This window comes from Gastrolobium bilobum, unplaced genomic scaffold, assembly GCF_033153095.1.
Source record: "Gastrolobium bilobum isolate Gb01-03AN ecotype WA unplaced genomic scaffold, APGP_CSIRO_Gbil_v1 utg6105, whole genome shotgun sequence".
NCBI classification, from domain to species: domain Eukaryota; kingdom Viridiplantae; phylum Streptophyta; class Magnoliopsida; order Fabales; family Fabaceae; genus Gastrolobium; species Gastrolobium bilobum.
In genome coordinates, this window is record NW_026899702.1 from 727,788 (window position 1) to 799,876 (window position 72,089).

Genomic DNA, 72,089 nt, shown 5'->3' on the forward strand with positions numbered 1-72,089 from the left:
AGTTATACTTATTAATTAATTATTAATTTTTAATAAATTATAACCGTTAGATTGGCAAAAATTAACAGTTAAAATTTGGTAGTAAGAGATAGTAAGAAAAAGAGGTAGTAAGAAAAAGAGATAGTAAGTATAAACTTTCCCTTATATAAATTAACAAATATTACCTGCAAATTAAAGGATGCGAATCTTGGAATTGCCACCTTGAGAATGAGTTTATATTTCTACAACTTTCAATCCAAAGTAGCGTAAGTAATGCAAGAAAAAAAAAAAAAAAAACCTTTTGATGGGTTGAGTTCGCTTGCCAAATGAAATGAATAAAATATTTGGGTCAAAAATAAAGGAAATAACAAATTAAATCCTTTCGGCCCACTGCTTATAGAATAAAAAATAATTATTTGATCCACAAAAAAAATTAATTATTTGCTAGAATGCTCATCTTTAAATAAAAGCTGTTTAGGAACAATTTTTTCAAAATGAAAAATTTGGTTCTTCGTATTGCAATTTCTAAGCAGAAAAATTTGCTTATTGTTTTAGTAGAAATGGTTAAAAATAATAAATAATTTTTTAAGAAATATTAATACTCAAGCACCCTTATTGATAATCATTAATTACGTTGCTATCATAAAATATGTAAAAGCTAAACCACTTAGCCATAATGATAATAATAATGAAATATTAAAAGGGGTTTGTTTTTCTCATGTTACATGAGAAAATGAACCCCTTCTTACACACACCATAAAAAGATGTGCCACTTATTTTTTTGTTTTTTATTTTTTTTAAAGTGGGTCCAGAGGAGGACTCACACTGTTTTTTGTGTCTGCACATGCAGACACAAAAATTTCAGAATTTTTTTTTAAAAGGGTGGGTGATTTAGGTCAAGTAAAAAAAAGATTTAGGAAGATTGAAAAGAAAAAAGTAAACATAGGCCCAACAATGGTAGTTAAAATTGAAATCTTACCTAAAATCTGAGGGAGGATAAAAAATTGTGGGTTCGTAGTAATTCGATAAGTCTCAATGAAAGGTAACTTTCTATATTTATTTTATTTGTTATTGTAACAACTTAGTTGTCTCTTGATTATTATTATTTTTATGTTAAGTTAAAGTTTTCTTTTCTTTTCTTGTTTATATTTTTTTAATACATTTAAAATTTTCTTTAAAAAAAATCTTCGGAGGCGCTGCCCCCGAACCCCCGCTTTAAGTGTGCACACATAAAAAATATTTTCTGCGTCCGCCACTGGGTGGGTCCCATACTTGGTGTATCTATGACATAAGATTAGAATTCTCCTACAACCTAAGATTTATTTTTCCCATATTACAATTACAAATAACATTTTCATTTGCAGTGTACCCAAATCACAGTTGCTGATGCATTGTGGATGCTAAGGGTGTGCATGACAATCTTCCCGGAATTACTTCTTTTTTTTTAATTTCTGCTCCCAGGAACAGAAATGGATAAAAAAACTCGTTTGGTAAAATCGATTTATTTTTTTCTTCCTAGAATGAACCGGTTTAATTTTTGTGTAGAAGAACAGAAAAAAGAATCAAAAAATTTCTGTTTTTTTTTCGGGCACAAAATGAGAAACACTTATCTCTCTCAATTATTCTCCACCATCGCCACCACCATCCCGACACGACCACCACCACCACCTCCATACCACTACCACCACCACTACCACTACCACCATCACCATTATCACTACCACCATCACCAACCACCACCATCATCGTAGCTACTGCCACCACCACCACGACGCCACCACTATTACTGCCATCACCGACGTCGCCATGTCATCACTATCACCATCGTCGCAGCCACTGCTGTCACCACCACCACCACCAGTACCATTTCTGCCGCCGCCGCCGCCACCATGCTATCATCATCACCATTGTCGCAGTCATTGCCGTCACCACCACCACCACTACCGTCGTCGCCATTATGCCACCGTTACAACCACTACACCATCGTCACCACCACCGCCATGTCATCACCATCACCACTGCTGCCACCATTATCACCACCATCGTTGCAGCCACTGCTGTCACCACCGCCACCTCTACGTCACAGCCACCATCACCATCATCATCACCACCACCACCACTACCATTATCATCATCACCATTATCACTACCACCACCACCACCATCATCGTAGCCACAACGCCACCACTACTATCGCCATCGCTACCGCCACCACTACACCATCGCACCACCGCCTCCATGTTATCACCATCGTCGCAGCCACTGTTGTCATCACCACCACCACCACTATTATCGCCGCCACTGCCACCACCATTACTGTCGCCGCCCCTCCACCACCATGTCATCATCATCACCATTGTCGTAGCCATTGCCGTCACCACCACCACTACCACCATGTCATCATCATCGCCATTGTCGTAGTCACTGCCGTCACCACCACCATTATCGTCGTCGCCGCCACCATTATGCCACCATTACCACCACTACACCATCGCCACTGTCACCACCATGTCATCACCATCACTGCCACCATCGTTGTGGCCACTGCTATCACCACTGCCACCTCTATGTCAGCATCACCATCATCACCACCACTACCGCCACCATCACCATCATCACCACCACTACCGTCACCACCTCCGCCATCATCACTACCACTGTCGCCGCTATCATGCCATCACCATTGCCAATTTGCCACCACCACTACCATCGTTGCCACCACCATACCATCATCACCACCACCACCACCACGCCACTACTACAACCACCACCATTACCACCGCCGCCGCCACCACCACCATCACCACACCATATGAAAAGGAAAGTGATGATCCAAAAAATTTTAATGCTTAATAGGAATGATTTTTTATTCCATTATTTGTTGTGTTTCAAACACAATTCTCATTCATTGAATAAAAATAAAACATGTAATCAAACATTTTTTTTTTCTCAGAAACTGTTCCAAGGCACACAAAAAAAAAAAAAAATTGTTTCTTTTTAGAAACAGTGCCAGAGAACAGAATGGTTGTCATGCACACCCTAAGGCTAATTAATACAACTGTTAATAATTATAAACGGGGCTTAAGTCGTACAATAACATGTATTCTGATTAAATGAATATTTTATTTTATTATTTTGATTAATGTTACATAATAAAAAAAATTAAACAAAATTCAGTCAAAATTTAATTAGATTTAAGAATTTAGAAAAACTTATACCTCAACAAATTAATTCTGGCTGAGTAAAATTAATTCCTTTTTTTTCTTTTTCTTTTCTCTAACCTACCTTTGCTCCTTTTTTAATTCTATAATAATATTTGCTTGGAAATGAGATTCTAGTGTATAATTAAGTGGAAAACAAAAACAAAATTTATAACCTTGTGTAACACCTAAATGTAGAGACAACACCTCTAACGGGTAGGTGGATTTTCTCCTCTGGCATCCATACTACCATTCTAGAATCTTATTTTATGTATCAAAAAAGAAAAATGAAATAAACAACAAAATACTGAAATGGTATCAAATTAATGTGCAAATAAATGCGATTTGAGGTGGCAGCAAAAATCAAATAAATTAAATAAAGAAAAAAATTCAAAAAAAAACCCTGTTAATTAAAATGCTAGATTAAATTTTAAGTAAACTTTAATGATATATATTTAAAGTATACTCACCTTCCATTTTGTTCTAAAAATTATACATTTTCTGCTAATTTTCACCTGTGCATAAGGTTGTCAGATAATTGGATAATCAATTCTTCAAGAGCGTCAAGGTTATATGACTCTAGTTAGCAATACCTCAAGTTTGGTATACAAATATATATGTTAACAAATATGCAGATCCAGTTCCTTATCATGAAAGATCTCATAGAATCATTTGGTAAGAAGCCAATTCCTTATTATGGGATTCAAGACTTTTGAAGTATGAAGGAGCAGCAACACTAATTTAGAGAATTGCAGACCCTCCAAATTTGGTAAATAATAAATGAGTGCTACACATTCCAGAGTCTTGAAGCATCCAGCCACCTCACCACCATAGAATTCATCAGTGAAAACCATTAAAGATTGTAGATTAGGAAAGATCAACCTTAGATTTGCACAATAGACTGTGTGCTGGTATTCAAATCTGCACTAAAGATCAGCAGTGATTTTTTTTCCTAACCAGTGCTGGTGCTTTACTTACTGTTTAAGATAAGCAAATCGAATCAAAAATCTCTTACGAAGAGGCATAAAATTGACCATGCTGCCCAATCCAGCAACCAAACATACCATTTTCTTCCAATGTGATGCAGGGTAGGAAATCTCCTTTTCAAAAGGTATATATGGTAAATACATGTATTTCTGCCGTGTGTTGATAAAGGGGTAAATTCATCTCACCAACTTGAATCCTATACACTTATATAAAGAAACAATTAGGGGTCAGTGTGAGTGAGTCAAAATTCCTGCTTTCTCTAATGTAAGAAGGCAAGTCTATTTTCTAGTAGATTTTTGTGTGATTTGTGCAAAACCTTAGTCTATATTCATGCTAACCCCTCTTAACTAGTCATTCATTGTTTTGACACAGACAAGAGAACTGAGGAATGAGAGACCTTACAAAGAGAAAGATTGGTGGTCACTTGGCAGAAGAGCAATCATGTCCAAAGAAACCAACTCTAGTTAAACCACTTCCTCTAAGGGCTCCAGCTAAAGTGCTTTTAGGAACTGGCTCATCATTTCAACCATGGAATAAACCCTCCGGGAACATTATTGGCCTTGGTATTGCAGAGGCTAGCAGCAGCGGAATGGAGAACAATAAACAGAACATAGAGAACTCAAATTCTGATCATCCTGCAAAGGAGAACCCCACCAATGGTGGTGGTGCTACTACTGACGACAACACTACCAAAACTGATTGCAACACTAAACCAGAAATAATGGATAGGAAGCTCAAGCGGTAATATATATGTTATTGTTACTTACACTGCTCATAAATATAACTATGGTACGTGATTAATGTATATTACATACGTATTTGTTGGTTTTGCATCTTTTGTTCTTTTGACCGCAGAATCATTTCAAACCGACATTCTGCACAGAGATCTAGAATGAAGAAAAAAGCGTATGTGGAGGATTTGGAAAGCAAAGCAAAATCTTACAAGGTGGTTTTTCCTTATACATGCATGCGTACGTGTGTTTATTTGTGTGACTATATGCGACAAAAATATTAACATATCTAAGATACTCCGAGATTTTCCTATGCAGGAAAAGATAGCCCAACTCCATCCACAAATTGAAGCCGAACAATCTCAGCTCCACTTATTGCAAATTAATCAGCATAAATTGAAACTACATATGGCTGCTCGTGAAAAGCAAAGAATACTTCAAGAAGGTATGACATGTCTTGTCCCATTGTAAAAATTTTATGCATATCAATATTAAATAGGTGGGGTCCTATTAAAATTTTGTTAATATTTATGGAGAGATATAAATACAAAAATTTTCATGTGAGATGATACATTCACAATTCAGACGTTAACTTTTTGGATGTTAATGCCGTTTATAAGATTATAGAGTTCTGTTTTTTCAGTTGCGATTGAAAAGAACAGAGCTGAAGTGGATAGGCTGAGGGAACTCCAAAGGAAATTAATAGCTGAAGCTCAGGCCAGGATGATGAATTCGGGTGCTTCTTTGCAGCTGATATCCAATTCCAACTTAAACCCTTCAGGCTTGGGAGGGTTGGCTCACAAAAACTTCGATCAAGGTTAGAAATTTAGAACAGAAAATTATGTGGATATGACTTTTGTTAAATAAAATGGCATTTTTGGGAGCTTTATCCTGTTAGAGAGATTCAAACCAACCATGATAAGTTTCACTTCAACCCAAAACATTAAGGTATTGGATGAGGTTAAGTTAATTATTTTATATCTTTCTAACACACTCCTCACGCAAGCTTATTTTTTTATCTGCCTTGTGCTTTTTTTAATTTTCCGTGAAAGTGGAGACAGTGAGGATCAAACTCCTAAAACCTTAAGGTATTGGGTGAGGCTAAGTTAATTATTTTATATCTCTCTAACATGTCCACCATGATGCTCTGAATATTTTAAATTTCATTATTTTCGACCGTTCTTCTTAGTACTGGTTCTTAACTATAGTTTTGGTATCAAGCAGCTCTAAATGGAGTAGAAACATCAAAAAGGCAAGTTGATAATGCCCAACCACCACAAAGTCAGAGCCAAATGGGGATAGCAAAATGGGATAACAGAAGATCAATTCTCAATTTCAACTTAGTGAAGTCCGAACCGGAATCATGAATTTCTGCCATCTACATGGCATGGACAAGTAATGCGGGTTACATGCAGATGCACTGCAACAAATTGTGGTTATTTGGAATTAGGTTGTGAGGGAATCCATGTTATATTCCTCAGTAGTTTTGACTTCTAATATTCGAGTTCACTGCTAATCCTATGCGTGACGATTTATTTTTTGTTATATTTTGAATTATAGAGCTGTGAATTCGAGTTTATATTACCAATACTTTCTATGCTTTTCTTTGGCTTTATAGAGGGGCCAAGTGCCAACAAGTAGTTATTTGTGTTTTTCGTTTCAAAATATCGAAATCTAAATTATTGGCGGGGTTAGCATGTCACTGCTCTTCCTTTACGTATTAAGTATTTTCTCCTCTGATAGTAGATATCTTATGTCCTGATGCAGACATAGTACATGATAACTCAGAGAAGGATAAAACAATAATCCAGCAACACGAGAGTTGTTTTTCCCCTAGATTTAAATGGTATTTTTTATCTCTAAAATAAAGTAGTTAAAAAAAAATATTGAGTAAATATTTTTTTGGGCCTTCATCAAAAATCACGTAACTCATTTTTAAGGGATTAATATGGATTTTCTTTAAATTTTAGAGGGATCACAATTTCTAAGAATTGGAATTTTAAATTAACCATAAGTCGATTTTTTTTTCTAAGAAATTAAAATGAGTTCCGTATTTTTTGTTGAGGACAGATAAACTTGATATTTCAACTGTGTGTTTATCTCATTCATTGGTAACCTTTAAATAGGCGAACATACAATAAATGGTAACAACGTAACAGACTAAAACAAATAAATACTCTATCTAAACAGTCCTACGGTTACAAAGAATTGAATTCAAACAATATACGTTACAAAGAATTCAAACCTACGGTTACAAAGAATTCAAACAATATACGTTACATATAATCTCCAACACTCCCCCTCAAGTTGGAGTATGTAAGGATGAAATGCCCAACTTGGGAAGAAAACTAAGAAGCTCGCGTTGTCCCAAGGCTTTAGTAAACAAATCAGCAAGTTGGGAACGAGAAGACACATGAGCTGTTGTAATATGCTTGGCTAGAATATGTTCACATACAAAGTGGCAATCTAACTCAATATGCTTGGTACGCTCGTGAAACACCGGATTCGCTGCAATGTGTAAAGCAGCTTGGTTATCACAAAACAATTCCATAGGACTTGAGTGAGTGACCCTAAGAGAGGTCAGAAACGACTTGAGCCACACAATCTCTGCTGTAGCTGCAGCCATTGATCTATACTCTGCTTCTGCAGAAGAGCGAGACATCGTTACTCCAATTGTGCTGGAATGACCATCAGCAACATGGACGGTGCTCCCCCTTAAGAGGAACTTCTAAACAATGCCGGAATTATCATCGGCAAAGACAATTGTGCTGGAATGACCATCAGCAACATGGACAGTGCTCCCCCTCAAGAGGAACTTCTAAACAATGCCGGAATTATCACAGGCAAATACAATTGTGTTGGAATGACCATCAGCAACATGGACAGTGCTCCCCCTCAAGAGGAACTTCTAAACAGTGCCGGAATTATCACAAGCAAAGACAATTGTGCTGGAATGACCATCAGCAACATGGACAGTGCTCCCCCTCAAGAGGAACTTTTGAATAGTGCCGGAATTATCACAGGCAGAGACAATTGTGCTGGAATACAATTGTGCTGGAATGACCATCAGCAACATGGACAGTGCTCCCCCACAAGAGGAACTTCTAAACAGTGCCGGAATTATCATCGGCAAAGACAATTGTGCTGGAATGACCATCAGCAACATGGACAGTGCTCCCCCTCAAGAGGAACTTCTAAACAGTGCCGGAATTATCACAGGCAAAGACAATTGTGCTGGAATGACCATCAGCAACATGGACAGTGCCTGATATTGGCTATGTTGCTTGATATTGCTTGATATTGGCTAAACAGATTTCAGTTGATACTGTCTTGGAAAGTTTTGCACTGCATACCTTTCCTCTAGGTCATTCCATAAGTCCTTGACGTCATCAAAGCACTTGATGAATGGTTGAAGTTTTGCATCAATGGTGTTGTGAATCCAACCATTGAGCATCGAATTGCACATCTCCCAGGCGCGCCACTCTTCGGCATCATCCTCTCCTGGTTTCTTGACTGAACCGGTCACAAAACCCAATTTGTTTTTCGCCTTCAATGCGTTTTTCATGAGCTTGGCCCAGTTGTCATAGTTGGCCTCACCACGCAGCATGACAGTCGTTAACAAGAGACCTGGACTGTCGGATCCAGCCAAGTAAAATGGCGAACTAGGATCAGTTGTTTTGGACTTGCTGCCACCACCTGGTGCCATGTTAAATGAACCAGCTTTCGCACTGAAAGGGAATGCGGAAACGTGTATACTAGGATTGCTCTGATACCAAGATAAACTTGATATTTCAACTGTGTGTTTATCTCATTCATTGGTAGCCTTTAAATAGGCGAACATACAATAAATGGTAACAACGTAACAGACTAAAACAAATAAATACTCTATCTAAACAGTCCTACGGTTACAAAGAATTGAATTCAAACAATATACGTTACAAAGAATTCAAACCTACGGTTACAAAGAATTCAAACAATATACGTTACATATAATCTCCAACAAGGACCCACAATGATATTTACTCAAAGAAATTCTACCATTTTTTGGTTTTGTATCTTTTCGGTTTCAAAGTTTATAAAAAAAGATTAGCCAAGACCCATGTTATCCTTTCAATTTCTTTTGTTCATTCAACACATTATCCCATTATTCCTGTTCTTACCATCTCACTCTTCTTGGGTTTGCGGTTTCAGATCTCGCAACGTAACAAGTTTCTTTCTCAAACTTCTAACATTCTCTCTCAATTATGTTTGAGCTTGGTAACAAGTGATATTTCCTTCTTTCTTTATGAATAAATTATCTTTTGGATTCTCAACAAATATTATGGGACCCATTTTAATTTCTTAGAAAAAAAAATTTGATTTGTGGTCCTCTAAAATTCAAAATAGATCCAGTTAGTTAAAATTGTGATCCCTCTAAAATGCAAAGATGACTCACGTTAGTCCCTTAAAATGACTAACATGAATCTATTTTGAATTTTATAGGGAGTACAAGTTGACTTTTTTTTCTAAGGTATTAAATTGGGCCCACGATATTTGTTTAAGATCCAAAAGGTACTTTACTCTTTATTTATTTATTAAGTGTTTTAGAGATATAATATAAAACCAATGATAGGTCTTCACTTAAAACTTTAAACTTTTGAGTTGAAATAGTTCTTTACATGAAACTAAAGCCTTTATGGCTAAGTGATCACAACTCTTTTCCTCACCGCCCATATTCTATTAATAATTATAAGCCTTTTTTTCATTGTTCAATTGATTTTTTTGTGGTTTTCCAAAAATTCGTGGTGGTTGTACAACATATATGATTTCGTTGAAAGGGGTACCTCCTAGAAGAGATGAAGACTCTATGTCCAACATATAGTCAATGATTTCGCCCTTTAACCAATCCGGCATGCATGATTGACTAAGTCCAACACAGTCAAATAACATTTTATGTAAATAAAATCATGATTTTCAAATATTAATATATATGTAATAAGAAATTAAAATAAAGGATTAAATTACACATAATCCTAAAATAAAGAAATTGAAAAGAAAATCCATCATTTTTTGGTTTCGAAGCTTATAAAAGCCCGTGAAAGATTAGTCGAGGCTCACATTACCCTTCCAATTTCTTATGTTCATTCTACACATTACCCTGGTATTCCCGTTCTTCCTTTCTCTTCTAGGGCTTGTTGCCCAACTTAACAAAGTTCGTCCTCAAAATTTTAACATTCTCTCTCAATCATGTTTGTGCTTGCTAACAAGTGTTATTCCATTTTTTTCCTTTCTTTTATTTTTTCATTGGATTAGAGAGATATAATATAAAACCAATTATGAGTCTTTACTTAAGTATTCACTTTTGAGTTAAATGATTTTTTACATGGAACTAGAGCCTTTGTGACTAAGTGACACAAGTTCGATCCTCATTGTCCATATTCTATTAATAAATAATTAATATTGTAGAATTTGTTAGCATTAAATAGATATAATATAAAACAATTGATGGGTCTTCACTTAAAATCTTAAACTTTTGAATTGAAATGATTTTTTACATGGAACTGAACAAATGACATTTTTTGTAAATAAAATCATAATTTTTCAATATTAATACAAATGAAATAAAACCTGAAAATAAAGGATTAAATTACAAATAATCATAAAATAAAGAAGTTGAAAAGAAATTCTACCATTTTTAGTTTCGAAGCCTATAAAAGCCCATGAAAATTACCCAAAACCCACATTACCCTTTTAATTTCTTTTATTCATTCTACACATTACCCCAGTATCCCTGTTCTTTCATTTTTCTCTTTCTTCTTAGACTTGCTTCTTCAGATCTCGTAGCTTAACAAAGTTCTTCCTTAAAACTTTAGCAGTCTCTCTTAATCATGTTTGTGCTTGCTAACAAGTGGCATTCCCTTCTTCTTTTTCTTTCCTATTTTTATTGTGTTAGAGAGATATAATATAAAATAATTAATGTGTCTTCACTTAAAAGCTTAAACTTTTGAGTCGAAATGATTTTTTACATATTAATATTGTGGAATTTGTTAGCATTAGAGATATATAATATAAAACTATTGATGAGTCTTCACTTAAAAGCTTAAATTTTTGAATTAAAATGGTTCTTTATAGGAACTAAAGTCTTTGTAACTACGTGATCAAAAGTTTGATCCCCACCACCCATATTCTATTAATAATTAATTAATATTATGAAATTTGTTAGCATTAGAGAGATATAATATAAAATAATTTATGAGCCTTTTTTCATTGTTCGTTCGTTGTGGCTTTCCAAAAATTTGAGATTGTTGTACAACATTAGTGATTTCTTTGACTATGGGTATCTCCTTAGACAAGATGAGGATTCGATGTCCAACATGGTCAACAATTTTTGACACTGACCAATCCGACAGGTATAATTGACCGAATCCGACACAATCAAATGACATTTTTTGTAAATAAAATCATAATTTTTTAAATATTAATATACATGTAATAAAAAATTAAAATAAAGGATTAAATCACACATAATTCAAAAATAAAGAAGTTAGAAAAGAAATTCCACCATTTTTTTGGTTTTGAAGCCTATAAAAGCCTATGAAAGATTAGTCATGACCCACATTACCCTTCCAATTTCTTTTGTTCATTCTACACAATACCCATGTTTTTCCCCTCTTTCTCTTCTTTGTCTTGTTGCTTCATATCTCGTAGCTCAACAAGTTCTTATGCAAAACTTTAACATTCCTCCTCAATCATGTTTGTGTTTGCTAACAAGTGGTATTCCCTTCTTTCTTTTCTTTTCTTTTCTTTTTTCATGAAATATTAGAGAGATATAATATAAAACTATTAATAGGTCTTCATTTAAAATCTTAAACTTTTGGGTTGAAATGGTTCTTTACATGGAACTAAAGTCTTTGTGACTAAGTAATCATAAGTTCACGTCAATCCCATTCTATTAATAAATTATTAATATTGTGGAATTTGTTAACATTAGAAAGATATAATATAAAACAATTGATGAAACTCCACTTAAAAGCTTAAGCTTTTAAGTTAAAATAGTTCCTTACATTATGCAACTCTGTTTTTTTGTTTAATAGATTTCTTTGTGGTTTTCCAAAAAATTATGGCTTGTGTACAACGTATGTGATTTCTTTGACTAGGGGCATCTCCTTAGAAGTCATCTTCTCTACGTTGTACAATGTGTATCACTACTAGAAAAATGAATGCAAATCATATTTGGCCATTTATTTGTTGCAATGTTATTAAATCTGAACATGTCATCGACTCGGTTGGGATATCAGGTTAATGGGTTACCCATTAGTTAAAGTGCTTAAATAGAATTCATTAAACATATACAATAAATATATAAAATAAAGTTATATTACAACGTAATTTGGCTCAGCAGTTAGCATATGTTCTTGAACATGCGGTTGTTGTACTTACGACAAGTATACCGGTCAAACAAGTAATAAAATGATGAGTAGAATATCGTTCCTATGAGGATTAGTGTTTCAAGCACTAGTTCACTATTTTTACTTAAGTTGGACAAATCAAAGTTGGTTTGGGAAGAATAATTTCTAATTAAGGGAAAGTCAATTTAAGTATAACAATTAAAAGAATAAGTACCAAGCAACAATTAAATGCAGGAAAGGGATTCAAACAATTAAAGATGAGTTGAAATTCAAGAATGGAAAACGTAATTAGGTATACTTCACCTCCAATCCCCCTTAAGTGATTTAACTCAATTCCATAATTTATATCTCTATTATTCCAAACAATTGATCATCGAAGTGATAATTGGTTAAATCCCTAATCTCTTAGTTATTAAACCATTTAACCTAATTAGAATCCTAATGTCCTAGAAATTCCTTTTAGACTAAGTCTTACGCGCGATGAATTTCACAAGTTTGCAAATCTTACAAATCTATGTCTAGAACATTGCAAGAATTGGTGTTTATCCCTGTCTAGTTTAAGATCTCAATATGTCTATTAAGAACCCTAACTTTCTTTATTCCTATACGGTTGATCAGATCATACAAGAATTTGAACAAGTAATTCAAGATAAACACATAACAATTTGAGACAGATTTTATTTAAAGAAAGATAAACTGAAATAAGGATTCCCGTTGGATCCATATCCCTAAATACAAAGGAAATTAGCCAGACATAGCTGGCTTAAACAAAACAAGAAAAGAAAAAAATATAAGAAGTCAAAGATTGAGTGTTGGTTGATCTCCACGATAACTTTTAGATCTTCCTTCCACCCTCTTTCGCGATCTCCAAGCTCTCCGTTCTCTGATCTCTGGTTCTCCAATGCTTGCTTGAATAATCCTATTGTTTCCCAAAATTGTTCTTTTATAATGTCGAGCAAAAGATATCTTTTACAATCCCCTCAAATCTTCCAGCATATCTTCGTCAGAAAGGTTTATCATGGAACTAGTAGTGCAAGCATCTTAGTAACCTTGGCGCTAGTGGAACAGACAAGCTAGTAACTTTGGCACTTTTGGCGCCAATCTTGGTGCTAGTGGCGCTTGCATTACGCTTCTGACGCGAAGAATCTCAATGGAGTTAGCACTGTTAGTGCCAATATGGGGCTACAGGAGCGGCCAAACCAAAGGCAACCCGGGTGCTAACAAAGGAGGGGAGTAGCGTCTCCTGCTGTAACAGCCCGTTGTACATCGGTATTGTTAACATTAATTATGATATTAAGCGCAGTTAAAATCACAGCAATTCATTTATAAAAAATGCGAGTAAACTTTTTCCGTTTATTACGCGAGCATTTAAAACAATAAAAAACGTAATAAATACGTAACTGTAAACTCTTTGCGAAATAATTATTTAAACTACTTTTATATCATATATTACCTCTCTTAAGTGTCTAAGGGGTTCTCATAAACCCACTTAGCTAAAATCTCACTTTTACGTTTTCTACCTATTCGAACATAGTTCAGTCTTTTATTTTATGCGGACAAACCGCATTCTACAAGCCTATCATCTTTTAGTATATTATTCTAGACTTAATTTCCTTTCTAGGAAGCTATCACATGAGTCATAAAGTTCTCGTTTGCTACGTCCCTATCAGACTTCTTTGGAGGGAGATATGCTCTCCCAAAGTTCGCCTAAATTCTGCCAATTTCTAGAAAATTCGCCAGAGTTTCCTTTGTTTTTCCAATAAATCCCAAATTTACAAAAGTGCTCTCTAACCTCAAATTGTACCTAATAATCATTGGGTGGCACACAAGGACCAGCAATACCTTGGTGCTCTTACAACCCTTCAGAGTTTATATCCAATTTACTCAATATACATAATTCATATTTACTTTCTCAATTTAACTTATTTCAATCACAAGATCCCATTTGCATGCATTCTTTGAATCATAAAGCATCATTCACATCCTAGAATAGTCCTATTGCCCTTTCATCATATTACATACTTCATTTTTACATCAATTCTCCATACTTCAATTTACAACTTCAAATAGACATATTACAATCTTCCTTCAAGTATACAAAACAAATGCTCCAAAATAAAACATAATGATCAAAGACTAAACTTGGACAAAATACATCATGAACAAAATGATAACAATAATCCTAATCATATGCATTGTTCATGACCTAAGTCTAGCCTAGGCCCAATGGCCCCATAGTGCAAAACAATCATATGACCAAATCATCCTACGAGCTTCTTGCCCGCCGCTCCCACGCCACTGGCACCACCTGAAATAAAATCCCCAAAGCGGGACGAGATATATGAATATATCTCAGTAACCCAGAGGTTCTGGAGAATACTCTGCCTAATGGTTCACTTCAATGCATATAAATAATATGACATAACATCTGAAAACGGAATAAAGCAAGGGATTTATAGAAATAGGGGAGCATAAGGATACAAAATACAACGAAGCTGGATTGAGCAATGCCAAAACCACGCAACGCCCAGCCTATTGGCTCGGAATATAAGCCTACGAGTTTCAAACCAAGGCGTATTCCCAGAACATCAACCAAGGCGTGTTCCCAGAACATCAACCACAGCACCCTCCATCTATATCCACCCGAGACTTCCTAGTGTGCTCCTATCCGGATCACACACCACGACCCCAGGTCAACTAGAACTCCCTCACGGAGACCTATCCAGTGGAAGTCCGTAACGCCCGAAGGCAAACAGTCTACTGGCCAGAGACACGGTACTTCCTATGTACCACAACACATACAATATGCATGAGCATGTTATCCTATATCATTTACATACACTTCCTACCATTACCCTCAACGGGCATGGTTAAACACACAAGGGGATCAAACCCCAGTACCAAGAGATTACCTGAATAATCCTCCTCTACAGCTCAATGCAATATATTTCCCGAGCTAGGTACACAACATAAATGCCTACACATAGGACATTCCCAATAAATTTCCATCCATTTAACACATGCTATATATCAAACACATAAGCATGGTTCCAAATACTTACCACAATCCCTTTTGGTTCGGGACTAAGGGCAACTCACCGAGCTCACGGTTCAGGGTTCAAATCCGCGTAAGGCAACCTACAATGACCATATATGGTGAATTCACCAAATTCATAAAACATCAAAATCCTCCCCTACACCATGGTAGGTTCGGCCATTGTAGCGTAAAAATACAATTTATTTTTCTTTATTTTCTTTTCATTTTTCTTAAGCATCCTAAGGCTACCACAATGTCATTTTAGGTGCCAAATTGCATCCTACATCATCACAACCTCATTTTGTCATTAATTTCACTCTAGGTCCAATTACACCTCATACACAATCCAATTATTTTTCCTTAACTTCCAATGCATTCACTCAACATACAACCCATTCAAATACCATTTAATCACACAACACATCAACCAAATAATTTTACAACATCAAATTCCCTATTATCCTATATATGGCTGAATTCCCCCTTGCCTCCCACCAAGGGATATTCAATCCTATTTAGCAATGCAATGCATCATAACATTCTAATATTAAATCATATAAACATCCAACAACTCAATTACACAATCCTATAACAATTCAAAATCACAAAGTGTTGGATTTCTCATCAAAATTTCCTAAGTTATGAACATATTTCTTCAATAATTTTTATGGTTTCTATCACTCTAAAATATCATTCTAAGCTACTTTTATCTAATACACAATTTCATTTTGAGCTCTCTAACTCCATAAATCAAGCATACAAGCCCTAGGTTTTCATGAAATTAAATTCATCAATCAATCCATGAAAGGTGTTGAAACTTACCCATAATCAAGTCACAAGGCTCCTCCTCATAATCCCCAAGCAATGGCTTGAGCAATCAACTCCAAAATCACAAAAAACCCTTGAATTTTGTGGCTGATTTCTACTCTTTTCTAACAATTGAGAGGGTTTCAAGCCTAATGGATGGTATGGTTGAGTCTGGATCGTCGTTTACTTGAAGATTGGTGACCACCTTTTCTCAATTTGGTGGCTAAATCACCTTGCATCAAACCAAGCTATCCCCCCCCCTTTTCCATGGTGAAACCTGCGGCCCTTAGAGAGAGAAAAAGAAAGGAAAGTGGTGATGAATAGTCATACACATGTGGCTTAAGTGGTTTAAGTGAGGTGGGCCCCATCGCCACCTCACGCGATTTCAAAATAATTCAAAACTCTCTCCAATTCCACTAAACGTCCATAATTTCATAACCTATTTAGAAACTCTAATTTTTAACATTAACCATTGTCCTTTAATTACCCTTTATCAGATGAATCTAGATTTTTCCGGTCGTTCGGAGAAATTGAAGTTTTAAGCTGTAATGCGCGTCATAGGCACGCTTCCCCAAACTTACTAATTTCCGTCAAATTTTATCAGAATCATATTTCCTAGTCCTATACACTATTTATAACTTATATCCAAACCTAGAGCTCAAAATTCAATCGGCACGCTTTACGGTGCAACTGTACTACGACATTTTTACCCGGTAAAAATACTATGCACCAAATTTTCAGAAACTTGTCTAGCCACTCAATTTTTCGTTCTGAATCAATTTCCAGGGTTATTTTCATCATTTGAGACCTCTTACTCAATTTTACCTCCCTAGGGTTGCGTGTTTGGTTAATTACCGTTTTACCTTTCCTTTGTATTTTGACCTAATTTTCAAGATTTTCACTAATCTTTCCCTTTAATCCATGTTAATATATTAATATATAATTAGAAATGTGAGGTGTTATACCTGCCTTGCTTCCAGCTGGAGGGGTACATGAATGAATCGAATCAACACCTGACTGAGAGGGATCCAGAAGCTATATAGGTATGTGATTGTATAGTGGAGGATGGCTTAAAGAAATTAATATATACTACCTATACTAACAAGATGCTTCTACTTTTTGATAGCCTATAACTTAAGAACTCCATAGTTAAGCATGCATGACTTGGAGCAATTCTGGGACGGGTGACCTCGTGGGAAGTTTTCGCATGAAGTGTGTAAGTGGAGAAAAAGCACACTGGAAAGTCTCGTGTTGGTTTGTGAGGACAGTCACAGTTTCCTGCAAGTAACCTGGCGTATACAAGTGGCATCAGAGCAGGGTCTCTCTCCCAGTACGGTGTGTGATTCGAGAACGAACCAAGGCGAAAGCTAGTGGGCATGTAACGACCCGGGTGCTAACAAGGGCGGGAGTAGCGTCTCCTAGCAAGCTTCTAGCTAGAGGGGTACATGAATAAATTGAATCAACATCTGAACCAGAGGGATCCAAAAGCTGTACAGGTATGGGACTATACAGTGGAGGATGACTTAAAGGAATTAATATGTACTACCTATACTAACAAGATGCATCTACTTTTCGGTAACCCATATTCAATCCTCACATGCCACCTTTGGGAGGAGGGGCTTAAATATTTTCATCTCTGACCACCATGCACTTCGGATTAGTGTAATAGGTAGCTCAAAAAGTCAAAGCTTGAGGGGATACCGGGGGGAGCCAACTCTCTTCAAAGAGGTAATTAGGGTTGGATAACTCCAAAAAAAAATAAAAATTAAGAACTCCATAGTTAAGCGTGCTTGACGTAGAATAATTCTATGATGAGTGACATCTTGGGAAGTTTTCTCAAGAAGTGTGTGAGTGAGGATAAAGCACGCTGAATAGTCTCGTATTGGTTTGTGGGGACAGTCACAGTTTCCTGCAAGTAGCCGGGCATTACAGATGGCGCCTTGCGCTCTTAGCGCCAGCTTTCTTGACAACTTCTCTTTCCTTTCCTTGCGTCTTCCTAAGCTCTCCAATTTGACCTTCCTTCAATGGACCAAAATCCCTATTAAAACACAATAATTATCATGAAAATACTCATGACAATGAAATAACACTTTAATCACAATTCTCATATCTTTTGATTATATTTAGATCAATTACATACTCAATTTAACCTTTAGTAATAGCAAGTTGAAAGCTCATAAGCGGTGAATAAAAAATTGATACTTTTTGTAGTTAATGTTGTTAAACATTTTGGCTACTCTTGTGCAATACAAAGTTTATCCCGTACAGTGAAGAGTGAAGCATATGTTTAATTTAAGCAACATTTATGTCATGCTAGCCCTTTTCATTATTGGTGTAGACTTTAGCCTATTCTTTACTCAATTGGTTGACTCTGAACATTTCCTATTTGAACTCAACTCCTCCCCCCCAAAAAAAAATAAAATTAATTCGTAGAGTTGAACGGGTTAATTATATAAATTAAACAAATTTAGTCATAAATAAATAATTCGATATAATTAGAAATCACACCAAATTGACTTTTTAAATTTTGCATTCTTTTGACTAAAACGAAATTTATTATATTTTGGATCAGGAGTTGATCCAATCATGTCTTCATCAACTTGGCCAGATATTTTGCTTTCAAACACAAAACTAGAGTTGCATTATTGCTCTCTCTTTTTTTGTTAATTTTATAATCAATCCTTGTTGGAGACTGAAATACAAGTAGTGACTCATCAGCAGAAATTTAAAATATTTTTACTAAGTAGGGCAACCCTGGCCGAGTGCTGCATAAGTACATGATCTTAATCTTTCAATTCAAGATTATGCCCGTGATTATTTAACTTTTTTTATCATAACTAATAATAATCGGTGATTTTTATAGACTATCCATACACGATTTGTTTAGTTACATGTTAAAATCCTTCCCTTTAATCTTCTCATTCTGCACATATTAATTAAACAAAAGATATTATGTCTATTTTTTTATGCCTACTTTACATACTCTTTTTCAATATTATTAAATCAAAATATTGCATAAAATAAGATAAACATAATATCTTAGGGTTTTATAAGAGTTATGTTGTAGGAAAAGTAATTGTGTAATGTTACAGAGGTTCGTTTTGCGTGCCGTAATTTCTTTTTTTTTTTCTTTTTTTCTTCAAAAAATATGAGCCCCACAAAATGTTGTGTGTGTAGAAAAATTTGTTGTGTCATATTAAATGATAAATGCAAACTCCAATATTTTATCCCTATAAATTATGGCAAAAATTAATGTACAACCAATTGGAGGATTAACCTAGAAATACCGCAAATAAAGACTTGTGCTAGGAACCGCATGTCTTTTGTCATATCACAGCTGAGTATTATGAATATCAAGTATCCACATTTGAATAGACTTCAGGAGTTGTTCTCTAAAAGCTTGGATAACAATTCATTTGTTACATTTTTTGAAATTATTTATGGAAATGATAGGATATTTTTATACCGATATAAAAAATTAGAAGTCTTATACTCAATCTTAATCATTGATCCACTTGTATCCAATGACTCACATTATTAAAAAATTAGAGTCCTTAGATATAAGTAAAATCAACAAACAAAATTAAAAATATAATTTATACGAATGTAAAATGATGTGACTTTTTATGAAAAAATTATTTAGTAGACTGTGATGTTTCGAACCCGTCATTAGTTCCAACAGTTTCAATTGTCATGTGCCATATATGGATAGGGACCGTTACAAAAAATATGGATTCAAGACTTGTTATTTTTTACAGAAAGTCCCTATCTATGTGACACATACCAAAACAATCTATGGTAGAATATTTATATGATATCTTCTCAGATTTTGTGCGTGTGATACACATTCCCTATATTTCTCCCAGCAAAATTTATTATTCAAAAAAATATAGGTTTTATAAGAGCTATGTTGTAAAAAAAGTGATTGTGTTATGTTATAAATATTCGTTTTCCACCCAATAGGTGCAGCTCAGTTGGTAACTTGGTGCTGAGTTAGTGGGGTTGGATATGTGTTCGATTCCCGCTGAATGCATTCTTGGGGAGGGGGCTGAACCTTTAGCCATCACTGTTCTCCCGCACTCCGGATTAGTCCCATAGCCGGCTCAAAGAGTCGAAGCTCGTGGGGATACCGGAGGGAGCCAACTCGTCTCAAAGAGATAATTAGGGTTGGGTAACTCCAAAAAAAAAAAAAATATTCGTTTTCCATGCCTTAATTTTTTTTTTTTTGCTTCAAAAAATGCAGGCCCCACAAAATATTATCTATGTAGAAAATTTTTGTGTGTCATATTAGATGATAAATGCAAACCTCAAAATATATATATATATATATATATATATATGCAATTGGATTCCTTGTGTGCAAACAGATTTATATCCGTGTGACACGTAACAAATTGAACTGATGACGAATTATGAAACGAGGCATTCCGATAAAATTTCTAAGCCGTGGCATTTTGGTTCTTTGTACCTCTAAAAACTAGTTTGAGTAATTTCACATTGGGTTATAAGTAGGAAAATGATTATCACATATTATAAAAATAAAATTATAAATGGGACTCACATGTAAGAGGAGAGCGAAAAAATAAATGTGGAACTCACTTTCACTTTGTGTGTGTAGAAAACTTATTTGTCTTATGCAACATAAAATAAATATAACCATTTCACAAAAGTTGGATGAGTTTGCATGGTGGGACAGCACAATAGAAAGCTAACAAGCATCGGACACGCTCCTTTTTTTAAAATTTACGTGTCGGACACGTTTGGACACGCGTCTGACACGCGGTCAATATTTGGGGATACGTGATCAACTCTTCGAGACGTTTTTTCGACACGCAGTCAACTTTTTTCGACACGCGATCAACTCTCGGACACGTTCGGACACATTTTTTTTTTAATCTTAATTTTATTAAATATAAAAGAGATAATTTATCAATTAATTTTTTTCTGTTATGAAATTTGACATGAAAAATTAACAAAGTACGAAAAATTATTTATATTTATATTTATGTTATGAAATTTAAATATTTAATTGGTTATATGACTTATTATGAATTCTTATATGTATTAAATATAAACATTAAATATAAATTATATTATATATATTAAAAAATTTATTTAATATCAAAACGTGTATCAACGTGTCAAAATATAATATTTTTTAGAATTAACGTATCGACATGTCGTGTCTCATATTCGTGTTCGTGCGTCGTGGATAGAAAGAATATGCATCAGCGGTGTCACTACTCACATGGTGATTGTAGGCACGTGATTCTTCTTCCTTTCATTTTGCTATGTTCAAGTTTGCTTTGTTCCTTTGACCTGAACTCCAACTAGTGTTGATAGCAGATATTATTCTTTTGTATGTATATCCAATTACTGAGACATTCTTTTATATGGTTCATGTTATGAGTTCAAAGAGATTATATATAGAGGTTGCAAGATCTAATGTCTTTCTGTCACATCAATAATTAGGTTCATGACCACCAGTCATTGACTTCTTGGTTGAGATATGTTTTTAGCACTTTATTTAGACGTGGGCAAATTTACTTATTGTGGAGACGCGGTGGACTCTATTTTATCAGTTATAGAAGATATGTTATCTTATGTTATAGATATAATAATGTGATAAGTTTCACTATTTATTTAAAAAAATAAGAGTCACAAAAATTGATTAATGTGTAGAAAGTTATATTACTCTCATGTAATATGAGAGTAATATAACCCTATTTATTTTATTTTATTTAGCTTGATTGGACCATTTATTTACAATAAAATACAATGAAATATTATAAACACATTTTTTGAATTCTGTTCTGGATACTACTCACTTTAGGTTCACCAATTGGGTCCAATCTCTTAAAGCCCAGATCTAGAGCCTTCTAGAGGGCATCCATGACAAGTTATAGAGGCTCACCACTGGGATATTCTTCTTCCTTGCATAGCTGCCCCTGTACACTAACAGTGGGCAACATATTTTGTCTCAGGACAAGACATGGCTTGATGGGACAGCTCATGAGACTGACCAACGGTCTCTCCCATGCTAGAGAGGACTCTCCTATCTAAATACCCCCCTTACATATGGAGGGGGATCTATCTCTTCTACCCCTCTCCTATGTTGTTACTCTGCCTCTCGGCAGAGCCATTCAAGCCTCACACACACTCTCCCTTATGCATTATGAGAAGCTTCACTAATGTCTTGGTCTCTACCATTGCCACTGTGGACACCCTCTATATCAACATACTTCACCCTCTATGGGATACATCTATGTACCACCAACAGTACAAATTCTTTTATTAATACTTTTTGAAGAAGGCTATACTTACAACCTATTTTCGTTTGCAACATTTTACAACCATATCTTAAGTTATTATTTTTGTAAATCAAACTTATTAATTAATTATTAATTCACAATAAATGATAACCGTTAATTGACGGAAATCCATGGTTAAGATATGATTATAAAAGGTTGTAAACGAAAATAGTTTATACGTATAACATTTCTCATACTTTGTTAGTAAAGAAAAAATTATACTAATACAAAAAGTGAGTTTATCAAAGGAAATGGCATTCCCCAAAAATAAAAAAGGGCCATTTATGATTTATTTAAAAGAATCTGGAGATATCTTTATTCGACTTTTCATCATTTTATCATCGTAGTATAGCTTTGAAGACTATCTCCTTGTTGAAATAGCATATATATTGAGTTATATCACCAGAATAAAGATGAGATTAACCCTCTATCAAAAGAAATTGTTTTTTCTCTAACTTCTAAATATTTTCAAAAATTTATATTATCCAAAAATCAAACCCCGAGCGATACAAACCTCTAGATGCTCCAACTAGCCCGTTGAGCCTACCCCTAGGAGTTGTGCCATTTATGATTTTGACATTCACAAACTCACTTTCTAACAGTAGTGATCGCCAATGAAAGAAAATTGTGAATAGCTTTTGTAAGAGAAAACAATAAAAAGAAGTGGGATTTTCAAAGCCCCTTTATTTGGAGAGTGGAGGAGAGGATAGATATTTTATTATTTTTAAGATTATGACTTGTTTGGTGTTGATAAGACGGCTTAACCAAATAATAATTGGATTGGTTACACAACTTTCTCCCCCTTGTGCACCGTTGCTTGACAAGCAATTCCATCTCAATCCAAAATTTGCGGTTCAACGACTCCAAGATTCAAGGCAAACATGGGCTGATTGATCAAAATCATTTCTTTTTAAAAAAAAATCATCAATTTACAGTATTTTCTAAATTATATATTAATTTATTTCTATTGATCAAATTCATCGAATGATATTAATTTTAAAAGTGTTAATAAGTGAAATAAATTTAAAGGCGAATTTTTTTGAAATTTTTATATCCAATTTATTATTAATAATAACAATTTTACTTTTTTTTCAATTCTATTTTTATTTTTGCAAATAAGGATAAAAAGAAATTAATAACCCTATTATTATTATTATTATTTGATATTTTTAAATTTGTAGGGCTTTTGAAATATAATTTTTATTTATTTAATGATATTTTAACTTTTTTATAAATTTTAAGATTACATTTAATATTAATAATAATAATTTGATTCTAGATTTTTTTTATTCATTCAAAAAATGTAATCCAATCAACTTTTTTTCTAATAAGAAAAAATTAAAAATAAATAATCATATTTATTATTGTTAGAGATATATAAAATCATTAATATAATCTCACACGATGAGGTTGAATTGATTCTTTACATAATATTATAGTCTCGGTATCATGGGTTCAATCATCATTGTTCCTCATTTATGTGACTCTTGTATGAGACGTGTTAAAAATATATAAAATCATTAACATAACATTACCGCCAAAGTCTTTGAGTTGAATTAATTTTTACAATTATTATTATCAATAAATTTAACATATTTCAATTTATAAAAATTTCAAAATATGATTATCAAATTATCTATTGTAATTCTGAATTAGTTGACCAAACTAGCTTGATTGGAGTGGTTACTTGGAAGGGTGTCTCTGTATGCTGGTCCCCCCCTTTCTCTTTTTCCGTGAAGGAAGAGAAATGGAGTCGTTAATGGTACTGTCTGAGCTGAGCACATCATCGTAATAAGCTAAACAATAAGCTCCTTGGTTTGCCACCCCAACCTTTTGTTGTGTGTTGTGTCACAGTCTTCAATCCCACCAACACACGCCATATAAAAAGCCTGAATTCAACACCTTCTTAGCAAAATAAAAATGAAGATACCAAGTTCAGTTTAGGCCATTGGCCTGCATCACCCCCCATCTTTCTCTTCCTTGCAAATAACTACGTAAAACACAAGTACCAAAAGAAAAAGTCATTCTTTTTCAGCTAGAAGCTTCACTTGTACTCTCTCTCTCTGGGGGTATTGGAAGCTGGTTAAAGGAACATCTTTTCCTCAAAGGCTAACACCCTTAGTTTATGGACATGTTAAAGTTCAGCTCTTTATCACAAGGGCTTGAAAACAACGTGTATATCCACTGAAAAGAATCGAAGAAATGCGTGACCTGAAGCTCACGGAACGTTTCAAGAGCACCCAAGTTCACGCCCTCAATTCTTCAGAAAGCACTGGCAGAAAAAAGAAAGGCTCTGGGGGTGCCACCATTATCAGATCATTGGTTTCAAAGCCCAAATCCAACAACAGCAACAAATCAACCTCAGCAGTTGCAAACCTTGTTGTTCCTCGTCTGCTTCCTTCTGCAGACACCCTTGAGCCTTACATAGAACCTTACCTTAAACCCATCAACCTCGTAGAGAACCTGGCAGAACTGTATCACAGGCTAGAGTGCTGCCCGCAATCCCAGAAAGCATCACTGTACGTGGAGAAGTACTCATTAATTCGTAGCCTCGGAGACCAGAAGCTTCTCCGAAGATGTCTCAGGACAGCGCGCCAGAACGCCGAGGATGTGCTCTCCAAGGTAGTGCTTTCAGCATGGTTGAGGTTCGAGAGGAGGGAGGATGAGCTTTTGGGTGTATCTTCAATGGACTGTGGTGGTGGGTGTGTTCTAGAATGTCCAAAGGTGAATTTGGTACATGGGTTTAGTTCCTGTTCGATCAATGATTGGTGCCATTGTCTCCAAGAGACAAAACAGGAAACCAGAAGTGAAAGTGTGTGTTTGCCAGATGAGGAAAAGGATGTTTCTTTTTGCTTTGGAAATGAGGAAGTTAATTGCGTTAGGTGGAGAATTGGAGCACTATCTGACCCACTTAAGGCTATGCTATATGGTGGCTTTGCAGAGTCCAAAATGAGGAAGATTGATTTCACCCAAAATAGGATATGCCCAAGGGGTATGAGGGCAGTGGAAGTGTACAGCAGGGCTAAAAGATTGGACCTTTTCTGTCCCATGACTGTTTTGGAGCTTCTTTCCTTTGCCAATAGGTTCTGTTGTGAGGAGATGAAATCTGCTTGTGACGCCCATTTGGCTTTAACTGTTGGAAATGTTGATGATGCGTTGGTACTTGTTGACTACGGATTGGAAGAGAGAGCACCCCTTCTTGTAGCTTCCTGCTTACAAGTGTTGCTTAGGGAGCTGCCAAATTCTTTGTATAATTCAAAGGTGATAAAAATCTTGTGTAGTTCTGAGGCAAAGGAAAGATTGGCCGTGGTGGGGTACGATTCTTTCTTACTGTATTATTTCCTGAGCCAAGTGGCTACGGAGGAAAGCATGGTATCTAAAACTACAATGATGTTACTGGAAATATTAGAGGAGTGTGCTGCTGAAAGATGGCAGAAGGCCCTTGCATTCCATCAATTGGGATGTGTGCTGCTTGAAAGGAAAGAATATAAATATGCCGAGCATTGTTTTGCGGCAGCAGCTGAAGCAGGTCATGTGTATTCTATGGCTGGTGTAGCCAGAACCAAGCACAAGCAGGGTCAACCATATTCAGCCTATAAATTAATTAGTTCTCTCATATTTGAGCACAAACCTGCTGGGTGGATGTATCAGGAGCGTGCTTTGTACAATATGGGAAGGGAAAAAAGCTTTGATTTGGATGTTGCGACTGAATTGGATCCCTCCCTTTCATTTCCATATAAATATAGAGCCTTGACAAAGGCAGAGGAAAATCAGATAAAGGCTGGAATTATAGAACTTCATAAAATTATTGGATTTAAGCTTTCCCCGGATTGCCTAGAATTGCGGGCTAGGTTGTTTCTTGCACTTCAGGATTATGACAATGCCATGAGAGATATTAGGGCATTGTTAACTTTAGAACCAAATTATATAACATCACATGGGAATATCACAGGGAAATACTTGGTTCACCTCCTTAGCCGAGAGGTACAGCAAAAGAGTCAGGCTGAATGCTGGATGCAATTATATGAACAATGGTCTTCTGTAGATGATGTTGGTTCTTTGGCTATTATACATCAGATGCTGGAGAATGAGCCTGGTAAGAGCCTTCTGGAGTTTCGTCAGTCTCTACTCCTTTTGAGGTAAGCATCTGCAAATCCAATCTATTGGTAGTATCTCTCTTCTTCAACTTTCCAGTGTTATGGTGCATATTGCATATTGTACTGGATCCATAGGCCTTGAGTCAGTGCTTGATAAGCTTATCACATTGTTTATTGTCCATAATGCTCTTGCTGGTATCTAGATATTGGATTTCTCTTGAGTGTGTCAATGCTTCCTTATCAGTCTGCACAATTCAATTCAGTTAATATAATACAAATATCAAGAGAATTCCTCACATTTGTGAATTTCATAGGTTAAACTGTCAAAAGGCTGCAATGCGCAGTTTGAGGATGGCCAGAAACCATTCTAGCTCAATGCAAGAAAGGTTAATTTATGAAGGATGGATTCTCTATGATTCTGGCTATCGGGATGAAGCTCTGGCTAGGGCTGATAGGTCCATTACAATTCAGAGATCATTTGAAGCCTTTTTCCTAAAAGCATATGTGTTGGCAGATACAAGTCTGGATTCTGAATCCTCTTCTTACGTTATCCAGCTTCTGGAAGCAGCACTTAAATGTCCTTCAGATGGTCTTCGCAAAGGACAAGTTAGTGATCTCTGATACTATATCTATTACTGATCAAGTCTTTATTCTAATAGTCATTTGATTGTCTGCTTCAATATTTTGTAGGCACTAAATAACTTAGGGAGTATTTATGTGGATTGTGGTAAGCTTGATCTTGCAAAAGCATGCTACAAGAATGCTCTTGCAATTAGGCACACAAGAGCTCATCAAGGTCTAGCACGAGTTTATCATCAGAAAAATCAACGAAAAGCTGCATATGATGAGATGACCAAGCTAATTGAGAAGGCAGAGAGCAATGCCTCAGCATACGAGAAACGGTCAGAATACTGTGACCGTGACATGGCAAAGGTTGATCTTGATGTAGCAACCCAACTGGATCCTTTAAGGACATATCCATATAGATACAGGGCAGCAGGTACTTCACTTATCTTTCATTCTTTACCATCTGCCATGTGGTTTTGATTGGAGACAGAGATTTAGATAATAATATGTTGGTCTTGACATGATAGAGATTGAGAGCCTTGGCAAGTTTTTATAAGGGATAGACTATCATTTTCAACAGAAAAATATAAATGCCCATGCATTTTTTTTATGATGCTTCATGGTTGAACATAGGTTTAATATTTGACAATTTAATGGTGTGAATTTGTCTTCATTTATGTATTTCTTTGTAAGATTTTATGTACACGGTAACGAGTGTGTTGTAGCAACACATGCAAGTTGTTGATCTATGCACAACATTCCTCTCTTTGATGCTTGCATCTTGATGGATGATACTAATTACTCATCATTATGAAATCCATTGATAATTTTAAATTAACTCAAATAGCTTCACCTAACTCTAGGAAGTAGAAACTGGAAAACTTATTGCTTGGTGGTTAGTTTTTGTGTCCAAAAGTATTACCTTTTTCTTCTATAATTCTTCCACTTGTAGCATCAAGATTTTTTGTCAGTGTATATAGTGAGTAGTTCATTATGTCGTATGCAGAATACATGCAAAAGCAGAAATATGTTAGTAAATATATTAGGGATAGATTTTATTCCCTCCTATGTTTTCAACTTCTGATCAGTTTTGAAGGACATATTTTTCCAACAGACAAAAGTGGATTGGAAGAGGATAATTGATGCAAGGCTTTAAACTTATCAACAATTAACCCGCACTTCTTCAGAAAACTTTAATGACAAGATTAGTGGCATACATCACTTGTTAAATCACGATTTTACTTACATAAAATGTCTAATATATCCAGTGATGATGGATGAACATAAGGAAACTGAAGCTGTAGAAGAACTCACCAAGGCCATAAATTTCAAACCTGACCTGCAACTGCTGCATCTGCGAGCAGCATTTTATGAGTCAATAGGGGACCTATCCTCTGCTTTTCAAGATTGTCAGGCTGCTCTATGCTTAGACCCTAACCATACAGACACACTTGATCTGTATCAAAGGACTCAAAAACTGAGCTTTTAATCTTAAAACAATAAATCAGAAGGGTAAAATGTGGAGATATCTTGGTTAGAAAAATTTTGGGGCATCCCAATTGGCTGGCAGTTTCTCTCAAGTCTCAACCATCTTTAGAGATATCCTTTGTTATGATACAAGGGAAGGGCATAGAGTGTGGCAGCAGTTAATACCAAAAACCAAGAGGCAATACTTGGATGATTAGAGAAAATGGTGGACACAGAAGATCGAGTCATGTGTTTCGCATGATCGAATAGGAGGATAATTAAGGGGTACATCAGAAGATGTTCAGAGTTGTAACTCCATTCATATGATACATATTCTTGTGAGCCATATGCACATAATATGTCTCACTATTTACACATCTCTTGTACATTGACGGGGTTATAATTTATAGAGAGAGATTCATACTTTGGTTTCCTACAATGTATAATTTATTGTTCTTGACAAAAAGGTTTTATTTTATATTTTATTTTATGTGTCTATCCCAAAGAGATAATAAATGATAATGTGTTGTGTTTCCAGCTCTCATAAAAATAAATAAATAATGATGATGAATTGATGATAATGTGTTCATAGATTTCCTTTGGAAAAAGTAGACCTTGCAAATAAACTTTCACGTACGTGTCTATCAAGCACAAAGCTCGTTATTTCTCATAATATGTGGGAACCATTATGTAGTCCATGACACTTCTCATTGCTGGCAAACACAAGGAGGCCCAATTTGCTAGAAGATGGTCCGTGGGGAATTCCTACCTCTTACCAACTCAAACAATATTATCCCAAAGGTATAAACATTGTTCTTTGTGTATGCTGAAGGTGTTCCCAAGAGTTGTGTGGTTGCAGACCCCTTCCATGTAGCAACTATGTCATTCCAGAAACAAAGTTCCGATATTTTGGCAGCATAATTTTCAGACAGGTATATGGAGGAAGATTGCATGTTTAATGGGGTGGGTTCAGCTCATGCATATGCTCTTGGCAGTAGGCTATTCCCATAGCTATATCCTCAGTCCCATTCCACCAATCTAGTTCTTCTGCTTCTCTAACAGCTGCTTATGCAAGAATAAGATCAACACAACTCATAATTGCTAGTGCATAACGCAATCAAATTTCAAGATGTCAAGGAACTAATCATTCAGTTTTAGCCTCAAAATAAGAACCTTCCTCGCCGCTTGGTTGAAGAAGTTAGGTTGATATAAGCCTATAACAACCAAGTGAAGGAAATATGCGTGAGTCAAACTAAGACCAAACTCAATTAATCAATTTTGTGGCCCGAAAGAGATCTATTGACCCGATATAGCTTTACAATATGGCGCTATAACATTCTCAAAACCTGCATTCATCGGTTTAAGTGATATGGAATTTATTCTTTTGGATTTAAATCCTAGAAAGGAGGAAATAGTTTTGGAAAGTCACTTTTATATGGATTCGACAAAAATCAAATCGAATTAATCGAGTTCCCCATGAACTGAAGCAGAAATAAAAAAGAATCTGACATTATCACGGTGAGTCGTTGAAAAAGAAATATAGTGCCTATAATTAACGTTGTGAAACTCGAGTTTTTACATGAAAACAAAAATGAGTGGTAGAAATATTAAATGTTGAAACGACACGAAATGTAAAGTTTCTACCTTATATTGTTTAAGGTCAAGATACAAAATTATATACATGTATGTGAAAAAATATAACATGATGAACATGTGTGTTGGGCCATTTATCTATTTAAAAAGGAAAATTATTTTTGATAACATAGTATCAAAATTATAAACCGTGATAGCTAACAAGTAATGTTCTTTAACTGCTTCATACACTGGAACATCACTAATCAGAATATAATTTCACTTCTTTCAATGCACACAATCAAAAACACAAAACGATTTTCATAGCATAACTTATAATAGAATTACAATTTTATAAGACATAATTATAAAAAACATATATCCAAACAAAAAGATATTAAGATACTGCGAATATGATTTTGGGGAAAATGCAAATTAGGTTTTTAATTTTAATTTTTTTTTGTAAATTTTTTTTATTAAATTTTTAGTTTTAAGTAAAAACGGTAAAAATGTAAGTTTATATCGTTTTTACAAAGGACCGTTTTTACTTGCCTTTTAACACGCACCACTCTAGTAAGTTTTTACGCTAATTTTTGACAACAATGCCTATAATAGCATCAAACAGTAATTTCTCCATGTTATTTTGTTCAACATATAAGAATATCGTGAATAGTTTATATTTATTTATTTATTTCTGGTAGAGTTATATTTAAATTTATGAGAAATTATACTCTTATGTAACATGAGAGACTCACATAAAAAGATGTGCTTTTTTTTCTTTTTTCTTTTTTTAAAAATTGGTGGGCTCCACTTTATTTATCTCATAATATAAGATAACTTCTCTGGTACTACATGAGAGAAGTAAAGTCCTAAATTTATATACTAGCAATTGAGATAGCTCAATTTAACCCAGTAACCACAAGGGTTAAATTTAGAGTTTTGTTTCCCAGCCCATGAAAAAATTAGTAGGCCTGACTCAAATTTGTTTAATTAAATGGATGACAGGCTAACGGTAGCCGAAAATATCATCTTTGAATTTGAGAGCCAATCCATGTTATATTCTATTAACCCCTCTACTCCTATTGCTTTTTGATTTATTTCTTTCCTCACAAAACACGTTACGTGCTATGCCTTGTATACAAGATACTTTTTCTTGATTTGAAATTTTTTTATAGGCGATGTTAAGTGAATAAGGATAACGTATTAGCTTTACTCCTCGTCCAAATACTAAAGGATAAAATTTCAATATTTGAAATAGAAAGGAGGGAACATGTTTTCTTGGGCCCTCTCGTTCCATTATTACACCTTCGTTTCAATGCTAACGGATGGTTACAAAGTCGTACATCCATGCGGAAAAGCCTATCCCATCAAATTATGCGTTCATAACGAAGACAATCAATTAAGCAACAAACCATGTTTGTCATCACATCTTGACTCAACAGCAAATTCATGGGTTACCAATTAAAAACTAAGTCTTATCAATCCTCTACAACATGGGTTAAAATGTAAATATCAACACTAACCACCATTTTTAAATATTTGGGCCAACTGAATAATGGATACGGGACAAATTAAAATTTATGCTTTACATCACATATTCAACTCCAGGTGATAAATTTGAGTCATTTCAATCGCATGAGTAGTTTCTAGAAAAAAATTTGTAACGTGACGGAATAGATTTTATCTTATTGGCTCTATTAGATAGATTGTACAACCACTTAGCATAGCATATCAACCGACGAAGAGGACTTCATAATCCATCTTCAAGAAAGTTATACTTACTACGATATTATTGCAAGTTTGGTGGGGAAGTCTTATCGCCAAGCTGGCTACCGTTTCATTGGAATCACTCCATCATATTAAAGTTTTGAAGTACAACCATTGATGGTGGATTAATAAGAATAAATAGCTGTTACTAATTGCATTTCTTGAATATCCCAAAGTGAAGTGACTACTGCATTGAAAAAATGAGAAGAAAATTTGGCCCTGATAAAAATATCAGTTGGAGTGCAATATCATTGATAATTGTGTGAACTAGCAGATGATGAAACAGATAATGGACCATCTGCAATTATTAACATAACATATACTTTTTATGGTCTAGATTTCATGTAGTTCTAATAAAATTGCAATGGATCCATTTTCCACATGACACAGAATTCTGTACAAAGGAAAGTGGGATCAAATATGGTGTTGACCGGTCCTTCTGGGGCGTTTCCACCCTCAAATATCATATAAGCAATGATAAATCAACTCTAAAACTGAAAGGGTTATGCTTTAAGCAACGACAGCCATAATTTTAAAATGGGTTCCTTCACCAGAAGAGGAAAAGATTAAAGGGTTAAGAGATTCAAAATTCACCGTAAAAAATGGTGGAAGGCGGGAATTAAGGAAGTTTGCTAGATAAATATAGTGTATGCCAAATTCCAGAGAAGGGCTTGCAATGAACATTATAGTGGAAGGTTTCAATCTAACAACTCCACACCCAAGCCTAAAGTGAAACACAGCATACACAAACTGCTTCTAGCAAATGTTCTGACTGCATCCCAACCATCAAAAAATGACAATGACTAGTATGGATGCTGGATCAAGTTAGAGAAATAGACAATCTACTGACTCCAAGAAAGGAAAAAGACATGCATATTGAGAATGAAGGTAGTTCTGTCTAATGTTTTGTTATATAGAGGATTCTGTTGAGTTGTTTTTTGAATTTTTTTGTATAGAGACAGGCATAGTCAAGGCACGATTGCCTTATTGTTTATAAGCACAGGCACAGCTATTTGGAATTTAGAATTTGTACTTTTGTTCTGTTTCTCAGACATTTGATTAGAGTTATGCCATTCTAACACCACTTTATACACACTGTTCGTGTAATTAAAGAGTTATAACAAAGGAAAACTAATGTTTTCTCCACCGTTTTACACCAAAATAACCCTACCCAATTACTTCACAAGACACCAATCATGTGCGGATCCCATGTACAAAAACATAATATAAAAATATAGCCAAAACCACATTGATCCTACCTAAACTTTCACTTCAACATTTTTTACACACCAGAGATCATTTCTCGTCGATTAATAATATCTGTTTTTGAATGATCAAAAATTAACCAAAAATTATGAAAATAACATACCAAAAAACAAAAACAAAAAAGGATAGGGTGCATAGAGAGATAAATTGAAAAGGGACTTAAAAATTAAAATGTACACAACTTTTTTCGAGAGGGAGAAAAGAGATATTCACACACATTGTATCAATCTACGATCCCCCACAAGGTGGGCCTATACAAATTCTTACACGCCCAGAAAAACTACAAAACTGATTATCCAAAAGAAAAAAAAAACTAAACAAAAAAAAAAAAATAGTTAAATTTTTTATTTCCTTGAAAAATATTATTGATCATGATAAAATTGGTGCAATAAAACAAGAGGGGCACCTTATGAGACCTAGCTCATTGCAAGCATTACACGCTTTGAACCCACTCTTTTCGGTGTAGACCTTCCTGCTACCATTGCACTCGTCGCATAGAATGAACCTGTAATCTCCGCACACGTGGCACTCTCCGGGATCCGCTGCGGGCAAACCTTCGAGGAGTTTCTTGAGCTCGCCAACCTCATTAAGCTGTCTCACTTCCTCGGCCCCACCAACGTACCTTCCGCCGATGAAGACGCGGGGCAGGGTCAAACCGGTCCGACCCATGACCCGGTTCAGTTCGCTCAGGAAACCCGAGTCCATGGACACGTCTCGCTCGTCGATTTGAACCCGAAACCCGCTAAGGATGGAGCGCACGCTCCTGCAGTCCTCGAACGTGGGCCTCACCACGCGCAGGCTTGTGAAGTAAACCACCACGCGCTGTTCGGTCCCCGGAAAATGTATCGGTGGCGACGGAGCAGGAGTAGGAGAAGGAGAAGGAGAAGGGTCTGGTTTTGCGTCATCGGATACTGGTTCGGCTTCGGGGTATGAGAGGGTCCTGGGTAATTTGTGGGTTTGTTGGTTAAGTTGAGTTGACCAGGTTCGGAGGAGCGAGTTGGCGAGTCGGACTCGGTGGAAAACGGAGGGTTTTCTGCTGGGTGAAGGTGAGGGTGAGGGTTGTTGTGGGGGTTCGTCGAGGCAAAGGGTTTGAATGTCTTTGAAGGAAGAGCAAGAGAATGTGGAAGAAGAAGGTGATGAAGACGCGCTGTGAATCCGAACCGTTGATTTGTTCCAAGTTCGCCACATTGAAGGTGGGAAACTCTAGCTTCTTTTTCTTCTCTCTCTTTTTTTTTTTTTACTTGTATCAAATTCTCTTCACTAGGATTGGGGAAATGGGAAATGGGCTAGAAGAAAGGAGGGATTTTTGGGAGGTGGGGGCGAGAAAATTGGATTTTTTTTGTGTGTTTGGGTGTTGAAAATGGGGAGAATTGGGGTATGATGAGGAAAGGATGGATTTTTTTGGAGGAAGCAAAATGGGGGAATTTGGGTTTGTTCTATTTTTGTTGTTGGGGTTGGGGTTGGGGTTGGGGATGGATTTGATGGATAGATGGAAAAAGGGGAGCGTTGGATTTTGATTGCTTAAAGTTGAGGCTTTGGTGGTGGTGGTAGTGAATGGTGATTGAGGGAAGAGCTGCAAAAGCGGGTGGTGGTGAATTTGTAAGTGTGCAAAGTTTGGGGATGTCCTCAGCTTTTTGATTCTGTTTTACGCTTTTATCAGAGAAAAATAGAGACAAGGGAAATGAGGAAGCAAAGGAGTGAGAGAGAATCAAAACAAAAACAAAAACAAAAACAAAAACAAATTGGAAATTGGGGAGAGGGAGTGTGTGTTAAGGTTAAAAGTGAAGTGACGGGTGGTTCGGTAGTTGATGGGTTGTTTCGTTTCGTTTTGTTTTGTTTTTCTTTTGATATGGGGTTTAATAGGTGGCGAGGAAGGATGAGAGGCCCTTATTACATGTTTGTCAATAATGGTCTATTTATGGATGAGAATGAAAGACTACCCTGTTTTTCTCTTCTGAATAACCATTTTTTTATTAATAAAAATGGTAATTATTCACATAATCATATAATTAGGTAAATTTGAACCTCAAGACTCTTATATAATATTATCTTACTTCTAAGATGAGCTTTTTTTTTTAAATTTAGTTTCAATTGGATGATTCGTCTTCAATCAAGCAGAATATATATATGTTATTCGAAATACATACAAGTTAACCCATATATCATTTGAATGTAATAATTGTAAACAATAATAGAATAAGGTATTATTATTGAAATCGATTGATTTACTTTATAAGATGAGATTCTTAACATATATAGAACAGTTATAAATGTTAAAAACAAAAACAAGGAAAATAATTATTACACTGATCAATTCTGATTAATAAAATATTAAAATTAATTATATTTAATCTCTAACCTTAAATACTTTTATATCATTCCTAAAATATAAATATTTAATTCTAATTAAACTCTTCAAAATCAAAAAAATGTATACGAACCCTGCACAAAAGAGGTAATAAATGAGTTTTGTCTGATACAGAAACATAATAAACCATGTTTCATCTCATACTATCACTCAAATGGGTCAAAAGATGTCCAACTTAACAAGTGAATGCTTGAAATCAGTTATAAATGTTAAAAAAATGGAAAATAACTATTACAGCGATCAATTCTAATTAATAAAATATTAAAATTAATTATATTTAATTTCTAACCTTAAATATTTGATATCATTCCTAAAATATAAAGAATTAATTCTAATTAAACTCTTGAAAATCAAAAATTATACATGAACCATGCACAAAAGAGATAATAAACAAGTTTTGTCTTATTAAGAAACATACTAAACCTCCTTAATATTATATTTGGAAGGAGTTTAAAGTCTTAATTCTGAACCTTTTTTAAATCAGACTAATTGAAAAGCGATGAACCGATTGAAATATTTAAAATAATAATAATAATAAACCATGTTTAATCTCATATAATACTATCACTCAAATGGGTGAAAAGATGTCGAACTTAACAAGTGAATGCTTGAAATCTCTAATTGCATGACACAATCTTTACAAACACACTGTGATCCATTTAGTTTATCATCAATCATGTAAAATTACAGATTTTATTTATTTATTTATTTATTTGTACTTAGAGTTTGATCTTCACCCACTGTGACCTAATAACATAGTTTTCATGCGAATTGGCTAAAGTACAATCAAATAGCTTTCCACAATCACTAGTTATGCATTATACAATTTGTTTTGAATTTTATATCATAATTTTTAATTTTCGGACAAATACATGAGGAAAGTTATACTTACAACCATTTTTTTTACAACCTCTTACAACCATATCTTATCACTGTTGATTTTCGCCAATCAACGGTTATCATTTATTGTGAATTAATAATTAATTAATGAGTTTAATTTAAGAAAATCATAACTGTTGATTGGCGGAAATCAACGGTGTTAAGATATGGTTGTAAGAGGTTGTAAAAAAAAAAAGGGTGTAAGTATAACCTTTCTCCAAATACATATTATGAGTGTAAAACTTTGAATTCATTTTTTTTTTTTTTTGGTAAATCGAATTCACTTGTTTTATACTTTTCTTTCAGTAACATTTGGGTTAATAGTGAATCCTCCTTGAAGTATCACTTTTAGAATAATTAATTAAATTCACGGCTATAGGGTAACTTGTTTTAACTTTTAAAAAAATATATAATTAAGATATTTTTAATTGAACTTTTGACTGAAAACCATTTTGAACCTGTTAAGTGATTTTTATGATGTAAAAACATTTTTTATTACGAAAATTTATTTTTCCCTTTCTTGTTCTTTTTATGATTTTTTTAATAATGAGTTCAAATTATTACCGGGATTATTCTGGCAAACATTATTTATTCATAAATCCGATAATTAAAAGTGCAATGATTGCTTCACAAAGCAATATTGCACTCGAAAGTTAATAATTTGTTTTTTAGTTCTATTAATAATAAGTTCCCATTATTATTAGAAAAACTCCAATGGACTGTTTTTCCTTTAACCCAAAAAAAAAAAATTATTTATGGATTCATTTTTTCTAAAATACTTTAGACAATTTTATCTAATGTTCACCGAAATGACGTCGTTTGAGATGAAAATCATTATATATTTATAATTTTAATTTATTTCATGATTATAATAGTCTTTATCATTCTAATTTTTTAATCTCTCAAGACGATGTCATTTTGATGAACATTAGATAAAATTGTATAAAATAACATTAATTTAAATACTTTTTCCCATTATTTATTTATAGATTTAATGACTACTAGTATTGTTATTGCTTCTCAAATTAATATTGCATTTAATAGTTATTAGTAACATTAATTTCTTCTTAAGGAAATTTTATTATCACTGAGCAATACTGCACTCGATAGTTAATAATTCCTTTTTCTTAGTTTTATTAATAATGAGTTCACATTATTATATTAGAAAAACTCCAATAGTGGGTATCCCTTTAACCAAATATAATTACTTATTCATTTAATAATTAATAGTATAATTATTACTTCTCAAAGTAATATTATATTTAATAAGGTTTAATATTGCTCACGTTACATAAAATAAAATTATCTCCTAGACATATATGAAAGTGTGTGAGGTTCATGTTTTTTTTTTTCTCTTCTCCTCACATATGAGCCCCACAAATTCTTATATGTGTATAGGAGATAATTTTATCTCCTACGACATAAGAAACACTAAATTCATTTAATAATTATTGGTAACATTCATTTCCTCCCAAGGCAATTTTATTATATAAAAAATAAATATAGAATATAGATAGATTGTTTCTCTTCTTTTTTTTCTTCATTAAATATTGTTCATGTAACATTATGATATGTTTTCGTTAACACGGAATTTAGATTTACAACTTATCAGCTCTTTAATGATGAATACTTTTACAACTTAACATTAATGTTGTTCATGTCCTTTATTAAGTTTTTTAGGTTTTTATTTTTTGTCACTTGTGTAAATTTGTAGGGGGGAAGAAAAAAAAAAGAATAAAATGGTACAAAGGTGAGGCAATTGTTCATGTGACCAGGTCACTAGGGCCATATGCTACGATAACACCGGATCAGGAACAAGGCGTGTTTAGCAGTATGCATCAATGGCTTCCAAAAAGGAAAAAAAGGAAAAAGTTGAAGAGTTTTAATTCTCCACCACCACCACAACCAAGTGAGTGGATTCTGAAAAGTTTCACATGGTGGCAGACTAAGAAAAAAGTGGAAGCAACAAGCAAGAAAGGATCAATCTAATCTAAGGATGGTAAACCCACATGCACATGCAATGTTGTGATTGATTTAACATAGTGCCCCTTTCCTTTTTTTCACTCATGTGAACCAACCAGCATTGTGTTTTTCTTGATTTGGGTGCAACATTTCATAACTTTTGCTAGTTTGCTACCCTTGACCAATTTGCTCTCTCTCCTTAGTCCTTATTACCCATCCATCCTAATGTTTTGCATTTAAATAAATAAATGACTTCACATTACCAGAGTCAGAACTCTAAACATTAAAATATGTTTGGCACCACACCATGGTTTATTATCACAGGCTGGCATGGCATGAGATCATATCCTTAATTGGCTGGTGGGATAATAGGTAAGCAAGTGAATTTTATTAATAACCAAAGATGTTCTTGCCGCAAATTTAGGAATTTTAGATCATTAAAGATATATAGGTTCATTAAATAACTACATAACCAAGTAGCTTATATCTGAGAATGGAATGTAATTTACTTTGTGTTAAAACTTTATATATGTTGAAGATTATAATAATAATTATTATAAAATAATGTGATACTTTGTGTAGAAATTCATTTTTATTTCTAACTTTGAGCATGACGTAACATGGATTGTGTTTAAGAAGATATTTCTTTTCTTTTCTTTTTTTTGTAAATGAAAGTTTAAGTGGGGTTAGACACCGGTATTCCACTAGGGTCAGGAAAGACCCCCCAACCTCTTTGAGGATTTCTGGGAGGGATTACATATCACCCATCAACAAAGTCCTCACATCGGCCAGCGGAGTTTGAACCCACGCTCTTGAGGGGTATGGACCAAATCCTTAGCCAACTGTGCCTACCTTTGTTGTCAAAGAAGATATTTCTTTATACTTGTTTGAACTATCATGCCTGTCTTATTCTCTGATTCCGACTTAAATCGATAAATTCTTTATTTGTACTGACTGATAAAAATCTATCCAACAGAATGCCATAGTCGAAAATTCTGCCACATAGCAATATGACAAGTTTTTATTGTACGAATTTAATTTTAATATACTGATAGTATTAAATTTTTATAATATTACTCACATTTATTGCCACAATATTAGAAAAGTTTGACTTTCTCAACAACAATAATTAAAGTTGCATTTTTTTAAAATATTTTAAAGTGATTTTGTCTATAAAATAAGCAAATAAGAGTACATATATCTTTAAATAGATTAAGATTACAATACATCTTCAATCACAAACTTTAAAAACAAATTCAGTTCAAAGGAACCTTATCTCTTTTAATAAGTGACAAAAACCAAACAATTGATGGTAAATAAAAATAAATTATTTGCAAATAATAATTACATTTTTATGACTATATAGACAGTAGTTAAGATATCATTTTAGTATTTTTTAAAAAAAAAAAAAAATATCATTTTACAATTTTGCTAACGACTATGAAATTCTTTTAAGCAATGTTATTAAAATCGACCCGGTCATTAACCCGGTCGAGGTACTGGGTCACTGGTTCAACCAGTGGGTTACTGATTCAACCGCATGACCCGATAATTATATGCAATTTTATAATTTATATTAAAAAATTATAAACACACTCAAATATCTAAGCAAAAATGACAAAAAAATTCAAATATTTTAATATAAAAAGAATAAATCACATATTATTATACAATAAAGGATCAAACAAAAATATAATGATCGTGATATGAGGCTTTAGGTTCAGAAAATGACATATCTAACTATAAATCAAATCGAAATTTTCTGCATAGTGCATAATTAAGATAATATTAGTGTTGTAGGTAGCTTATGTAAGTTAATAAAAAATAAATATATTTAAATATGTCCATTATGACTTTTTTTTTGAAAAAAAATTTGGAATTTTTTTTGGGACCGGGCCGGTCACCGGTTAACCGACCGGGTCACCGGTTTTCATGAAAACTGGCCGGGTCGCATCGATTCTGATGCATGGCCGGTTCGTTGCTTGAACCAGACCGGTTTATCGATTCACGGGTCGACCCGGCCGGGTCGGTTCGATTTTAATAACATTGTTTTTAAGTATTTCCTCCCATTAATATTGTGTCATTTACAAGCCAATGAATTTAAAAACACAAAACTAATTCTTAATTACGAAAATTTTATACTAAATCACCTACTCATTTTCTAGTAATTTTTTTTTGGTAATACATTTTCTAATAATTAATTAGTACTCACTTAATTACTGCTTATTAAGCATTTTATAACAATTAATGTTTATTAGTTAATTTACTATACCAGAACATCACTTAATATGGACCACCAAAATTTCACCAAATTAAAAATATTAAATAATTTGATTTTTTGATTAAAAAATATTTATTTTAATTTACTCTTAAATTATTCACTTATAGCTTTTTTTTACTTAGCGGGTGTGTTTATTATACATGGCCATTAGGGGTTAAACTGGGCCCAGCCGGCCTACAGAGGCCTACGTCAGGCCAGACCTGACCTAATATATTTCATAAAATAGGCCCAGCTTAGGCCTTGAAAAAAGCTTATTTAATAAAAAAGATGTAGGCCCACTTTCACAAGGCCTGGCCTATAGGCCGGCCTATATTGTACTATTTATTTTAAATAAAATAAAATATAATAAGTATGCCTTAATCAATTGCGATTATTTATAACTTAATTATATTCGATTATATTTTAATAGAAATCTGACTTTATTTCTTATATAGAAGGAACCAACATTTCAGCATGTTAGATTGTGTATATGAATATATTAAAAGGTTTTTGGGAGAGGTTATACTTACTACAAACATCATGATGTGTTTGTTGGATTCATATAGTTATTTTAATTTACATAGTATGGATTTGTTTGTTGGATCCAATGAAATATATGTTGCTTAGTTTGAGCATTATGCTTTTGAAAATGACTTAAATGCAAATTGTATGAGTTTTGTCATGATTTATAATTCTGTTTGGACGTTGAAATTATGATTTTTGGTTTAGCAACAGAATTTGAGTATTTTATGAAATTAATTCATGGTTTTGCTTGAAAGTTAAAAATTAACGGGCTAATGGGTTAGGCCAGGTCATTTGTTTTTTTATAAACAGACCAAGCCAGACTAACGGTTAAACTCGTACTAAGCTTGAGTCAGGCCAAATTGAAATTTTTTGACAAAAACTTGAACTTTTCGAAACAAAGCTTGACTCAGCTCAGTCCACTTTCATCGCTAATGTCCATTGATTGACAAATCCCACCATTCTATGACGAAAATATTACTTGCACAGTTGTTTTTTAGTATAGGAACTTCAGGAAAGGAAAATTAAGCATTGTGTCTGAGGAAGTTCAAACACACACGGAGAGGGAGATGGAGAGAGAGAGATATGAGATGAGATGTGACATACCATGAGAAACTTTATTTGTATGAATAATATAAATAATTCTATAAACATTCAATAAATGTTAAGTAAAAAAAAGTGATTAAATGCATCAAAATAATGGAATAGTACTAAGATGGGATAAGGGCTCCGGCTAACAATAAATAATGTTATTCCTACGTGTTTATATATATATATATATATATATATATATATATATATATATATATATATATATGAGGTATGATCCTTTAATACCAGTGTCAAATTTAAAATTTGACATTTCATCTAAAAGTCATTAGATCAAAAAAGATCAATGACTCTGATTTGTAAGCATGTGACATCATTGATCTTTTTTTATCTAACGGCTCTCAGATGATGTGTCAAACTTCAAATTTGACACTGGTGTAAAAGGATCTTACTCTCATTTTACATGAGATAATTATCTCATATTATCCCACTTCAAAAATTTCACCTACTCTTTTTCTTTTTTCTCCTTTAATGGTGGGCCCCACATGATTTCTCTCTGTAACATAAGAGAACTATTCTCATGTAAAATAAGAGTAGCATTTATTACAAAAAATAAATAAGAGTAGCATTCTCTATATATATAAATATATAATAATAATAATAATAATAAAATAAATAAAATACCTTTCATTAATTCCCTCAACTTTGAAAATAAAATAAATTTTAGGTTGTAAAAATATTATTTTCTGTAACAGAATATATATATATATATATATGGGGATTCCGGCTGTCGATTGAAAGATATTATTAAGTAGAATCAAAAAAATAAACACTTTACTATTTGTCTTACATCTCACATATCTGCTAAGGTCATAATTAAAGTATATATGCAAGAAAAATAAGGCGAGACCAATTATAATAAAATAATATATAAATGTGTTGTAAAATATGGATGACTTAAATCATGTTATCGTTGACACTAATGATGCAATTATGGATAACATTATCATTGACACTAATGATACAATTATGGATGGCGTTACCGTTGGCATTAGCGATGCAATTATCTCTCATTCATCATTTAATAACCACCACACTAGAGGAGCATTACTCCCTCATTAAATGTTGTAATCTTATATATAGACATTTTTGTATTGGATAGGTGAGCTGAATGAGAATCAGAATTTTACCTATTTGTCTACTCTATTCTTTGTCTCCATGTCTCTCTTCCTTTATTTTATAACACGTTATCAGCCTGATGGGAGAAGATTATGAGATTGCTATTATAAAAAATTGTAACTGTTATTCCACTGCCTTAGCTCCAATAATCGTAGTTATATGGCTTAATTGAGGGAGAATTGTACAAATTGTAATCTTTTTTCCTTTACCAAATTCAAATTTTTATCCAATTGGGTTTTTCTTAAAAAGGTTTGTAATGACACAGTCTAAGTTAACGTAATCTTAGCTCTAATAATAGTAGCTATATGGCTTAACCACTGCCTTAGCTCCAGTAATAGTAGCTATATGGCTTAACCACTGCCTTAGCTCATATATGGCTTAATTGAGGGAGAGTTATACACACTGTAATCTTTTTTCCTTTACCAAATTTAAATTTTTATCCAATTGGGTTTTTCTTAGAAAGGTTTGTAATGAGATAGTCTAAGTTAACATATAACAATAGATTGTATATTGTACTCTTTTTCCTTCGCTAAGTTTTATTCCACTGAATTTTTCTTAGCAAGGTTTTAATGAGACATATCCATAAGTGTGTAGTCATCCAGGTTTAAATGAGACATACATGTGTAGTCATCGAGGAGTGTTGTAAAATATGGATGATTTACAAGTGTGGTGGCTCAGTTGGTAGCATGGGGACTGAGTGGTGGGAGAGGATCTCGGTTCGAATTCCACCAACACCATCTGGGGAGGGGCATAAGTATCGTAATCCTTGGACTCGCACCCGAACTCTGGATTAGTCCTATAGGCGGCTCAAAGAGTCGAACCCGTGGGGATACCGGGGTTCTGATTCGCCTCAAAGAGATAATTAGGATCAGTCTCCAAAAAAAAAATTATAGATGACCTAAATCATGTTACCGTTGGCACTAATGATACATGTTATCGCTGGCATTAATGATGCAATTATGGATGGCGTTAGCGTTGGCATTAACAGTACAATTATCTCTCATTCATGATTTCGTAACCACCACACTAAAAGAGCATTACTCCATCATTAAATGTTGTAATCTTATATGAGAAATGTTATATTTACAAATTTTTTGTTTACAAACTACGCTATGTCTGACCGGTAATACAATATAGTATTACCGATCAGACATAGTGTAATTTGTAAGTTTGTAAACGGATCCTTCCTCATCTTATATATAGACATTGCTCGTATTGGATAGGTGAGCTGAATGAGAATCGGAATTATACCCTATTTATCTACCCTACTCCTTTTTTTTTGGTGAAAATCTACCCTACTCTTTGTCTCCATGTCTCTCTTCCTTTATTTTATAACAAAATACAAAATATTATTATGAAATATGTGTATACATATGAGGAGTGATACGTATAGCATATTTATTTTATCTATTAATAGTTTAAAGTATTTTTTTTGTAGTAGTTTAAAGTATTTATTTATAAACTTATTAATAGCAAAATATTAATTAAATCATGAAATGTGATAGTTGATAACCTTAATTTCATAGTTCATATTTTACTAATAACACCTTATAGTTAGAGTCATTGTAATACTAGTCCTGCGTTCAAAAGATTTAAGAAAACATTGGGGAGTGTAAAAGAAATTTGTATTACATAACCACAGTATTGGCTATTTGGACATTTGAGAGTGTTACCATCTCTATTTTACTATTTTAGGGTGTTACCATGTTTATTTTACCTATTTAATAAGTTTAGTCCTGCGAATTAATTCTCGTGGAATTGCTTTTATATTTTTTTAATTTTTTTAATGAGTTCTTCAACGCTTGGGAAACTCAATTTTTTTTTTTGTCATTCAAAGCCCTTAATGCTCTTTTTTTTTTTTCAATTCAAATAAGTAATTTGTTACTAGAGGAAACAACACTCGGCAAGGAGTAACTATAAGCAATCATTACTGTAATGTATTGCTTGATGCAATGCAAAATAATCAAGAGGCTACATCTATCCATGTCGTTCGTAATTATGATCATCATTCACTTAAGTTTGGAGAGGCTTTCAATTATTTGATACAAACATGTGATCATATTGTTTTAGTCGATATAGGCAAACCTAAATGTTTCCATCCACTATCGATGCTCTTATGTCATTATCGGATGTAGGTTTTGACAATTCGATTTATAGATCCATCGGAGATGAAAATTATAAAAATGGCAAAAAATTTAGATTGCTAAGATCGCACCATGTGACATGATCGGTAAATTTTCCAACGAAGCTTGAAGTAGAAATTGTTATGGAATATTTCCATATCCTAACCACCTACTCAAGAATCCCTTAAAAGATAATTACTCAATTATTCTAACAATATGAAACAGTAAAGCTGCTAAGGATAGAGTCCAACAGAAAGAAAGTTGAATCCTACTACAACTGGGAGATCTACACAAGTCCAAGAGGTAACCCTTAAAAATAAGAGGTTAAAGACCCCAGGTATACAGCTTGAACTCATTTTACTGTTACTGCCAACACTGTGCACACATCCACGTCTTGGCTATAAGCCTATTGCTTGTGCGCAGTGATCAGGACATCGGCTATAAGCCAAGTATACATCTTATTATACAATATCTCTGAGCGCATACTATACGATATAGCAATACGATCTTTTCAGAACCGAACAGAAATAAAATAATAATAAGTTCCCTACGAGAGTTTGCAAAACTCTTTACAAAAATAAAAATAAAATATAAAAACAATTCTGCGGGACTAATCCGTATAACTAAATACCCCTATTAAAAAATAACTTTTGAATTATATCAAATGGGTAAAAATAATATTTCAGGTACTCCTGAATTGTCAAATAACCCCACAATATTATTGGAGAACGAGAAAAACGAGGCCAGTGCTGGCAAAAAGCCAGCAGCTTGCGCAGAAAAACACATCAAACATGTAAGTTGATCTCTACCATTACTTTGATGCTTTTATTATTAGTCTTATTGAATTATTTTATTTTAAATATTTTTTCTTTATTAACAGTTTTAAAAAATTATAAAAACTAATTAAATACGAACGTCAATAAAACATGAAAATGATATACACATTCCTCATATATGCTAGATAAAAGGGGGCCAACCTTTTTTGAAATTGTTGCGAATGAGATCATACAACAGGAATGATTTAGACATTTTTCATGTCGGTTTCTAGCATCTCTTTCAAATAGGCTAACAACTCGAATAACTTTTTTGCTCAGAGAAATTAATTGATGTGTTTGTTGTCACCCTTGTAAAATTTAATAATAAAGCTATGTTTAGGGCCTTTAGGCTAGTAATCTCTGTTTACACACTAATATTTTTACACTTTTTTGGAAGACAAAAACAGTTTTGCGTTTGTATATGTTCCATGTGATACTTGGTGCCTTTTAATGGCGTACAAATTTCGACTTGTTTAAGACAGTTGGTGAGCTTAAATTTTTATATGAACGGCTAAACTTAATACATGTATATTTATTTTATAATAATAATAGTAATACTAATATTTTAATTTAACATAAATTAACATTTTATTTTATTTTTGATCTGATTATAAATTTGAGTCTAATTCATCAAATATTAAAAGTTTTATTAGTATATAATGCTGGATATTGACATATGAGTTCAAATAAGAAGTCATGAGTTTTAAGGGGAATCAGATTTGTATTAAATTTAACTTAATTTAATTCAATTTATTACTGGTCTTACCAAAAGAATGTTTGGATGCCTACATTTGCAGTAAAAAAAAAAGGCTTATTAAAGTGAGGTCGGGTTATTATTCCACTTACAAAATAATTTCACATCATCAAATTAAGTTTTCAATAAAAGGTCATACAAAACAAAGTAATTTAGTGATATATTTCAATTCTAATTTTACAAGAATTGAAATTTACAATTTAAATGAATTCAAAATCTTGATTTTTACATTTGAAACAAATAAATAAGACAAAATTATAGTTCTAATCTGAATTAAAACTCTTTGAATAATATATCCAGAGTTTATAAAATGTTAAACTTAAATTAGTAAATAATAATACATTAAAAGAGAAAAATATTTATCAGTTTAAATAATACAACTTGATATCATTTTAAGTAAAATGAATATTTAGTGATTTTTTATGCTTTTTTCTCTCTCCAAAATACTCTCGTTTTCTCACCTCAAGAAAGAGAATGTAAAAATCACCAAATATCGACCTCACCAAACATCTATCAAAATATGATTGTTTCACTTAAAAACAATACAAATTTATGTCTTTTAAAATAACATATAATTTTTTCCATTAATAAAATATTATATTTATATGATGTATAATCGTATATTACAAAGTGAATAGTAATTTTTTTAGTAAAAAATTATAATTGATAATAATATATATTAATATTTTGTAATTATGTTGAAATTATAAAATTTGGGTATAAAATAGAAAAAGAAATATATATATAAAGACTATAAATAATAAAATATTATACTTATATGATGTGTAATCGCATATTACAAAATACTATCATAAACTCATAACTGTCCTATTTATACTAAAATTTAATCAAGTAGTAGCGTAAGCCTACAGCCCACCAATATTAAAATAAGACTTCTAACCCCAATTAAATAAGTAAATTAAGATACATAACGAAATAGAAAATAATTCCTGAACCTTCTTCCTCAATTAGATCACTAACTGATTCTAAACTATATTCTAAACATTTTTTAAGATATTCTAAATTATACTAATAAAATACTGAATATAATTTGAGATATTTTATAGGGAATCTCACAAATCCCATTGAATTAAACACGAAATTAAAGGATTAAATTTAATTATGATGCAGTGATAAAACTCGTTAAGCAAATTTCACTATCACCCGAAATCAAACTCAAAACTGACCGTCAATTGCAAAAGCCCTCGTTAACTCTGCCCCACTTGTTTTCTTTTTGCTCACTTCACTATACAAAAAATAAAAAATTACTCCACCAAACATAAATGATTTTTTTTTATAAAAACGAGAAATCAGTTTGTCATGATATAGAAATAGGGAGTAGATTCTATCATGTAAAAAAATGATCATGTGGTCGTATCATTTGATCACAACCACATATTTAAAAATTATACACTTTTCTCTCTCTTATCTCATCATCAATGAATAATTGTGATCAAATAACATAATCACATGACTACTTTTTCATATGAGAAGATCCACTCCCATAGAAATAACACTTACAAGATCCGATTTCATATCCTGACTTTTTTTACCAAGAACCAACTCCGGATCCTGACTTTTTTTTTTTTTTTTTTTTTTTTAAAGTGTGGACTCTCACTTGATATGTGTGCGCAGATAAAAAAACTCTTGTCATGTCGAACCCTAAAAATAATTGTACAAAACAACTACATGCCAAGGGCAGAATAATAAAACTCGCTTCCTACCATGAAGCGGTGCTGCGGTAGCCGAGAAATATAACAAATAGGGAAGAGATGCAGAAGATAAGACATTCCATCAATTTACCATCCCAAGAAAGAAGGGAAGGGTTAAAAAAAAAAAAAAGCAAATGATATAACATACAAGGAACGAAAGTTTCTATTCAATTCAGTTGTAAATCGGTGATATGGTCAGAGGTGTTACCTTGTGTGTACCCATTATGAATATGGAACAGTAAAGTCAAACATTCTGTCATTCTAAACTACTTCAGACACACCTGATATGATGAAAACAGCCTAACGGAAATAAATGGATATTTGAGGGATGTCAATATCATTATCCTCATCATCCTCACAGGCCACAACAACGTCCAAGTGACGACGGTACGGAGGGATGTCCACCTTGGCCACTTCCCTTGCCAAATCCGCCATTTTTTTGTCCATTCGCTCTTTGTGCCTAGGGAACATGCTATTATAGAGCAGACAACTTCCACATGAAATACTATAAGCATTCAAGCCTTTTGCCTTCAGCCACTCAAGAAGTTCCCTGAGTGTAGGATTGTCTCTTAGAATCCATCTGTCCCAAACTGTCCAACTCATATCTTGATGCTTGATGATCTTTGGTGGAACTGGCTCAGCCATGGAAAAGAGAGGCAGTGCTAAGTTGGCAAATGTGTTTCTGTAGTCCTCAACTTTGTGCCCTCCGTCCAAAACTTTGAACAGCTCCAGGCAGACAAGCCCAGTGGCCATAGCAGTTGAGGTTGCAATTGCTGGAATGATCCGTCCAGCAATAAACTTCGCCTTGAGCTTGTCAACTTCAGGAATGCTGTAATTTCGTGCCCTCATGTTGGCAAGCCCAGCTATCACGTCCATATGGTAGTTTGTATCATCATCCTGCAGTTTTACAGCAGAAAGGCAATTTCTAACTTAGTTGATCAATATTATTTAGAAAAAATAAAATGCAGGTGGAAAAGTTCATTACTCAACCCCACCACCAATACAAAATCCCCAATTGTAACTACCAAATTCAATTAAGACAGAAAAGGCATTATCGAGCATCATGGTAAAATTTCAGTCAGAAGAAAAACTCAACGAGAGAAAAATAGACCTTCTCAAACTGAACAGGCTTCATCCTGAACCCTGGCGGCAGCTTTGTCCGGCACCTCTCTAACCTGATGATTAGATCATTAATAACAGCTGCATCATCTATGGAAGCAGTTGCGAGACTGGTGGCCTTCTCATCAGTCACTATTTTTGCATCTTTCTTGGGCTGAAAGTCGGGTACTATCACTCTATCAACAGCTTCAGCCAACTTCTTAGGGTTCTTGACCCAGTCAGGGATTGGGATACCAAATGTTTCTGCTCTTAGTATAGAAGCTGCCATCACAAATTGGAGATGACCAAGATCAGAGGATGAGAACTGCAGTGGACGAGGGAATCGTTTTGGTGCAGACCAGAAAGGAGCTCCAGTACTAGTTGCAGCATCTTCAGGAAAAGTATAAGCTAACTGCTTCACTCGGTCAGCAAAATAATCTTCAAACCTGTGAATAAAAAATCATGTTTCAATGTAGGACACAAAAAAATTAGTATGCTCCCACAACATTCCTATAAGAGAACATAAGCATGTATTATCAATTAAACATACTTTAGCCTAGCCCAAGTAATGCAATCTTCAAAAGTCTCACACTTCTCTTTATCCAAGCACTCAAGAACACGCTCCAAGTTATCCCTTGCTTGAGCATCACCAGCATTCCTCATTGCAGTAGAATATTCACTTGGATTGGACAAATATGAATTTACTTCAGCTGGAGTCTTCTCAAGCAAACCCTCAAACTCTGATCGAGCCCATGTCAAGCAATGGTCAATGTTGTGTGGAAATGAGTGTACAGTACACATTGGTGCCTGTTTCTCGGGTGGATCTCTTGATGCACCATAGTTTTCTGTTAGGTGGGGAATGACCATCTGGGTATTGCATTTGGCTCCAAGTGTTCCAGATTCAAGAAGTGGCTTCTGGAAATACAAGCACCTCTGATCAACATACAGTCTCGCATTCACATTGTCCAGTGCATTAATCACAACACTCAAGTTTTCCCAGAAGGTATCATGAAACACATTTTCCGTGTCAGGGCCAACACGATTTTGCAAAGCTTCAATATTGAGATGAGGATTTATAGATGAAGCAGCTGAAGCAGCGACTGTAGACTTAGCCTGGCCAATATTCCAGTCACGGAAGAGGAACTGCCTGCTTAGGTTACTCTTCTCAATGACATCGTCATCAGTAATTGTCAGTTTCCCCTGACTTCCACAAGAAACTCCCATTAGGGCAAGATTTTTTAAAAATTCACATCCCAATGCACCAGATCCAACAACAAACACTTTAGCATCCTCCAATTTCTTCTGTAACTTTAGTCCAAAAACTGAAATTTGTGCATCATAACGACTATTTATTGGCTTCAAATCATTAGGATCCAGTGGTTCTGTAGGAAGTGACTCCACAGAGTCGAAGTAGAAAAACTGCAGAGAAGGAATAGAAGTTAAAACCACAAAAATCAATCAGGGCAACAAGTAAAAGTATTATAACCTCAAAAATAAAATAAAATGCTCATTAAAGTGAGAATGAAAAAAATGAAACATGAATAACATATATTTACCAATAGACACTCCTATTATTTTTTAGGAACTAAACAAAACGTAATAATGTCAATACATCTTGGGACTGTTAGCCATGATATCACATCACCCTCTCAAGATAATGTTAGAATATCAAGGATTTAAACCAACCAACGTCTATGCACATCCATTTGGTCAAATCTTGGTATGTATGCAGATATGTGTATACTAAAGCACAAACTTTATCAGAGCTTGCACACCGATGGTATTGCCTCAAGGTAAGGATTACTTTCAGACAGTGTTAGAGGATTGTGCAGAGAGAGAAAAGGTACAATGCAATACTCATTCTAGGATAATCACAAAGATTTAAAAAATCCAAGCTGTCAAGTCATAGTCAAGTAAATTTCATTTATAAGAATCAAGTTCAACAAGTACAATGCTCAACTGATGGGAAAGAATCTTCTTTTTTAAAGATTCAAGATCATACATAGGTTGCTTTGTTTAAATCATAAATATTCATTCATAGTTATTTTTACAGAAAACTATAGAACGTGCAGAGTAATAAAATATCCAGCTGAAAGCAGCAAATTGAACACACAAAAACAATTGGCTAACTAACTGGAGAACAATATTATGGAAAAGACTTTCATATGGGCTAACTTCATTTGCAACACACAAAATAACAGAGGATATAATGATTAAGAAGAAGAAATATTAGTTACCTGAAAAAGTGGATGAAATTTCCCTGAGCACGCCTTGACAACCTCTTGTCCCACAACTCCACCAAACATGGCAGCCATAGGGTTCAATACTGCCCTAGCACCGAAGGCAAATTGTCGTAAAAGTTTTGGATTCACATCTTCCAACTGTCCATCACCTAAGTTTCCATTAATATCACTGGCAATAGATATAAGTTTCTGTGCGTCAACCTCAGAACCAGCAACAGGGAAGCGACCTATCTCAGAAATGAACTTATCCAAAGCCTGGAATGCTAAATGAAGGAGAGGTGGGCGATCAAATTTAGAAAAATCACTCAGAAGAAAGTCACCCGGATCACTGAGTGCTTCCTTGAGTGGTTTAAAGTTCAAAACCTTTGGTTGTTTGACCTGTGTGACAATACCACCTTTTTCATAAATACCATAATTTGTGGTGTCTTCTTCGAGAGTAAATGAATATGCTCTAGCGTTTTTAATCTTTCTTGGCTTTCCATCATTCAACTCTTTCATACCATGAACTTCAGAGAATACAACCAGATCTCCATCCTGAAACTCAAGCCTCTCATCATCAACACAGGATACTAGAGCAGGGTTGTCATTGCTGATGGATGCAATTATACCAGTATGGGGTTCCTCTCCATCAACATCAAAAACAGTGAACTCAGGCCCAAAATCACAAAACACAGAACCAAAAAGGCCTCTAACTTCAGTTTTGATAAAGGCAATAGAAGGCTGATGACTGTGGCAGTAATCATTGAACTCGATGGCTTTCTCTAGACTGATATCAGTGAAAACAACAGCCTAAAAAATAGTAAAATAAACAAATGTAAATTTATCCAAATAAGTCAGATACAAATGGATTCATGGTTGCAGATAGCAAAGTTATCTTTAAATTACACCATTAACCATCAAACATTCACAATCTGAGTGTTATATCACTTCAGCATTACAATTCACAAAAAGGACAAATCTTACTACAACAGAATAATGTTAATTTATTTTACATTTTTACCAATAATATTAAACAATACAAAGAACATCAGATTTAATTTTGGCGATAAACAGTAGAGCTAATAATATGGTAATGGATGCAAGTAGTTGTCTCCTAACACATTATTGCCAATACTCATAACACGGAACATGTACCATCACAACAACCACATAAGCATTAAGAATTACATGCAAAAAAATAAAAAAAAAACCTTTCCATCAACTTTAAAATTTACTAGAAAAGGTGTCTCACTGCACATTGTTAGCAAAAAAAAATATTGACTTAAGAACAATAGCCAATATTATATGCGACCCAGTTTGCAGCTATACTTAGGGATGACAACTTCTACCCAAATTTAGGGATCTCCACACAGAATACTCCATTTGGGGCTGTGTTCTAGAATTTTTCTACATGGAGAAAATTGCCCCAAAGTAGATTCGGAGACAGAAATGGGGATCACACTCCCTGCCCTGCAGGATTCATGTACAAGTGAAATTACAAAATCACCTGTAGTATATATACATCTACATATAGAAGTTAACTTTTTAGTCATTAATGCATTAAATTTAAAATAGACTAAAAAACCTTCATCCTTCACTTCACAGGACAGAATTATAAATTACAAATTCACAATAGCAGCCCCAAACCCCATTCTCTTCAAATTTCAAACCCTAAATCCCCAACCTGTCGACTGTCCGAAGCCCCAAACTTCTGACACTTCATCCACTAGCAACAAAGCCAGTATTGTCATCAAGGGAGTAGGGGTTCCTTTGGATTTCATAGCTATAGACAAACCAAATAGCATTGTCAGCACACAGCAAATATTGAGACTAGGATTGGATGGAGATTTTCTTCTTGATCTGTCTCACTCTTCCCCATGCTTTCATTCCTAACAACTGCAGGGGAAGCAGGAGAAACCTCAAGGCGCGGTAATTCAGTTTTAACACTAGGATTGGGTGAGGAAAAGAGGTTTGACACCGGGATTCGGTGGAAGCTACAGCTCAAGTGATGGGGGTGGATGGGGGTGGCGCATGGTGGTCAGGGCAAGATTGATGGTGGTCTGAGGCGGTAAGATGCGGTGGAGCGACAGAGTTATGCTATGGGCTGGAGTTTAGCGTTTCACAGGTGGTAGGATTTAAGACTGATAGTGCTCTGGGGATGAAATGGGATTGGATTTTCTGCTTGTGGAAGTGGAGAAATTTGTGATGGTTTTGAGTTGTGGTTTGTTTAGGATGTCTGTTGCGTTCTGTTGTGAGGCTTGATTTTGAGTCATAGCATACGGAGGCTTGGTGTCTTGATTTTGCTGATCAAATGTCAACTGACATCAGCTCGCTGAAGGAGGCAGTCAGCAATCTCTCCACTACTCTAACCCAATTTCAGGAACAACAGAAGTAAATAGACAACCACTTCATTAAAGTTAGAAGTACAACAAAGACAACAGTAAATAACACGGGCAAATGTAAAGCCAACTAAATATATGGTAGCAATATATAGTACGTGAGACATGTAACCATTGACTCTGCATTTACGGTAATTTCCCCCATAATCTTTCATTTTTTTATCATTCACTCATTATTAATTATTAATCACCAAGTTTAGTAGTTAATGCGTACCCATACAAAACTGTAACACAAGTAATGTTTCAAACAAATGAAATTGAAATGCAAATAACTACACAAGATTACAAATTATCCTCTCACTATCAACACATGCACAAGGAAAATCCTCTCCCACAGTTCCACAGACATCAAAACAAGCCAACATACAGATGTAGTTACTTGATATATAGCAGATTACATAGAAATGCATTTAACAGAATATGAAGTTCAAAAAATATAAAGGAGTAGAAAGCAACCTGGAAATTAGAAAGTTGTTCTTTTGTCAGCTTAGTTGTCAAGCTTATTACAAGCACTGCATTGTTGAGTTCCTGCAACTTACTAACAGAAGCCACCGCCCTGTTCTTACCAAGGTCATTCTCTGAAAACACAAAATTGCTGGACAAATCCCATAACTCCACAGTCCCTTCATCATGCAAGGTTACAGATTTGACACCAGCCAGAATGAGATTCTTTGCTGCACGTAGTAAACTTTATTAGGATACAAAAAACAAGATCAAGTATTACAGAGCTGGCACTATTTGAATCTATAACCCAGAACCATTAAAAAATAAAGCCACAAAACAAATAGAATGGTTCAAAGTGCATTATGAATTTAGAAACGCTCTTAATTAATCAATCTAAATTGAATGGGCATAAGTGAGGACCTTTGGCAAGGTTGCCCAAAGATACATCAGCACAAATTACTCCTTAAAATCAGTTGATAGGTATACATACAACAAATTGATATCCTATTTGAAGTTAATGATATAAAACTTGTAATACTTAAAATGAGCAACAAGTAATCATTTATTAGACTGGACAACAAATTACAAGATTATCAACAGTGTGAGTCTCATTGCTTCACTTCATTTTTCAGCAAACAGAGGACACCGGGGACCAAATAACCAAAACTACTAATACCAATCCCATCAAGTAACATAGTTAATTGATTTTCTTTTATTATAAGAGAGACATGGAAGCTACGGCAACAAAAGATGGGAGAAAACCATTGCTACTATATTACGTCCTAGAACACCAGACCCTAGTCAACTTAGCATTTAAGTGTGTCTATAAACCCCGAAGATTTAACCGCTACCCTAGTTCATCAGATAAAAACCATGTTGAAAAGCAAATGAAAACGAGGCATCCCCACATCTAATCTACTAGTCAGTAGTCACGAAATAAACATCAACTTATAAGGAAGCAGTTAAAAGTGATTTTCGAAGACCCATTACCAATCTCGACACCAAGGCCCTGCATCCCTGAAACGAGGACGCTAGATGCAAAGAGCCTCCTCATGGTCTCCCGGCCATACACAGCGAGCTGACGGCTGTGCAGATCCTCGTCAATATCCGGCGGGTTAGAATCGCCCAAAGCCATAACCGACGCTCCTCCGATCGAATTCCCGGCGCTGTTGTTGTTGTTGTTGCTGCCGCTACTGAAGCTCCGGTCGCTGTCGTTCTCCGTTGATTCGGCGGCACCAGCACGCGAGCAGGCAGCAAAGCAGCCGATCCGAGCCTTCTTGTGTAACGGCGCCGCAGCAGCACCTGCGTTGTTGTTGTTGTTGTTGTTCGTGGTGGTGTCGGTCTCTTCTTCTACAACCACTCCTCCTTCGCTAGCTCTCTTTCTAGGAAGCATATAGTGCAGTAAGCTGCTGAACACGCAACGAAACCGCACCATAGAGAGAATCAACGCAAAAAAACAAACAAACAAATACAAAAAAACAACAGCAAACAAGTTAAAACCATGATCGGGAAGAAGATCCCGAGACATAAAGTAAGAAATGATCCAAAACCCTAACTGTCACGTGATTCGAGTGCAGAACAACGAAGAAAAAAACAGCGGAAGATGTATGAATCTTGATATTAGGTGGAGTAGAAGATAGGGAACGTACCGATTGGAACTTGGGAGAAGGAAAGAATGGAATCTGGATGGAAGATGAGAAACGGAGAGAGAGAGAATTTGGTTTTTCTTTTTGGTTCAGTTTAGAAATGTGAGGAGTAAGTGAGGATTTGATATAAGAGAAAGAGAGAGAAGGAGAGAGGGGCATTTATGGATTTGCGTCTACCTAGGGTTTTTGGAGAGCGATAATGGTGAATTTTGATTTTCCCTTCGCTCACTCACTAGTCACTACCATTTCAGTGAGAGAGAGAGAGAGAGAGTAGGTGCTGTGTGGTGTGGGCCTGTTACTGTGATCATCAAATCGTGAGCGGTGTAGACCAAACCAATGCCCAACCAGCTACGAAACACCGTACTTTAAAAGACGTGTTGTGTCGAGAAATAATTTTGACGTGTCTTGTTTAATATTTCTCGATATTCTGACACTTTAACACACATTGTAAAATTTTAAAAAAAAAAGTTTAAAGGTTATCTTACGTTGCGTTATATTTTTAGTCTTAACTATTAGATTCGTTGGATTACTATTACTATTCTATTGAATTTAATATAAATATTTATAATTATAAGTTTAGCTTTATTTTTTTGTTAAATTATTGAATATTAAATATAATATACGCAATATAAATTAAAAATATTATTCAATATCAAAACGTGTCAGAATCTAACATTTTTTAGAATTAACGTGTCAGAGTGTCATATCGTATCGTGTCCCGAATCGATATCAATGCTACATACGGAACGAGTGCATCGACGTTTTGGACCAAAATGGTGTGTGTTTTCTCGTGCATAGAAAGTATTTTATAGTTTAACTATTAATTTTCGGGTTTAATAAGAGTTATATTGTAAAAAAAGTGATTGTGTAATGTTATAGAGATTCGTTTTGTGTGCTTTAGTTTTTTTTTTTTGCTTCAAAAAATGCGAGCCCCACAAGATATTGTGTGTGTAGGAAACTTTTTTGTAGCATGTGACATGATAGATGCAAACCACTTAATTTTTCCTGCTATTTTTACTCTCTCTTTTTTACATCATCTCAATTTTAAAACGTTAATAGTAACAAAAATAGTTTTTAAATAAAAAAAAATTTGTTATTCACTGTTTATTTGTAACTCCCATGGAACTACTAAACACCTGACAAAGAGACCTCAAATTCTGGCAAGAATGTAGGAGATGAACTCGTTTTTCACTATCAGGGAGATGAGCATGTTTGGTTCGTAGGGGGAAAAGAGAGGAAAAGATCAAGAAATATGATTGGGATTGCAAAATATCATTTGTGGCGACTTAAAAATTAAAACAAACATGCTGCTAGTTGAAATAGAATGAAACTTTACCGGGAAGAAATGTTATCGTTCTATTCGTGCTTGAAAAACGACCCCGCTCCTCATCCTCAATCTGGCGGTCCCTCTCCTAGCGCTCAAGGAGTTGCTTCTTTTTTGCTTTTTCTTGTGCTCAACCTCAAAACATTTTGAGGTTGGGAGAAGGCATTAGTCGTCGTCTAAGTCGGGCTGCTTATCAGCGCGAGATATATAGTCCCACATTGGTTTGTATGTGTCATTAATGTGGAGTTTATAAAGTCTTGAGCACTCTCATCCTTTGAGCTAGCTCTTAGGTGGTGTATCCCAAGGTTCTTTATATGGTATCAGAGCTTGAGTGATTTTTCTGCCTCCACTTTATAGTGGAATTAAAATAAAAAGCACAAAAAGATAAACCAAAAAGTGGGTCCGTGCAGTATACACACTTCAAGCCCAAAAGAGTTATGTATCCCAAAGTTCTTTACAATAAATGTGCTAGCTTTTGGAGTGATGTATCCCAAAGTTCTTTACAATAAATGTGATTCTTTTTATCATGACATTGGTGCCCTTAGGATTCTTTTTTATACATGTGAGAACTGAAGATACAATCTAGTACAATTTATTCAAATTCTTCACCACTGTATCAATCTTAATAGCTTGTGTTGTTGGAATTTTGATTCATAACATTAAGATCTTGAATATTGAGATATTGAATATGATAAATGGTGAGTCATTATCGGATTTGTATATCCTTTCTCAAATATCTATGAGAGAAATATTATAGAGATTAACTATTGTGCTATGGGAGAACGATGTAATTAAGACGTGGGAAGTTTGCATTGATAGATAAAAGAAAGTTCAAAAGTATATACTTATAGGTTTAACTTCCTATTTATAGAAAATTTATCTAGATAGTAAAATTCTGAATTGGGGACTCAATGCTTAATCTATTAAAGATATGATAATATCAATATCTTCCTAAAATTCTATTCATATTTCTTTCTTAATTGTTTGCCGTTATTGAACCTTTTTTAATATAAGGCCATTAGTTGGATCCATAATATTCAGGAGGCATTTGGTAAAGATATTTTTCAGGATTTTCGCGAAACTGAATTTTTTTTAAATTTTTAATTTTCGAATATTATCATAAACTGAATATTTTCATCATATTCTAAAAAATCGAGATTCCCAAATAAAAAAAAATTATCTTCTACCAAATACTCCCTCGCTGTCATGAATTATGCCTTAACCATGTCAAATCATTATCATTACTGTTTTTAGGCGCTTCTCACATCTCAATATATCCAATCTATTCCCTTGATAACCCAAAACACATGGAAATTCATTATAGGAGATTACATTTTTCTTTACACAACTCAGTACACGCACCATGGGTGAGAGAACTCTTTATAATTGGCTAACGGTTTTGGGTCATCATTTCTTCTTTCATTATTAGTAAATATTTTTTTTACCTATATTTCATTATTGAGGGACAACTGATATCCCATACTTATATTATATTTTATATGGGCTTATCATTTCTCAAACTGCTTGAAATAATTTTATCTTTGATTACTAAATCATAACCATACAAAAATGGATCAATTGTTATAAAGGAAGAGAGAGACAATGGGAATTATAACCATTTAAAGGTGAATCAATTAATATAAGAAAATAAATAAATAAAATAACATAGTTTTGGAGTAACCTAAGATAAACTTATCTCAAATTGCCAGAGAAATGTTTTTCCCATTTTATATTTTCATGAGTTATTATTCTGCTGAATTTTAAAGCCTTTGTAATCTACACATTTTCCCCTTTCTCCGTTTCTCTGAGATTGCACTTACGATACTTTGTAAAAGTTTTGGTCCATATCACTATATTTTTAAACAAATTGAGTTTTCAAGATTTGTTTGGCTAAGAGATTCAAATCCTATCTCAAACAAATTTTTGAAATTTTTTTTGAAGATCAGAGAACGTGTCCCTCTTCTCAAATAGAGGATTAGTCTTATCCTTTTTCCGGTGACGAAGCTCAATACACATGTTGTTCCAATAAGAGATAGCTTTCTGGGTCATACTTCGAAGACAAGATTACCGGAAGAGGATGAATGAGAATATCTCCAGATTATAAAAAAAATCCATAAAAATTTAGTCCTGGTTCCACTACATAACAATTAGTCTCCGGAAAAAACAATTCAGTTGACAAAACTGTAAGATATCTGAGAAAAAAAGAATGGTACGAATTTAATACTCATAATACATTTTATTTCTCATACTATGTCCTTCTCTTCTTTCCTTTAACTTTTTTTTGTTTTTTTGTAATACTTTCCTTTAACTTTTAAATTGCATAGAATTCACGTCCTCAAATTATAATAATTTATTCTATTCATATTTCTAGACATCTCACCGTGTCCTGAAAATAGCTTTTCTCAAAAATGAATAAATAAATAAATAAAATATTTGTTATTTAAAAAAAAATTTATTTATCAAGCAAGCAGTAATTTCAACATATATATTTACATTTTTAGAAGAAACCAATTTCGATAAAAGTTTTATATTTTTATTTTCACTAAAACAGCTTTCTTAACAATCTGGGTTTTCAGCATTGTGCTATAATTGATTTCAAAAGTTTTAAAAGATAAATATAACTTTGCCTTTAATCTATTATTTGTTTTAAATAATTGTATTTGTTTTAGTAATTTAATCCATATTATTTTTCTCATACAAAGCAAACGTGAGTTTTGGTATTGAAATTGTTTTATAAATTGACATATGTAAACATAAACTAGTCTTCTCAAAATAAATCACATACATAATTAATTTATAATATAATATTTTATAACTAATCTATACACATACTTAATTGTTATTTCACATATTTTTTCTGTCATGTAGCATTATTTTTAAAATAAAAATTCCATAAATCATTCAACCTCATGTAAATTATGTATGACAATATATAATGCACTATAAAGAATTAAACCCACTTGCTACGACTACTTTTACAAAAATTCATTTATCCCATTGACAATCGTTAGGTTAACCTTCTCAATACAAGTTCAAAAGCACATTATCCAAGAATACAACCGCTGCAAGCCTGCAATCGTTAAGAACAAGAAGGAATCACCTTTCTTTTGTTTATGATGGAATTTATTCTTCTAATTCTTTCTTTCTTTTTCCTTTTCAATTTTTCACCTCATCACATGCTAATACAAACAACATGCCAATCGCTAACAATCTTTCAGTGGAGACTTCCTTTTTTCAAAGTCTCAAATGGCCAAACCAATGTAGATCCATGGCACTTTGGAGCTTTGGACCATGCACCCTCTCTCATCCGAATTTTACCCTCTTTTTTAGATGCCCTAACGCACTTTATTATTATATTTTCTTGTTTGTAAAAGCATATAATTGGATTCGGGTACGATATTTTTTGCTCTTCAATGCTAACTTTTGACTTCGCTTCCACTTTGTGGATGTCAACCATGAAATACAGGACTTTAACTCTTTAATATTACAGTTTTCTGTGAAATTAGTTATAATGTTCTAACAAATTTTACAAATTATGAGGAATGATAGTTGGCATCCATCATCCACCAAAGTTTCATTATCTCGTGATATGCATAATTTATCATCATTTCGAATATGAACGATATGGACAACTTCTAGATTTGAATAATCGCTTCTTCTTCTTTTTTGTTGGTAGACTGAATATTGATTATTTGTCTTTATATTCATTTTTTCTTAGTTTGATAAAGATAATTTCTTCATTTGACTCAATTTTATCAAGTTTCTTTATTGAAGCTCAAGCTCATTATCATAATACATGCATGCTCTGATAGTGATTTTTCCGGAGGTAAGCGAATTAGTGATATTTCCAATGAGAATTGATTTAACTAATAGAAGAAACCACCGTTGTATCTCAATGATGAAACTTTGTCACATATATCTTAGAATGGAAAAATCAATCTTTTTTTTTTAAAGAATGTTTTTCAAAAGAAAATCTAAGAAATGGATAATTAAATGATTGCTTAACTACTTATGTGAGAAGGGTTTTTTTTTAATAATGTTTAACTAGAATTGTACAAGCACAATAATTTTAATTTATATTTACACTTATGTATATTTAATATATATATATATATATATATATATATATATATATAAATAAGGCGGGACATGGCACGATCAACTTATGTAAAAATAATAAGTCTTACATTATATCTTAATTATTGTTGATTTCCGTGAATTGTGATTTATTAAATCACACTCATTAATTAATTATTAATTTCTAATAAATCATAAGAGTTAGATATACGAAAATAAAGTGAAATTTATTATTTTTAACTTAATGTAAATTGATTCTAATACTTATGTGTGTGTGTGTGTGGCTGGCTGCAGATTGATCTAGCTACTTACCAATAAAAAACAAATATTTTAAAATAATGCTTTGTCCCGTACATAAAATTTCAGGTTCATGCACATAAAATAATAATCTGGTTCATGTAGCATTGCTATTTTCCTCTTCAACTTCTCAATAGGTATAATGCGATATACAGGCAATGTGCGGGCAGGGAATACGTCACCTCACAGCAGAAAAGGTTGATTATTTCCCCACTAAAGCAGCACAAAATCAAACGGGACCCCTTTCTGATCTCCTTAGGATAGCCATCACGAAACAAACAAAACAATAACCAACAAATGCCCCCCTAAAACGTGTCACTTGTTGGTTTTTCTATTCACCACAAACTTATCCTAGTTTTCACAAGATAATGCTCCTACTCCTAGGTTACCACTCATAAATTTGAAGCGTATTGTATTATTTCCATCATTGAGGCCGCACCATAGAAGGGAAAATAGTAAAATTATGATGACAATTGACAAAGACATTTATACGAAGGCAACACCCCCCACATGGGTTTTTGATGATGCCATGAAGAGATGGTACAAGATTAAGAATAGTGGATAATTTACAACTTCATTGCTGCTATATAAGCATGGGGATTCATGTTTATACATGAACTTGTTATCATTTTGATTCAACTGATTGGGTTCCACAAAGGCCTATATAGAAGTTTACCTATTGTTGTTGTTTGGTCGCATCAATATTGCTAAAATTTCAGATAGCTGAGGACGTTTAGAAGGAGTGTTATTCCAGCACTTGGCCATAATATATTTTAGAGTTTGATGGCAGTCCTTGGGGATTTCAGGTCTAAGGCCACAAGCAGCAATGCCTACTGCTGCCTGCACAGGTGAAAATGTAGAATATGCTGCCTCACCAGTTACCATCTCCCAAATTACCATCCCAAAACTATAAACGTTACTCATCCATGTCTCTGTGACACTCTCTGGATCCCCTGCAATTATCTGTTTTCAACCCAAAAAGAGAGAAACAAGTCAGAATGGGGACTAGGGAATTAACGTCATGGAGTAAAAAATGTGTACTAAAAAACCAAAAATTTATCTGCTATCTCACACCAAAAACAAAAGTGATAAAATTCATACCCTATTAACCAGAGGTACATCAAATTTCACTTTCAAGTTATAACAAATCACTGTCATTGAAGCTTTTTCCCTTTTCTTTTAGAATGTTACAAGACAAAAAAGAAAAAAAGATTATGAGGTAGATCCTTGCAAAATTTCAAATCTACAATATAAGCTATCGCCAGTTTTCATTCTTCAAAGAGAACATAATAAGCTTCACCAAAAAGGAGTCTAGTTAGACATCATATGCACATGAATTAGTGCATATCAATTCTGGTGGGAGCCATTTGAGTGTAAAAGTGGACTGGGATTGCACACAAATAAAACTTTGTTTCCTACACACACGTGAATTGGTGTGTTTGTATGTGATATGTAACAAGATCTTCTCTTGGGAGACTTACTAATAAAGCATGCAAACCAACTTGTTTATCGACAATGAATGGTTTTACTAGATAGTTTGCATTCTTTTCTTTTTTTTGCCTGCACACGAGGTGTGAGGGCTTCTTGAGTAGCTTTATCAATAGGACAAATAACTACAATACAGCTGGGACAAAGATCATGTTAAAGCCTTTGGACAGGCGGGCTCCAGTGCGAAATTAATTCTGGTGTAATTGGCAATAGACAAGCACACTTATTTTTCTAACAATATACACGAGTGCTTAAATAAAGGTATACACTATAAAGTGAAAGCAAAAACACAATTATTAAGACACGTTAGGCATGCTCAAACAATGATGCCAGGACAAGTGACATAAAGTTTCCTTTAAATGTAGGCTAGTTCAGCATTCTTTCACACACAAGGGATCTAAACAACATTCTTTGAGACAACAATACTCACAAAAGTTACTCTAAATTGTTTTCCAGCTGAATATCTAGTATGTCATTTTCATGTTGTACTAACCCGTCAACAGCAGACAAAAAAGATAAAGAGATAAAACGCTTTAGACTGGAATTTGTCATTAAACTAGCTAGTGTATATGAAGACAAACAGAGCAACAGAATAGACACAGAAGAAAATTCACATAACAATTTAATCCTACTCCTAGACATTACTCTTGCTGAAACATTATCTAGGACAATCTACAGAGTACAGACATAAAACTTAACCAAGCATCATTAAGAACATATTCTTCCTTGAACAAAAGCAGGATATAATGAAATGTTTTAAGAATCTTTGTTAGTTGTTAGACCACTATAACATAGTAAATTGATAAAGTTCCAAAATTCCTGGAGAAGTAAACTAAGTTGGCTAAATAAGCATCACAAGCAGAAAATCTTTTTCTTCTCCATGTTGGATATAATCTTGTTATTGCTTTTAATCAGTGCCAAAGTCATATAATTTTCTAACCAAAGCAGTGAGAAAGGATGCATATACAATTTTTTATTTGATCGAGGATGAATATAGCGAATCCATGAGGATACGAGCATAAGTATTTTCTCACTCTCTGTTTAGAAAGCAGACCATTACGTGTCAAAGGATTTACTGGAGCAACAGGTTAAAAGCCTAAAACACATTCCCGTCCATTATATCTTACCTAAAAGCCATGAGGATTTAGATTAGGCGTCGAGGTGCCAAACTATTCAGAAGGAGGGAACCTATTTTTGAAAAGGGATAGATACCAATTTGGGAGCATATTCTTCAATTTTTATTTTCTTTTGAAAAACGCTGGAGAAGATAACCAACTACCTATGGCAAAGGCAATGCAGAACTACGTATGACTGTGGAACATATTAGTGAGACACGATTTTTCATATTTGCAACAATTATTTTGTTTGAAATGAGTGTGAATGAATAGGGGCAAACCTCTGGTGCTAGCCACCTATAACCATCAGTTTCATACTCTATTGCTTCTCCAACACTCTTGCAGGCAGTGACTACACCCATATCCCCCAAGCAAGCATTCCCATGCCTATCCAATAGAATCCTCTGCGTATTGAGGTCTCTGTATGCAACACCATGGTCATTCATAAACTTGATCCCCTCAGCTACATCAACTGCGATTCTCACAATATCCTTAGTCTGTATCTTCTTGTTCTTCAACATTAAATCATGAACAGACCCACCTTCCATGAACTTAGTCACTACACATAATCCATGAATATCATCCACACAAATACCACAGAATTGCTGAATGTTTCTATGCCCACAGGACATCAGTTCCAGCAGATTTTTGTGGAGCTCAAATTCATAAGAATTTCCTTTGTCACAACCTTTCAGCTTCTCAATTCCAACCCTTTTTCCCATGTAGAACCCCTTATATGAATTGGGCCCAATCTGTTCTGTAAACTCAACACTATCCGAGTTCAACAACCATTTTTCAATCTCATCTCCTCCTGACTTTATCGTCTGCCATTCATCTACTGATACGATAAAAGATGAAGCAGGCAAGGGCACCTGAAGCTGAATCTTTTGGCTCGAATTCTCGAACTCCTTTCCATGGTATGCATCACCAAAGTCTTCATCAATCTCCCCGAGTTCTCTCCCCTTGGAATTCTCTTCCTGACATCCACAAAGTCCAAAGGGAAGCTTCACAGAACTGGTTTTGGGCTTCTTCATAGCAAACTTCAAAGCATTTTCAACCCGGGTCCTGACCAATTTATCATGGCCAGACTGAACAACAAGAAGAACAACCCCCAGTGTAAAACCTTTCTTCTCAAAGATCTGCATCTTCTTGCAGGAAATGGATGAACTATCTAATGCACCCGACATTGCAGGCCATGAAATTGGAGAGTTGCAAGCAAACGTGAGCTTCAACACAGACCCCCGAACTTCATCATCACACTCTTCTTGAATCAATATCGCAGATTGGTCACCTTCTGATGCTTGCTCCATCAACTTGATGTGGAGAAACACATCTTTCATATCAAATTCTGCTTGTGCATAACTGTGAAATAAATGAAAAAAATAAATAAAATAAATCAAAAAACATAGCGAAAAAATTAAAAGGAAAAAAAAAAAAAAAACCCTATGATTCCATGACCCATGTTTGTTGTTAAGCTAAAGAAGTGAACTTGAGAGGCTCTAGCATTGAAGTAAGCAAAACCCATCAGGGAAGCGAACTTAACACAACCAAACAGTGCAAATTCAGATCAAGCATTGGTTTTTATCATTATAGTGTGTCTCAAAAGATTGAAACTTGACCCGTTCCTATTTCCGACCTGAGAGGCAAGGAATCATAATGCTTGCGAATATTGGACATGAGCTTCTCAGGAAGCTGGCTTCCAGGGTAGAGCAGGGTGAGGTTGCGAACGACACTACCCCACGCAACTTTCCGAGAAGAGCCATCGTTCTTGGAAGAAGAAGAAGAAGGAGAATCCGGGTTCAAATTGAGGTTAAGGGAGTTCTTGAAGGAGGTTATAGCCTCAGAAACGTTGCGGCTCAGCTTCTGCAACTTCTTGTGGACGAGGGTGGAGGAGTCTTTGGTGGAGGAAGAGACCGCACCTTCCGATCTGTGGTTGGTCCTCATGAGAACCTGTTCCACCATCTCCTCGTCGGTGCCGGTGCCGGCGCCGGCGCGGCTGGACCAACACTCCAAGGTTGCAGCCATTGGAAATGTGAGTTGCAAGTTGTTATGTGTGTGAAGTGGTGGTTCGGGTTATGGAAGGTTGTTCAGAAAGGTGGTGGTGGGTGTCGTATCAGATTTATAAGTAATTTAACGTTTGTCGTGGTTTTTGGGAAGGTGGTGGGTGTGGATGCTTGTTTGTTTTTGTGGGGTAACAAGTAATTAATGTCTGTAATAATGTTGCATTGTAACCGCCGGATATTTTCATGCCACTTTCTTAGGTAAATAAGGAATTTGCCCACGTACTTGTACACTCTTTTAACTTGCTCACTCAACTGAACTGTTCCACTTCCTCCCATGACATCATCATGTATATGTTAAATATAAGTTGATTCGTGTTTTTAACATTAAGTTAGAGATCAAATTGGTAAAAGTTTTAAGTTATTTTTCAGTTGGAACAGTTAGCTATTTTAATGGTTTAATTCAACTCGAATCAGTTTATATGATAAAAAACATGACTCATTCACGGTCGAAACAGTTGAACATGTTCAATCTAATTTTAAAATATCGAGGCAGATGTTATTACACTTGTTAAGAATTTTAAGGGCGCAGGATCCGTGTTTAGTTGGCTGCATCTAGGAGTAATCAAATTGGTACAACTAGAACAAACTTCTCTTTAGGAAATACTATTTCCTAATATATAATATGCATATAGTATATATAAATTATGGGGTTTGCATTTGTCATTTAACATGACACAACAAACTTTCCTATAACACAACATTTTGTGGGACTCACATTTTTTTGAAGAAAAAAGAAAAAAGAAAATTATGACACGCAAAACGAATCTCTATAACATTACACAATCACTTTTCCTACAACATAACTCTTATAAAACAAATAAATTATATATGTTATATTAAGCTCTTATAAAACTTTACTCATGTATTGGTTTTTAAAATTACAACTATCATTACTTTATGTAGTAGGTATCAATTATGTTCGAAGAATAATTTGTATATTGTTTCACTGACCTCGTGTTTTAAGTGATTAGGTAGTGATGAATCCTTCGTTGCAAGATGCAATACATTTGCACTTATCTCATGTTATCAGAGGAGAGGGGAGGGGGGAGGTTATCTAAAATCCACAAAAACAGGGGGGGATGTATGGTGGTAATGCAGTGATTATAGTAGAAGGTGGTGAAATCATGATAGATGGTGAAATCTGTGATTGACTGAAATGGTTGGAAATGATGTAGGGAGAAAGTGGGCCCTGATGGTTTTGAATGGATGATAAAGTTGTTGGTACCTGGTCTGCTGAGTGGACCACATGGTAGAGAAATCAATCGATAATGGACTTTATCTGGGCCATTAATTAGGGAAATCAACTTTATGATATATTAGTTGCCGTTTTGTTTTGAGTTAATTTTCTTTGATTGGGGTCCACTTCATAGAAAATGAATCAAGTTCTCTTTACTTTTTCAGCCGAATAAATAATCATAGACTATACTAACTTGATTTTATAAAGTGAAGAGATAATTAAAGCCGAAAAACCCTCTATGGATAATAATCATATAGTATACTTTTTCAACAAATAATATTAATTTATAATCAAATCTGCAACGATAATAATTTAACTAATTTGCTAATTGATTATGCAAGTCTATGTTAAGTATTTAAGAGTTCTCTGTAGATAGAGATAAGGTTTTTTTTTTTTTATTCTCTTCATTCGGTTCATCTTTCGGACTAATCCGATTCAAGCATTGTCGGACCTTAAGCATGGGCAGCTCTTCGAAAACTATTTTTTTCATTTTTAGGACTCGAATTCGAGATCTCTGATTAAGGGACACAAACTTTTTACAACTTGTGATAATAGTGTTGGGTAGAGATAAAAAAATTTAGTTATAAACTATACAACAAAAATTATGCTATATATATATATATATATATATATATATATATACAAAAATTATAGGTAAAATAATTTTTGCAGCCGCTTTACGTACAACAACGACAAGTGTATGGTTATGATTGCTCACATTTAATGCTTTCATCCTTTGCATGGTTATGATTCCTCGCATTTAATACTTTCAAGTATGTATATGACAAGCATTTGATTGTTGCACGTACAACAGCTGAAGAAATATAAACCCTATATATATATAGGTAAAATTATTTCTGCAGCCACTTTACATACAGCAACGACAGGTGTATGGTTATGATATCCCCACATTTAATGCTTTCATCCTTTGTATGCTTATGATTTCCCGCATTTAATGCTTTCAAGTATATATATGACAAGTATTTGATTGTTGCACGTACAACAATTGCAGAAATGTAAACCCCATAGGATTACCAAAAAAAAAAGAAATGTAAATCCCATATTTATATTTGTGTGAAATAATGCATTCATATGTGTGAGAAAACTCTAGGGAAAACTTAAAAAAAAAACTCATGTAAGTTTCCTCAGAATCACTTAACCCTCTTTCAAAAAATTTAATCATTTATACTCTTACTTAAAGTTTATTTATCACTTATTCCTCAAACTTAATTTTACATCCAAAACAAAAGTTAACAAAGTTATTTTTTAAAAAATATCAAAACTACCCTTAAAAAAGAAAAAACAGAGAAGAAGCTAACATTGTTGGTGTTCTGCCTGAAGCAGATATGTCCGACAGAAGGTCGGGTCTTTGATGTTGGATCTAGAGCTTTATCTCTAGATACCTATGAATTAGGTATCTTGGGGACAGCTAATCACTACACACTATATGATGGCTTTAGCCAGAAAGGGTGTGTGTGTGCACTGTCGTGTCTTCAATCAAATAGGGTTAGAGAGATCAGTCATACTTATGGTCTTTAGTCCTATTTATAGAACTTACCTCTGGGCTGACGTTGGTTGGGCTTCATATTGCTGTGGGCCTTTCTCTGGTCCATAACAATTGCCCTCCAGCCCGGTAGACTGAGTCTTCAGGTTGCCGGGATGTCCAGTCCGACTGCTATGCTTTAGTTGGAAGTTGGTCATCTGGCTGATTGGTTACTTCGGCTCCCTTGCCTAGCCTTGAGAGGGAAAACTTCCCCTGGAAGTCACTCCTGGCCTCTGTAAGCCTAATAGGCATAATAGCCGAGTTCCTTGTCTAAGGTAGGTCGCAATCTTAAACCCGACATGTGAACCCGGATGCAAACACAAATGTCGGCAACGCGGAACATGATTGTGCGTAACTTCCATCTGACGATTGCTCTGAAGTGAGAAATGGTTTCCCTTCCTCCTAATGATTATCCCTCCACGTGCCCTCTCTTAATAGGCGCGACGTGTGGCGTGGTGCGTTTCTCGCCGTCTTGGCATTTAATGCCTCTGCCAAAACGTCCCTCAACTGTCTTGTCTACTGCAAAATTACCGCAGTACCCCTGCCTTTTGGCTTTCGCGAGTTTAAACCTTTGATTTCAACGTTTCACACCATTTGCCTCATTTATCTTTCATTTGCTTCTGTTGCTGTTCTGAATCGTTCCTGAAGCATTTTCTTCTTCGCTATCGAAGGGTTTCGTCCTACCAGAGCCTCCTCCTCAAGTATCTACCAGTATCTGCAACACCTTCCTTCGTAGGTATTTTCTTTCACTCTGATTCTCTTTTCTGGCATATTCTCCATTTACATTTAATCCTAGCCATGGCTGCTGGTTTTATAATGCCCTTCTTTATTCCAAGCTTATTTACTTGCCTGCTTCTCTATGCGATTTCACCTTCTGTATTGGTCTTGCACTTTATGTGAGCTTATTTGCACTTGGCTCACTCCTTACGCACCCTTCTCTGAATAGTTCCTGAAATGAGGGAACAAAATTATGCTATTCAAGGGAGGCCCACTTGCCCCCGCGTCTTCGGTCGTGGTGATGAAATTGACATCGAAGAGGAAGAACGACGTGCGCAAGAAGAGGAAAGGTTCATTCAAAGCCTACCACCTGGTTCGAGGTACTGGTTGTTTGGTAGACCCCGGACCGCGGAAGAAACGCAGGCTGCTCTGCTAGGCGGCTATCGAGGTGGTGGCCGTGGGAGAGCCTCTTCATCTCGCTCCTCGATTCGTGGTCGTGGGAGGCGTCTTCGAGGTAGAAGGGTTTCCGGTTCCACCACCCGGGGTTAGGATGTTGAGCCCCGTAACTTGGGCAACCCGTCCAGGGCAACTTCTCTTTCATTAAGTTCCATCCCGATTCGCCCTATTACACCTTTTCAATCTCCAAACCAGAGTGTGAGAGTCTCCTCTCGTCCTAGCATTCCCAACCCTGAGCCTTGTTTCAACTGTGTATACCTTGGTGCCCAATTTGTGGAGAGGGGTAATGACTTCATGGCCAATCTAGTTTTAGATGGCTGTTCACACGTTCCGGGTTCACCAACCCCTGCTCATGTCTCCACATCTGATGATTCTAGTTCCTCTGATAGTAGTTTGTTTAACTCGGGTACGTATCCCTTTTGCTACGTGCTATTGTTGCTTTTTAATCCTCCATTTTACTGTTCTAGGTATTTATGGAGTCCCATTCTACAGAATCAAATGCGAATATCGCTTCTTCCAACCAGGGTCCAGAGGTCGGGACTAGTACCATGGAGAAGGGTCCAAAGTCAGTAACCGATCATCTTCGTGCCCAATATCCCTGGGTTACGGAAGAAGTGCTGAGTTTTACCTCTGAGATGACAACCGAAGAAGTGTCCGGGCTTCCCTTAGGCAACCCGGTTGATTTCAACACCTTCGTTCCTGCCGATGACGAACCTGTTTGCTCCGGCCGAAATCTTGAGGAACCACATTCTTTTTTCTTCTACCGGGATCTGGTGACGAAGATTGGGATTCGATTTCCTTTTTCTTCCTTCAAAGTGCAACTTCTAAACCACCTGCTGCTCGCACCAACCCAGATCCATCCCAACGGCTGGGCTTATATTGTTGCCTTCGAGCAGCTCTGTGACTCGTTGTCCCTTCCTTGTACCGTGCCTTTGTTTTTTCATTTTTTTACTATTTATATTTCGCGCACCGGCTCAGAACCTCCTGAACTGAAGGGGTGGAGTAGCATCCGAGGTAGAGTTAGTAAACCCTCCCGCAAGCTGTTCTCCGTATACAGCAAATCTTTTAAGGGCTTCAAGACTTATTTTTTTAAAGTAGTGGCCGAGGTTGGAAAGAGGCCATGGTTCATTGGCGATGATGGGGAGCCGAAGTTCCCACTGTACTGGACACAAGATCATCACCAATGCAAGCCATCCGACTACAAATTAAAACTAACACAAGCCGACAAGACTAATACCAAGATCTTGTTAGATCATGTGGGCTCCCAGGGTCATCTGAGCGCAGCTTCCTTGGTACCCATATCTCATTCTTCCCCAGAGCCTACTCCAGAACCTGCCAATATGTTGTGCTTCCCATCTCGATACATGTATTATTTTCATGTTATTGTTTACAACTTGACTTGTTTTTCTTTGCAGATTCCGAAATGAATTTCGATGAAGAAGATGAGGGGCCAGGTCCGGGCTACATCTTGTCTATTACAGGTCAAACCTCTGCTCCACAAGCTCCCCCAACCAAGAGGCCCCGGACAAGAAGCCCGGTGAGGGCCGCTTCTACGTTTCCAGTGAACTCCGACGTCTCCATCTTGGACCTTACTAGGGATGCTGAAGACACCGAGGCTGGCGAGATTCCGCATCATCCGACTTCGATTAGTGGGGGCGGAACTC

The 72,089-nt window shown here is 34.7% G+C and overlaps 5 protein-coding genes across 8 annotated transcripts; 2 read left to right on the top strand and 3 right to left on the bottom strand.

Moving 5' to 3' along the window:
* Window positions 1-4,554: 4,554 nt before the first annotated feature.
* On the top strand, window positions 4,555-6,264 carry LOC133292720 (transcription factor TGA7-like). The gene is made up of 5 exons (XM_061491154.1): window positions 4,555-4,907; window positions 5,022-5,112; window positions 5,216-5,342; window positions 5,541-5,714; window positions 6,122-6,264. The coding sequence occupies exons 1-5, from the start codon at window positions 4,555-4,557 to the stop codon at window positions 6,262-6,264; spliced, it is 888 nt and encodes a 295-aa protein (XP_061347138.1).
* An 18,258-nt stretch (window positions 6,265-24,522) lies between these two features.
* Window positions 24,523-28,851, top strand: LOC133292765 (ethylene-overproduction protein 1-like). Of its 2 annotated transcripts, XM_061491221.1 has the most exons (5): window positions 24,523-24,739; window positions 24,806-26,579; window positions 26,852-27,143; window positions 27,228-27,537; window positions 28,373-28,851. In XM_061491221.1, exons 1-5 carry the CDS (start codon window positions 24,643-24,645, stop codon window positions 28,591-28,593), a joined length of 2,694 nt encoding a protein of 897 aa, XP_061347205.1. In that variant the 5' UTR covers window positions 24,523-24,642; the 3' UTR covers window positions 28,594-28,851. The 2 variants fall into 2 exon arrangements, with proteins under 2 accessions (XP_061347205.1, XP_061347204.1); XM_061491220.1 differs by having other exon boundaries at window positions 24,523-26,579.
* A 4,495-nt stretch (window positions 28,852-33,346) lies between these two features.
* LOC133292770 (uncharacterized protein At5g39865-like) lies at window positions 33,347-35,112 on the bottom strand. The gene has a single exon (XM_061491226.1). It carries the CDS (start codon window positions 34,362-34,364, stop codon window positions 33,546-33,548), a length of 819 nt encoding a protein of 272 aa, XP_061347210.1. The 5' UTR covers window positions 34,365-35,112; the 3' UTR covers window positions 33,347-33,545.
* A 13,270-nt stretch (window positions 35,113-48,382) lies between these two features.
* Window positions 48,383-56,417, bottom strand: LOC133292730 (ubiquitin-activating enzyme E1 1-like). Of its 3 annotated transcripts, none has more exons than XM_061491167.1 (7): window positions 56,112-56,417; window positions 55,453-55,868; window positions 54,475-54,692; window positions 51,635-52,429; window positions 49,948-50,816; window positions 49,411-49,843; window positions 48,383-49,196 (listed from the first exon to the last, which is right to left on the bottom strand). In XM_061491167.1, the coding sequence occupies exons 2-7, from the start codon at window positions 55,853-55,855 to the stop codon at window positions 48,600-48,602; spliced, it is 3,315 nt and encodes a 1,104-aa protein (XP_061347151.1). In that variant the 5' UTR covers window positions 55,856-55,868; window positions 56,112-56,417; the 3' UTR covers window positions 48,383-48,599. The 3 variants fall into 3 exon arrangements, with proteins under 3 accessions (XP_061347151.1, XP_061347152.1, XP_061347153.1); XM_061491168.1 differs by having other exon boundaries at window positions 55,453-55,871; XM_061491169.1 differs by lacking the exon at window positions 56,112-56,417 and having other exon boundaries at window positions 55,453-55,873.
* A 5,950-nt stretch (window positions 56,418-62,367) lies between these two features.
* Window positions 62,368-66,614, bottom strand: LOC133292763 (uncharacterized). The gene is made up of 3 exons (XM_061491218.1): window positions 66,046-66,614; window positions 64,691-65,771; window positions 62,368-62,769 (listed from the first exon to the last, which is right to left on the bottom strand). Exons 1-3 carry the CDS (start codon window positions 66,432-66,434, stop codon window positions 62,479-62,481), a joined length of 1,761 nt encoding a protein of 586 aa, XP_061347202.1. The 5' UTR covers window positions 66,435-66,614; the 3' UTR covers window positions 62,368-62,478.
* Between the last annotated feature and the right edge of the window lie 5,475 nt (window positions 66,615-72,089).

Bases quoted from the DNA above. Each gene is read 5' to 3' on its own strand.
- LOC133292720 (XM_061491154.1), top strand. From the start codon at position 4,555: ATGAGAGACCTTACAAAGAGAAAGATTGGTGGTCACTTGGCAGAAGAG. The intron at 5,113-5,215 runs GTGGTTTTTCCT...TTTCCTATGCAG, and splicing joins GCAAAGCAAAATCTTACAAG to GAAAAGATAGCCCAACTCCA. The intron at 5,343-5,540 runs GTATGACATGTC...CTGTTTTTTCAG, and splicing joins GCAAAGAATACTTCAAGAAG to TTGCGATTGAAAAGAACAGA.
- LOC133292765 (XM_061491220.1), top strand. From the start codon at position 24,643: ATGCGTGACCTGAAGCTCACGGAACGTTTCAAGAGCACCCAAGTTCAC. The intron at 26,580-26,851 runs GTAAGCATCTGC...TGAATTTCATAG, and splicing joins CAGTCTCTACTCCTTTTGAG to GTTAAACTGTCAAAAGGCTG. The intron at 27,538-28,372 runs GTACTTCACTTA...TAATATATCCAG, and splicing joins ATATAGATACAGGGCAGCAG to TGATGATGGATGAACATAAG.
- LOC133292770 (XM_061491226.1), bottom strand. From the start codon at position 34,364: ATGTGGCGAACTTGGAACAAATCAACGGTTCGGATTCACAGCGCGTCT.
- LOC133292730 (XM_061491167.1), bottom strand. From the start codon at position 55,855: ATGCTTCCTAGAAAGAGAGCTAGCGAAGGAGGAGTGGTTGTAGAAGAA. The intron at 52,430-54,474 runs GTTGCTTTCTAC...ACTATTTTTTAG, and splicing joins AACAACTTTCTAATTTCCAG to GCTGTTGTTTTCACTGATAT. The intron at 50,817-51,634 runs GTAACTAATATT...CCTTCTCTGCAG, and splicing joins AATTTCATCCACTTTTTCAG to TTTTTCTACTTCGACTCTGT.
- LOC133292763 (XM_061491218.1), bottom strand. From the start codon at position 66,434: ATGGCTGCAACCTTGGAGTGTTGGTCCAGCCGCGCCGGCGCCGGCACC. The intron at 65,772-66,045 runs GTCGGAAATAGG...TTTATTTCACAG, and splicing joins TATGATTCCTTGCCTCTCAG to TTATGCACAAGCAGAATTTG. The intron at 62,770-64,690 runs GTTTGCCCCTAT...GGTTGAAAACAG, and splicing joins ATAGGTGGCTAGCACCAGAG to ATAATTGCAGGGGATCCAGA.